The sequence below is a fragment of the Cupressus sempervirens genome, chromosome 5, assembly GCF_028749045.1.
Source record: "Cupressus sempervirens isolate cs-2001-9-10 chromosome 5, ASM2874904v1, whole genome shotgun sequence".
Taxonomy (NCBI): domain Eukaryota; kingdom Viridiplantae; phylum Streptophyta; class Pinopsida; order Cupressales; family Cupressaceae; genus Cupressus; species Cupressus sempervirens.
In genome coordinates, this window is record NC_143122.1 from 704,450,755 (window position 1) to 704,522,843 (window position 72,089).

Genomic DNA, 72,089 nt, shown 5'->3' on the forward strand with positions numbered 1-72,089 from the left:
CTTAAGGGGGATTTCATGTTTGAATTTCCCACCCATGAAATTTTTTAGATCTTCATTGCTCTAAGAAAATACATCTTGATATTCAATGATTAATTTCTTAATTTCTACCCTCTCCTTTTGTGTGCAACACTTCCCTATGTTTATCATTTTTGGACTGATTTTTGTCCCTATTTTTATTTCATAATAGTCACCACAAGTTTTTCTTCTCTCTCTCTCTCTCTCTCTCTCTCTCTCTCTCTCTCTCTCTCTCTCTCTCTCTCTCAATGTATGCATCATGTCTATCAAAGAGTTTTTCCAAAGAGATAAGATGAGATAGAATCTTATTACCTTCCAATTGGATCTTATCTGGCGCTGGTTTCCTTTTTCCATCTGTCAATGGATCACCAGTTCAATGAGTAATTCCTTCAAAATACAAGCCTCAAAGAGGTTCTACCTCTTCAATGATTTTTTGTATGTGTTTGTCATCATCAAACACCTACCAATAATCTTCATTATTAGGTACATTAGGGCTAAATAGAACTTCCACTTATATATTTGATCTTTGAAGTCACAACGTGGTAGGAGTAAAGATGTAGAGACTACCAAAGAATTAGCTCTTGAATTTAGACCCCGTGGTACTTCTATAATTGAGAAAGCATCCAAACCTTCAATCTCATCCCACACCTTATTATGGTATCTTTTCAATCTTTGGTTCTTTACTACATATTTGTTATTCACTTGCTTTACCACCAATTCTACATCTCCTTGAAATTTGTGTATCTTGATCCCTTTTTTCTTTGTTGCAACTATGCCAAGGAGAAGAGCTTCATACTCTATAGTATTGTTGGTATTCTTGAAATCTAACTTGTATGCCAAATGAGTGATTTCTCCACTAGGTGATATCAAAACCACTCCTACACTTGAACCAGCGTTGGCACATCTGCCATCAAATTCTAAGGTCCACAACTACTTGCCATTAGTCTTCTCTTATTCTTCTTGAATAATAGAGGTATCAAAGAATAACATATAGTTTCTAAACTGCATTTCCCTATATAAGATTTGGGACCTAGGATCATTTGATTTCAAAATAGTGAACTTTTCTTCTTTTTTTTCATTCTAATTTCACCTTTTTGTCTCCAATTTGGATGATCACATAGGACCAGTCAAATTTTATTTCTCCCCCATGTCCTTGCAAAAACTTCTACTTAGGAGCATTCCATAACTTGCAAGTATGTATGCCACTAGGATGGTGAGTTTAAGTCTCTTGGAAGGATAGGAAACTAGGGCAAATTGAGCATCCTATATTTGTCCAAGCAAGGGTACTTGTTTTGCATCCATTGAGTAACAATGACAAAAAGTTTTAGTCAGGGGTAGATCTAGAGATTTAGCTACAAAGGAAGGAATTACATTACCAAAAGCCCTTGATTCTATGATAAAATTACTCAACCTATTTCCATTGATAAACAAGGAAATGTGAAAAGGATTTGGTTTTTTATTTTGATAGATGGCCAAGACAATGGATTCTTCTTCTTGAAACAATTTAGGTAGTGCAAGATCTTCATTAGCCAAAGGAGCTCCACTAGTACTAGTTTTGTTTTGATGATCAATGTTACCATTAATACTAACATGTCCTCCATCTTTATTATTATAGTGCTCAATAACCTTTGTAATTGATCAGGATTAGACTTCAAGTAATCTAGTGGAGATATCTAAATTCTCACCTCTTCACAATATTATATTATATCAAAGGAATATGGTAGGATCTTTATCTACTTTTTTTGATGATGCCAATTCTTTTTACTTCTAGTAATGACTATCAACTAAGGTCTATCTAGATTTGCAAAAAAGTCACATCCTATCTCTAAATCTGATTCATACTCTAAAAAAAGTTTTCAAAGTTGCCACAAGGAGCATGATCATCTTCAATTTTAGGATATTTCACTATTTGTTCTTTATTGTCCACCATCTACTTATATTTGATCATGTTAGCACATGTATCTCCATCATGATCTACCCTTAGGTGGAAATCACACATATGTTGTCTCTTTGGAGTAGCCACACATATGTTGTCTCTTTGGAGTAGCCTCAATTTATAATCTCTATTGAGAAGGTGGTATTTGTAAAGTCTTACTTCCATTTTGATGCATAGAACCTTCTTGGTAAGGCTGATAGAAAGAATGAGTAGGCCTATTGATTTTTTTCTCTAATGCAATAACCTCATTAGACAACTTTTGGAATATGGCCTCTATGTTATTTGAATTGCTAGATGTATTACCTATGGTTCTAGATTGAAGTTCTCTCTTCCATTTACTAGAGGCTATCATGGCATCCTCCATCTCCACAGCTGGCATTTGGGCAACTTGTAAATTTGCTAAATTTGATCTCCTTATTTGGTACTCAGGATTAGGGGGCATAAAACTGATGTAGGAATTCTTCTTATTATCTTTTTTTGGTGTACTTGTAGCGGGTATCCTCTTAATGATTTTGTTAAACTTTGCATTAAAATCCCTCATAGAGATGGATGGCTCTTTTGTCATTTGTGTCAATTGTAGCAACAACACTTGTGTATCTTCTGTACTTTTGTAGTGTTCCTCAAACCTTTTCTTCATATCATTCCAACCTATGATACATCCTATAGGTAAATCTTGGAGCCAATCAGCAATATTATCTATAAGAGTATCCATAAACATCCTGATTGCCACATCTTTGTGTTGAGGATTCACCACACCACAGGCCTTATGGAAAGCACTTAAGTGTTGTTCTACAAAGATTATGCCATCACCATTGAATCTTGGGAAATTCTTCCTTGATGCCCTTGGCAAGTCATGATTAGATCCAAGGTTGAGAGGACCAATTAAATTTCCCTGAGGGACTACCATCGCTACTGGTACATTAATATGATTTTCTTGGAAGGTGATTGAAATAGGGAGTGATGCACCATGAAACAACAAAGAATTGAAAATGGAAGAAATAGAAGCTCTAGCAATAGAATGGGAAGAAGATTGACTTCTCCTTGTTCTTGTAGAAACAATGGTAGGCAAAATATATTCTTGGAGTTTCTTAGCCATAGATTCCCTTGTATGTGTTCTTCCCTTTCTAAAAATATCTCCTAAAATAGGAAGGTTGGCCTTTCTAAGTTCCTCATATACTAGGTCAATCCTTCCTCTTTCCTTAGCACTCCTACTATACTCGAGATCTAGGATGAATCAATTACTTAGAAAATGATTTTTTGATTTTACCTTAACTCTAGTGATCATGAAAACTTTACCAGTCTTCAACTTTGAATTGGCTTCTCCTTTCTAGCAGGTTGAGGTTATAAAATTGGTAATTAGGTTCCTATGGAAAACACCTCACTTCTACAATACCTATCTTGTAACTCAAAATACATAAGGAATTAGAGTACAAAATAACTATGAAGAGGTATTTCTCTAGAGCTCTTTCATTCTAAATTTTCCCTAGTAGAGTTGCCAAAAATAGTTGGTTAACAGTTTATTCTCTTGTTGTGGTTTACAACCTAACTCTTATAATACCCAAGGTTTGGAGAAGCAAGAGGATGTCACCAATAAATGGTTCAATGTATGTGTTCTACTACTACCCTCTAAATTACAAGGTACAACTCCCTTAGGACTTGCAAAGATGTGCAATGAATATGTCTTTCTTAGATCAAAATTTTATGATAGAATAAGCTCTTAACCTGAGAGCAGTAAAGGCTAACCAAATTTCTTATACACACAAACAACTCAAATAGAATGGATTTGCATAACTCACAATCCCCAATGGAATTTTTGTCATGAATTATCTTGCAGCACTTCTATCTAGCTTCTAACTACAATCTATCTCTACTTATGCAATCATGGTTGTTAACCATAACAAAGCAAAACAATAAGAGAGAGAGAGAGAGAGAGAGAGAGAGAGAGAACACCATGATAAAATGGAATTCAAAAGGAGATAACAGAGCTACACATAATTGTCTTATAACTCATCATGTAGAAACTACTTTAAAACTAAGTGGAACAACAAAACCTTAACAACAAATGTAGGTAGATGGAACTACAAGATCAATTCACCATCAAGTTTTCTGACCTTAACATTATCAGAAGAAATTACATTTATAGTCTTGCTAGTTAAACCCATTTGTCACTTGGTAATTCAACAGCCATATAAAGGAGAGAAAATATGGTTAAAATGTGAAGATCTAATTTGTAACATGATATTGACCCATAGCACATTCTCTAGTGAGGATCTTGATCTCATAGCACTTCTAAGAATACCTGGAAATCATTGATCTTCATGCATGTTCAAAAACCCTATCAAAATATTCATTCCATTTGTATTTTGTTGTTGACACAAAATCCATGTAATTCGTATCTCAACAATTATAGTAAGTTTGAATTTTGGCCATTGATCTTGAATCAATGATCATGATTAAAACCTAGTAATCTTCCTTGTTTTTCCCTTTATGACTTCCTTCATGGGTCCATCTATACACACGTGTTATCATCTCATATTTTTTAAACATCTCAGCCCCACCTTCACTTCTAACATATGACAACATGTGGCATCTTTTCGGGAGATTTTCTAAAATGAGCTTGTACTAGCAATAAATTTTCCCAAAATGAAAGAGGCACCATTGATCTAATTCTTGATAAACAATAATTATTATGTGGCTCCAAATTCTAGATGGCACATTTGAATTTTCAATCGACCAATCATGCTCTTTCTTTTTCTTCTTGACTTTTCTTTGGGCAACAGAAAGATTTGGATATACTTTGCATCCTTGATCTAATTCTCACACTCAGTCTTACTACATTTGACCAGATTGTTCATCATTTCAAATCATGCAAGTAAACTAGAATAACTCTTTTACATTGGCATATCATCTTACTACCTTCTCTTTCTCCTCCCAATGCTTGGTTCTCCAAGCTCATCTATCTTATTTCACCTTCTTCAACTTCGCATTCACAATAACTTAACAAACCAGCAATATGATCAACAACTAAATCAGCTCTAAACTAGCTCATCAACCCATAACCTAAAATTATCTTTGTCTCCTCCTTCAATAGTGTTCTCAATGCTTCCAAATTCTTTCATCTTTTGACACGTAATCACAATCATCAATCTTAGGTTTACATTAAATTTCCAAATTCAAAACTCCATACAATGAATCTAGACACTCAAAAATATAACTTTGAGAGAACTTTGTGCTCATCCTTATCCTTCTTCAATCTCCATCATCAAATCCTTCTTGAACTTTCTTATTCATTGATCTTGTAACAAACTTTGACTTGTCCCATAGACCATCTCAAAATTTCCAAATTTCTATCAAAATTCAGCCTTAGATCCCATTTCTCCAAAAAAATTCATCCAATTGTTACTCGGTAATGATAACATTTAATCGAGTAATATAGAACTCAATTATTACTAAATCATTTGAGTAAAACTATGTTTTTCCTTTACTTTTCCAATTGCTTGGGAAATATTGTAGTCATTCATAGAATATAGTTTCCCTTTTTAACCCTATCACTTAGTTAATCTTGTATTCTTCAATATATTGCAACAATATATTATTACAAAATAATCAAACCAATAATACATTATCATTTCCCATCTCCTTCAAGTTCCCATTGAATACCATACTTATCAATTATGTCTTCATCATACTATTGGAAATATAAGAGGAGTAACCAAGAGTGGAGGGGTGAATCAGATGCCATTAAAACAATTCCAAATCCCTTAGATGTCAATACAAACTTCTTATTAAATCATATCCTCGTATAGTTCGGTTAGATCTAGATATTCATTGTAACTTGGTTAACAAAGAAATGTTGAGATATTAATGTTTATTAACCTTTAGTAACTTAGTTGCAGAAAGATAAAGTAGTAAGAAAATAACATGAACACATGAGACACCAAGATTTAATGTGGAAACCCAATTTGTGAAAACCACCAATGTAACTAGTCACAAATTTTGACTCTTCTAAAGTGAGTCCTATTAGGATCCAACCCTATTAAAGGTTTAAAAATGTAGTGTTAGGTGTGACACTATTAAATAATTTGAATCAAATTGTTAGGAGTGGCCTTGTTAGAGGTCTTAAGACACTTCAATCTAGAAATGCCACCTTGTTAGAGGATTTACAAAAATAATATTAAGTCAACTCTATTAAGATATTTCTTCACTACTACAATTTTTAGAGAGTAACAATGATTGACCTGATTATTGAAGCAACTAATTTGCAAATTTAGATCACTCTTCTGGTTTATCCTCTAGATCCTTCCTAATTAGAATATTCTTTGAAGCTCCTTAGATTTCCTACCCTTAATCGGATATCCTTCTTTATTTGTATTTTATATTCTTCCACAACTTTCTTATTTCAATCCACAACTTAACCTTTCATATATATGAAACCCAATGTCAAGTCAGCTTGAATACACTTACAAATAAACAATTAACATCCACTAAGTTGGCTTGCATAAACAAAATAATAAACAAATTTTTTTTGTTTTAGGTTGGCTAACACTAAAACTAGGTCACTCAGTTACCACTAAGTTCCTTGGTAACTAGCCTTACTTGGTTTACACTAAACCCCTTTGGTAACTGACCTAACTTAGTTTACATAGGAATCCTTCAATGACCAACCTATCTTAGTTAACACTTGATTACTGAACTTAGCTTGTTCTAAACTTTTGCTCTGATCTTGGTTACTACTGGCAGTGTTTGACTAGAATGAAACATTTGTGTAACATCAATGACAATATACAATTGAATAATTGTTTTAAATAATCTCCCTCTTTGGCATTAATGCAAACACAACATGTCATAAGAAAATGAAACTTAGAGAAATCAAAATGATTTATAAGATTTTATAATATCCTTAGTTTCATTTTGATTCTTCATCCATGAGAACTCCCTCTAAGATTCTCCCTCTAACATCATAACTTCAAACTCCATCTAATCAATTTCTCCCTCTTATTGATATACAAGTTTCTTCCTCTGATTCATGAAATCAATCTCCCTCAATTCTTTTGATACTAACATGACATATTCGATCTCTCCCTCCTTGACATCAAATGCCAAAGACTTTATACAATGAATTTATAATGTACCTAATGTATTGATTCATATGCAATGAGATCTAAATTCTTTGCATCAACTTGATAGATCTTCAATGTAGTTAGGTTGAAGCATCACTAATATGTACTCTATTGAGCATAAAATAGGCAAATGACCCCTAGCTTTCTTCTGAGATGCAAAAATGCATCCTGAGTTAATGGTTTGGTAAATATGTTAGTAACATGTTCCTTTTTGTTCACATATTCCAATCTAACCTCTTTATTTTGAACTAATTCTCTCAGAAAATGATACTTGATTACAATGTATTTTGTCTTAGAGTGCATCGCTAGATTTTTGAATATGTTGATTGCACTCGTGTTATCACAGTAGATAACCATTGGATCCTTGATTTCTTCCTTTATTCTTAACAACAATTGCTTGACCCAAATTTTGTTGGAACAATTAATTGATATAGGAACATATTCCACCTCTATTATAGAATGAGAGATGCAAATTTGCTTGTTACTGGACCATGACACTAGCCTCTTTCCAAGAAAGAATGCTCCTCCACTAGTTTTTTTTTTGTCATCAATGCTTCCAGCCTAGTCGTTATCACTAAAGACTTTAAACTCAAGGTTTCCTCCTTGCTTGTACCATAGATTGTAGTCTTGAGTCCTTTTAGATATCTCAAAATTCTTTTGACTATCAACATATGATTTTCTCTGGGATTTTTAGAAAAGCTTACAACTATACCAACTGCTAATGCAATAGCAGGTCTAATGTGAACAATATATTGAAGTTTCCCAATCATAAATCTATAGGTAGTTTGATTTACCTCTTTTGAATCATCATTCTTTGATAACTTATGTCATAGATCTGTAGGTAGTCTAATTTACCTCTTTTGAATCATCATTCTTTGATAACTTATCTCCAGTATACATAGGTGTTCCAACTAGTTTGGAATCTTCCATTCTGAAGGTCTTCAATATCTCCTTGATATATTTTGACTAAGTAAGGTAAATTTCATCCTTCATTTGATGAACTTGCAAACCAACAAAGAATTTTATCTCTCCAAACACTGACATTTCAAATTAGTTCCTCATTTCTTCAAAGAATGATTTACATAAATCATCATGACCTGTAAATAGTATATCATTCATTAATATTTCTGCTAACAATATCTTATTTTGTGGTCCTTCTTTAATATACAAACTACTATTATCATTGGTTCTCTAAAAACCAGTCTTTACTAGGTATCCATGTAGCCTCTCATACCATGCTCTAGGAGCTTGTTTTAGACCATATAAAGCTTTGTGTAACTTACAAACCATATCTCTTTTATTTGATCAATGAAACCTTTAGGCTGATCAATGTAAACTTCTTCCTCTAGAATTTCATTCAAGAAATCTAATTTTATATCCATTTGATACACTTTGAATATTTTTAATGCAACATATGCAAGAAGTGTTCTAAGCCCTTCAAGTCTAACAACAGGAGAAAATTTTTCTCCATAATCTATACCTTCTCCTTGAGCATATCCTTTGCATTCTAGCCTTGCCTTATTCGTTACAACTTCACCATTTTCATTCAATTTATTTCTGAATACCCACTTTCTACCAATTACATTTTTTTTCTTGTGTTTAGGAACAAGAGTCTAGGTATTGTTCCTTTCAATGTGCTCAATCTCTTCATTCATTGCCTCTATCCAACTTTCATTAATTGATGCATCTTTAACAGTTCTAGGTTCAAATTTAGTAAGAAAACATGTACCTTTTAGTTTGTTCCTTGTAATTGTGCCTCTTGTCTAATCTCCAATTATTTGTTGAAGTGCATGATGCCTTCTGACATATCTAGCAAGTGCAGGTTCCTTTCTTCTAGATTCTAGAATTATTTCACTTGGTTCACCATGCTCAAAGGTTCTGTGAAATTTTGAACTCTTCTTTGTTTCATCTATATGAGACTCGATTCCCACACTCTATGACTTGGGTTCCTCTTTCTAGGACTTGGTTCAAACTATCTCTAACTCAGGTTGCTCTAGCTACAACTTGGGTTGCACTAGCTAGAACTCAGGTTTAGCTACAGACTTAGGTGACTTGGGTGGTGTTGACTACTAGAGTAATGCTATCTATTATTAACCAATCACATTTTTTTGTACCTTTGGTAAAGTATTAGGTTCAAAGTAAAAAAAATTTATGTAGTCTTTAGATTCCTTGTTGCTTTGTTCTTCACTCTTTTCTGTAACCTCATCAATTTTTACATGTATACTTTCTATAACCTTGTGAGTAGCAAGATTCAAACATTTATATTTTTTTCTCTTGTTGGAATAGCCTAGAAATATATCTTCATCACTATCTGCATCAAATTTTCCTTTCCTTGTCACTTTCAATATATAACATTTGCTTCTAAATACTTTGAAATAATAGAAATTAGGTTTATAGACATACCATAATTCATAAGGTGAATGATACATGCCTTTCTTCAGTTGAACTTGATTCAAGGTATGAATTTTTGTGTTGATTGCTTCTTTCCAGTATTTGGATGCAACATTTTTCTCTATCATCAATGTTCTTGCGCAATCCATGATGGATCTATTCTTTCTTTCTTCTATGCCATTCTATTAAGGTGTACTAGGTGTAGATACCTATCTTTTGATTCCTCTTTCATTGCAAAATTCATTGAATTTATCTCTGATGAATTTTCCTCCCTTATCTGACCTTAAACATTTTAAATTCTTTCTTGTTTCTTTTTCAACTCTAGCTAGATACCACTTGAACTTTTGAAAAGGTTTAAATTTATCCTTCAAGTACATTACTATCATCATCCTAGAATAATCATCAACATACAAAATGAAATATTTATCTCTATTATAGCTTTTTATGCCTATTGGTCCACAAATATCTATATGAACTAGTTCCAAGACTTCTTCAGTATTGCAATTCTTACTCTTGAATCTAGTTTTACCCATCTTTTCAATCTAAAATTGTTTGCATATAGCCATTTCAGGTCACTTTGGATTTGGAATACCTCTTACTCATCTATTCTTACTTAAAGTAACCATATTGTTAAAATTTACATGACACATTCTTTTATGCCATAGCCAATGTTCCTCTACTTGTGCCAAAAAGCATGAACTTCTAGTGAGATCTAGATAGAATAGATTACCTTTATTATAACTACCAATTCCAACTAGGTTTCCTTTACCATTTAGAATCTTAGCCTCCCCATTCATGAATTTTACCATGTGTCCATTGTTGTTTAGTTGTGGCACACTTAGAAGATTCTGTCTTAGTCCTTCAACCTAGTAAGCATTGTCACATTTGAGTTCATCATTCAACTCAATGCATCCTTTTCCCTTCACATAACACAGTTCGTTGTTTCCCAATTTAACACCTCCACCAACATAGTGCTCCAATTGTTCAAACTTAGTTTTATCACTAGTTATGTGATGAGAACAACCACTATCTATTATCCATGTTTTATTTTTGCGAACATGAGAAATAAGTGCCATCTTTTCATTATCCTCATCATCTGACTCATCTTTAATAGCAATATATACCATTTCATCTTCATCATCACTATCAAAATCTTTAGCAATATAACAAGATTTCTTAACATTATCTTTGTAGTCTTTGTAGCTTTTGAAATCTTTCTTTCCTTTAAACTTGTTGAATTTTCTATCATCTTTATTCTCTTTATTTGGACACCTTGCAGCAATATGACGAACTTCTTCACAAGAGAAACAAATCAATGGAATTTTTCCTTTTGGTAACCTTCTTTCAAGTAGGGCTTCAATAGCTTCAAGGTCATCATCTGATTCTTCTACTTCACTATCAAATTGTTAGCCTTTTGATTTTCCTCCCTTTCTACCAAGAGTTAATTTGGCTTTGAATGTTGATTCTATGTTCCAAGATCCAAGAAGATAGTTATCAAAGTTATCCAACTCAAAAGTTGTTAACCTTCCCACTAGTGCATCCAAAGTTATATCATTTTTGGGATCACATCTCATCTCTTGAATAGCTAAAACTCTAATTGCATAAATAGGAAGAATAGTTCTTAATACCTTGCTGACTACTATCACATCATCTATTTTTCCTCTTGTAGCTCTTATTGCACTCACACTTGCTTTGATTCTTTCATTGTATTTGGCAATATTTTCATCAAATCAAATTGGCCTCTTAGACTTTTTACTTTGGCTATCCTTACATTTTCATCTCCTCCATAGATCTTTTCCATCTTGTTCCACATTTCAGGAGTAGTATGACAATCTTTGACTTCATCAAATTCAAAATAATTGAGAGCAGAAGAAATGTCAATCATCATTGTGTTGTGATTATTTTTATCTATCATCTGATCCACAGTCAAAGGATCAGGAGGTGTCACATATTGGTTCTCCAAGAAGCTTGGGCACATGTCTCTAATGGTTCCCAAATGTAGCTTCATGAGTTCCTGCCATGCTTTGAAGTTATCTATGTTCAAATTAGGAATCTCTTTTGTAAGACATCTTGATCTTTAGCTTAGGTCCTTGAAACCTTTCCTATAAGTACCAACAACTTTGATACCAATTTTTTGAAATATAAGAGGAGTAAATGAGAGGGAAGGGGTGAATAAATTACCACTAAAACAATTACAAATCCCTTAGATGTCAATATAGACTTCTTATTAACACAAATCCTTGCATAGCTTGGTTAGAACTAGATATTCACTATAACTCAATTAACAAAGTAATCTTGAGATGTTAATGTGTATTAACCTTTATTAACTTAGTTACAAAAAGATAAAGTAGTAAGAAAGTAACATGAACAAATGAGACACCAAGATTTAACATGGAAACGCAATTTGGGAAAACCACCAATGTAACTAGTTACAACTTTTCACTCTTCTAAAGTGAGCCTTGTTAGGAGCCAACCCTGTTAAAGGTTACAAAACACACTATTAGGTCTGACCTTGTTAAAGGATATGAATCACCCTATTAGAAGTGGCCTTGTTAGAGGTCTTAAGACACTTCAATCTAGAAATACCACCTTATTAGAGAATTTACAAAATTAACTGTTAATCAACTCTGTTAAGATATTTCTTCATTGCTACAATGTTTAGAGAGTAACAATGATTAACCTCATTGTTGAAGCAACTGATTTGCAGATTTAGATCATTGATCTAGTTTATCCTATAGATCCTTCCTTATTAGAATATTATTTGCATCTCCTTAGATGTTCTTCCCTTAAGCAGATATCCTTCTTTATTCACATCTTATCTTCTTCCACAACTTGACCTTTCATATATATGAAACCCAATTTCAAGTAAGTTTGAATGCCCATAAAAATAAATAATTAACATCCACTAAGTTAGCTTGCATAAACAAAATAATAATAATAATAAAATTTATTGTAGGTCAGTTGACACTGAACTAGGTCACTCAATTACCATTGAGTTCCTTGGTAACTGACTTGACTTGGTTTACACTGAAACCCTTTGATGATCAACCTCACTCAGTTTACACAAGAATCCTTCAATGATTGACCTAGCTCAGTTAACACTTGATAACTAAACTTGGCTTGTTCTAAACTTCTTCTTGACTGCTACTAGAGTCTTTTGAGCTTAGTTACTATTGGTAGTGCTTAGTTAGAATGTAACATTTGTGTAACATCAATGACAATATAAAATTGAATAATTATTTTCAACACATACTTCCTTCAAATATTCTTCATTAATCAAATGACATGGCACTCTAGTCAGGTAGCATAATGTATATCCAACTAATAGTTTGACATAAATCACAATATAACAATTGATATGAATATTTTACATTCATTCATATAATTACCTATTACATTATCAATTAGGGCTAACACCATGACCTCATCTCCAATCTAAAATTTCTTATAACTCCTTTATACATCTTCCTTGGCCTTATACTATGTATTCATTCTTGTAATGTTCTTCCTCAACTCCTCATGGATATTCTTCAAATGTTTCGTAAAATCTTTTGCTTCGTCATTGCTTGTCTCTCCTTTATCCAACTTCCTCAATTTAGAAGAATTTTTGACACTACTCCCATATACAATCTAAAATGGTGATTTAATAATACTCCTATTGACAAAATAATCCATAATGTATGCCAAATATACCCAACAAACTTGGTATCTCAATTTGAAACTATACTCTTTAGCAGACCATGTAGTCTCACCACTTCTTTGAAAAATAACTTTGTCACATGAACAACATCACTAGTCTTCTTGAAGGGAATGAAATGTGTCATCTTTGAAAACCTATCAACCAATACAAATATAGAATCATGCCTATGTTGTATCCTTAGTAAACCAAGAATTAAATCCATGCTAACATATTCACATGGCTTCCTGGGTATAAGTAATGGCTAATAAAATCTCATATTTTAACTCACTTCTTTTGTCATCTAACATACTCTACAACTCTGTATGAACTTCTTGACATCTTGATGCAACTGTGACTAGTAATAATTCTAGAAAACAAAAGCAATGGTTTTATCTCTACCAAAATGCTAAACCAATCCTCCATTATCCTTTTCCTTAATGAGATTATCTCTCATAATACTTCTTGAAATGTACAACTAACTTCTTTTGAACAACATTTCATTCTAGATTATGAAATCCAACCAATTTTTCCTGTCAAGTGTAACATGTTACATACAAGTTTTTCAAGTTTTACCAAAATCAAGATCCTCTAGATATAAATTCTTGATCTCCTTGAACCCAATGATGTAGTGCAAGGTAGGAGAATCCCCAAAGGAGATGTCCTAGCCCCCTGAAAATAACCACATAGCGAAAATAGAATAACAATGCAAGATCTAATACCAAATTATAATAATTTATTTATAAAATGACTATTACATGAAATGTGCTAGACTATAAGACCTTCCCAATTATGGCCAAATATAAGCAATTACAATAATTATACAAGATCCATCAATATCCAATTCAAACCCTAGCTAGTCCAGATCCACACTCTAGTAGAAACCTCCAAGAAAGATCTCAACTTGTGCTTGCAAGCCCTCTAAGAAATCTCCTTGTTTCCCAAGCCTCAACTATTATCTCTCTTCAAAATTCTCTCCTCTACCATCTCCTCTTCTCAAAGATGGATCAATGATCACAATCTTGATGTAAACTACCTCAGATTCAATGCTCTATCCATAGACTCAAGAAAAACTCACTCTTCAGCTACTCTCCACACTCCCTCCTCTAAATGAATGAATGAATCCTCACTAAAGGCTTCACAACAACCCCTTATTATACCCAACCAAGCCACAAGTTGGCCTATTATGCTACAAATTAAATAATCCTTGCATTAACTACTTCAAGAGCCACAAGTTAGCCTCCAATAGAAATTAAATGTCCAGAAATTAATACCTAAGAAAAATCACTATATATCCTAGCCCTAATTGAATTAGAACTTGTGATTTGAACTAAAGGTATTACTTTAGGTCCTCTAAAACTCCTTAAGGTCACAAAGGATGATTCAGTAAGGATATTTTCACATTCATCCTGAAAGTCATGTACAGAAACTCATTGTGCAAACTGCCAAAAATTGATACTCCAGGAGAATTGCCATATCTTCCAACTTACAATGAATTAAGACTTTCACCTCTAATAAAAGGAAGTACTCTAGGCCCTCTTCAATCCCTTAATTGTTCATCCTCTAGCCCATTATGAAAAATTAGTTACATGGCCTGGAACAAGCACCTAGAAACCAAAAAACACATCTCCAGCAGCAAGGTAAAAAATTGACTCAAACTTTAACATGATAACTCCAATCTCTATGCGCACATAGGAAAAGGTTCCCCAGTGTGTCTCTAACCATGAAAATCATAATTCCACTAAAATCTAAGCTCGATGCTCCTACATCACCCAACCACCTCAATTTACATCTCTATTAGAAAAATTTGTCTTCTAATAAGAGAGTTTATAACTCTATTAGACTTCTCATTCCCATGTTTCAAAAAAAATGTATAACTCTACAAAAAATCAACCCATTCCAAATGTCTTTGGTTCAATATTCCTTGACAATTCCAATATTTCAATGCTTGATGACCATTATACAAAATAAACTCCTTAGGGAGAAGATAGTATCTCCACTTATTCAATGCTTGAACTATAGCATAAAATTCCCAATCACAATCAGAATACTTTCTTTTCACATTATTCAATTTCTCACTAAAATAGGGAACAAGTCTACCTTCTCAGCTCAAAATAGCTCCTATTTTAGTACTACTAGCATCACAATCTACTTGAAACAACTAGTTATAATCTAGAAGTGTTGAAATAGGTCACACTAAAACTTTTTGTTTTAATAGATTAAAAATCTTATCTACTCCTACAATCCACTTAAATTATTTTATATTGTCTCTCATTCTTTTAGTCAAGGGTTTACAAATACTGTTAAAACCTCTTATGAACTTTATATATAAACTAGCCAATCCATAAAATATATTACCTCAGTCACACTCCTTAGAGTAGGCCATTCAAGGATAGCCTTCATCTTCTTAAGGTCCATTTTTAGACCTTTTTCTTAAACTAAAAATCCTAGGTACACCAACTCCTTCTTCACAAAACTACACTTCTTCAAATTTATCAACATCTTTTCTTCCCTAAACTTATCAAAGACATTAAAAATATGCATAAAATAAACCTCCAATGTCTTACTAAATATCAAAACATCATCTAGGTAAACAATGAAAAACTTACCCAAAAACTCCTTCAATACCTTATTCATGAGTTACATGAAAGTGTTTGGTACATTGGTTAACTAAAAAGGAATGACTAACCACTTGTACAATCCTTCCCTTGTCTTATAGGACATCTTCCACTCATCTTCTTTGATGTGAACCTAATGGTACCCACTCTTCATATCTATCTTTTTAAAATACGTAACTCTACACAAATAGTCTGTAATATTATCCATCCATGACAATGGAAATATGTGCTTGATTGTGATCTTGATGATAGCTTGATAATCTATACTCATCCTCCATTCTCCACTTCTAAAGTGCTAGTACTATTAGAACAACACATGGACTTAGAATCTCTCAAATCAACCCCTTCTGTAACAACTCATGAACTTGTTTGTTCAACTCCTCACTTTATGTTAGTGTCATTCTTCATGTTGCCTTGTTTGGAAAGTTGGTTCCTAGAATCAAGTCCATCTAGGGACTGATCTTCCTCACTGGGGGTAATCCATCAGGTATATTATCTAACACATTATTAAAAATTCTTCCAATAAATCTACAAATTCTATAGGTACCTACTCTAATTCTTTACCATCTTTTAGAATTATAGCAAAACACACATGCTCACTCCTCATACCCTCACTACTACATTTGGACCCAAATTATGATTATAGGTCATTCTAATTGAAATGGCTACCCATCACCCAAGTGACAAAACCACGAATTGGCTCCTATCATAGGGGTGTCACACTTTTTTGTCACAAATTACAATGGCAAGGGAATTTGTTGTAATTGTGAAAGATAAAATTTTCATAACTTGGAAGAAGGAAAGGGCAAGAGTTCATGTTGATATCATTACAATTATGATGTCCATGTGACAGTTGTGTTATGGAAGCAACATTGATCCATTGGAACTAGCCATTGTAATTGAGATATTTTTGTGACAGTTGTGTGGTGCAAGTGATGGCTAGCTATTAGATCGTTCCATCATAATTGTTATGGCTAGCCAAATTATTTCAAAAAAATAGCAAATTCATGTTATACCCCTCACTTTGATTACCAGATGTCTTTCTACTAAAATAAGCATATTGTGCCATCTTGAATGTTGCAGCCTACAAAAGCTAAGTTGTAGAATAGATTTATAAGAACAAATCATAATTACCAAACAAAGTTATTAGGGTTTTCTATACCCGGGTATTTTTCTCTCTATGTTGCTTGGCTGCTCATTTTATTATCTTTTTTTGTAAACCCTTTTTTTTGGTCATCTGCATTTGTTGTTGTTTCAATTGGTTTGAAAATGTGTTACAGTTTTTTTTGAATTTAATTGTGTAAAGGAATATTTTGTCATTACAATGCAAGAGAGCTAAAGAAAAAATCAAACATTATAGTAGATTGTAGAAATCTTAAAACTTTTGGAGAGCTTTAATTTGAATGTATTTCATTGTATATTTCTAAAAATGGTACTACAACAACATGAAAGTATTGAATCTAATATAATGCATTTTCTTTGGAAAATAGATTAACATGGAATAGATTTTTTAAATAATTCAACGAATGGCTTGGTAAATAGGTGATGTAGAACAAAATTTTAGAACATACTTTCTATTATTGTTTAGGGTATTGCTTGGAAAATAGGTAAACATAGAACAGGTTTAATTCCTTTTGTTACAGTTTTGTTTGTTTAAAAAATAGGTGAACAAAGAACTATTTTTGTTTTTTAAGAAATTCAAATTTATTCTTTTGTTTTAACAAATCAAATTATGGGTTAGAGTCAAATGTAAATGTGTGTTGTATATTGTGCAGGCTAACACATTTCTATGGTGATGTATTGTTGGTCTAATATATGTTTATCTTTGGTGCCATATTTCTTTTATTGGGTTTTGTTTAGGAGTATTTGGGGGGTGTCAATCTCATTCAATCTATGAAGGCCATGAGTAACTTAGAGAAGAAAAGAGGTAGAAAGCATCTTCTAAAAGCTTCTTCAAAGCCAAAAGGGAGGAGAAGTGGAAGTATAAAGAAACAACAAGAAGTTATAGATGTGACCAATTATATCAAGGCACTAATGAATGGAATGGATAGTTGTGATGGGATGACTAAATGTTCAAGCCCTTTGCTTGGTGAGCCTGTTTCTCTTTCTTTAGAAAATGGCAGCATTACACTTAGTTTAATTTTACCTAGCCTATAATTGCCCATTCCCCAGAATAATTAGATTACTCATTATGACTCCACTATTAAATTCTATGCACTTTCATCATACTATTCCTCAAGCTCAGTAGAATCATAATATATTTTTGATGAGGCTTCCTTCAAAGAAACAACCAATTTAGCCCTAAATTCTCTACCCTTTACAGTAACATTGCTAGCAGATCACATTTTCAAGGGATGCTTTTTACAATTCATAGATAATCCTAACTATGGACCTTTAGCAAGCCCATTGAACTCCTATTGTAATGATCAAAATAAGGAGGCTAAGGTTATTTATGACTTTCTTAATACTAATAGCTAATCTGTTGCATTGAATCACAACTATTACATAATCTATCATGTTCCTTCGTATTTAATTAGTCATCAAAATGTGTCATCGTAATTGAATTTCTAATACCTTACCAATATAGATATGGAGAATAAGATTTTTGTCAAGAATGAATCAAATTAATAAGAAATCAATCCATTACCTTGAAACTTGAGGATAAAAAAGGGATCAACCATCATACCATGAAGAACTCTTGCATAATGTGTTGTTATATCCTAATTATAAAACAAAGAAAGAAGAATTCAAATATTCAAAAAGTGATTTCTCTAAGTAGAGAAAATCATGATATCATTGTTCAAGTGGTGCAGGAGCACCTAGGTAGGCTAAGGGTAGAACTAGGGTTTCTTTGATGTTTTGGCTTATAGTGATGTGAGCCACATCACTAGTTCAATAAAGGGACCAACTTGGTCCCAAGGTGTGATTAGAAAGGTTGGAAGAGCCCAAAATGTCCAAGTTGGTCATAGTTGTCAAACTAGGTAACTTAGGTCCTAAGAAGGGTGAATTGATCTAATACTGCTCTTAAGGCCTTAGATAAGTTGTTTAAGGTCTTTTAGTCTTATTACTATTAGTGTAAATAATAATTATTTATGCTTTACTTAATTTTACTTAGGATAAATGCATTATTTTATTATTTCTTAGGTTAGACACTTAGGAGTTTGCGTACTCATATGAGTTGTCATGTTGACAACACTAGAGTAAGTAACTCTAATTAAGCACATGGTGTCTACAACACTAGAGTTTGTGTAATAAACTGAGTTGTCATGTTGACAACATAATTATTTGCACTCTTATTTTAGCACATGGTGTCCACAACATAATTTTATGTGCTACACCTTTATAGGCTTATCCTCTCATCATCGCACTAACTCCTATGCTTAATGGAGGATAATCCACTCCTAGTGGACATGTGCTTGGTTGTAGGATTTATCAATGTGTTGACTCCTAGTAAGTCTAGAGGCCTTTATATACAGGCACTCCTAGTGTGTTCTACATTTGAATACAATCAATTAAATATCATATTGTTACTCTAATCATACTCTATTGGTCTATTTTGTGCTAGTTATTGTGCTTCTTGGTCTTGGGTGAATTTTTCCCTAAGACAAATTCTTACATGGTACCAGAGCTAAAGAGGTGTCATTCCATAGCCACTGGAGACCGATCTTGCTTCACCTTCCAGAGGACACCTTGGCATAGATCCAGAGTATCCACAACTATTGGGAGCATTTAGAGCCAAAGCAGACCTCACCATTGTGTTTGGAGCATTGATTCGATGAAAATTGACTATAAATTTACCTATATTAGGCCATAGTCAATTTTGAGGCAATTTTTTTTGCAAACTGGCACCTAAAGGCCTAATTTGCAAGTACGATATGATCTATTAGATCTACAATTTTTTTTTTTTTAGATTTGTCATTTTAATTTTCTCTGCAATATTGCATTTTTTAGATTCTATTTTTGAAAAAAAATTGGCGCTACCGAGAAATTTTTTTTACAGGAACAAGGTGGTGAAATCCCAACCCCTACAGTTGATTCAAGAATATTCTCTGTAATTTTTCAACAGTATTTACTTACATTTTTTATGAAAACATTGGCACTATTTATTTTGGGCACAACACATTCTGGCATTCACAACCAAATCTCAGCACATCATCGGCGGCAACTTCATCATGGCTTCTTAGCCACTTAACGTGTGGTGGCCTCTTCTTTTTAAACAAAACTTGCACCCAATTTTTTGTGCATGTGGGAAAAATCAAAGTCCCCTACAGCCATTTTAAAAATAAAGTTGATAACAATTTCAAAACTTCGGCGATGATTTATATATTCTAGCATTGTTTGCCTTCCCTCCTAGCCATGTAGACACATGTGCTAGCAGTTCCAACATCACCATGTGGACAGAACTGCCAGCTTAGTGCCAATGCAAGAGATCTACTCATGCAAACACGTTAGTGGTGATAGAGCCCATCCATGTCTGCAACAAAGACCCATGCCACATGGAAACCCTTGACATGTCATCCAACGATAGCAAGGACACATAGCATCCATGTCGCCAGAGTTGTATGCATAGTCAGTGACAGTACACCCATGTAGGCAGAGACACATCACCAATCCATATGGTTTGTATGACAAGTCATCTGCTAGGTGAGCAAGGAAGATATTTTTTACTAACATCATTAAATTATTGTCTTAAAATAGATGGTCATATGACCATCATCTGGAGGCCAAATTAAATTGTTGCGATAGTCGTTTGGACATCAAATTTAACCTCATGTTTTGCTGATCAAACCCCTCTCTAGATTCATTTTTTATTTGATAGTCCAACTTTGGGAGGCTATATCTCAGTCATCCGGGCTCCAAATCAAGTGCAATTTTTTTTTTTTTGGTAGAATTTCTTGAACTTTTCAATGGTGCTATTATTTTTTGCTTTTGGTGCATGAATTTGTCAAAAATTTTAGTTTTTAGTGACTATACATGTTCAAACCTACATTTTTCAACTTCAAATGCTTCGTATGGGCTCATCTGGACACATAAATAGGTTCCCTTTTTTTATAGTGAATTTTTTTTGTCTACTTTCTGAATCTATAATCAGATTATAGGCTTTTATGGACAAAAATATCAATTTTAAAAATAGGTCCTTTCTTTGCATTATATTGCTTCAAAATTATTGTATTCCTTAGCTACACTATAAAGTTCCAGATTTGAACTATAAAAGGAGGTTGTAAACAGAAAATTAGAAGTCCACTAAGGTCAAAATTGACAAAGTGGCCCATTGTAATCACACTACCTATAAAGTGCCAAATCATGCATAAGGGGGGGTTGATTGATTATTTTTTCATTTTGGAGGGTGCCTACATTCATTGATCTCATGGAAGTTTGTTCCATATGTCAGGGTGGTCTTAAAATGAAGTTGACAAAGAGGAACTATCAAAAATGGAGTGTCATAATAATTGATCATCTAAGAAGAGATCATAAGGAAGTATTTCATTATTTATGTTTCAACAAACTGATCTCTTCCATTCAATAGCCACCTATTGCAAGAATTTTGGACATCAGTTATTTCAATGTCACTCATTCTTTCTTTAAAGTCATTGACAATTACAATTATCCTTATGACATTTGGATAGGTATTTGGGAAGCATATGGAGATCCAAATATTCCTCCCTTTCCACAAGACATTATATTTTTAGTCACTTCAGTTATGGTACCTCCAACTCCAGATGAAATCACACATTCTAATACTCCTATTGATTCTACTAATCTAGTTGCTACCTTAGATGCTCCTAATTCAGTGCAGCAGGAATTACTATGTCTTCTTACTTCAACTTCATGAGATGACTTCCTTCTATACATTGCAAGGTTGTTCATGGAGTCTCACATTGAAGATGTGGAAGACATCATCGATGACAGCAATCTTCTCTTTGTTGAGGAGACTTCTCACTCATTGTGAGGGCACACTCTGACCCTCAACCACTTGATCATTATGATATGATTGTGGCTTCTTTACAGTAGTTGGAGGAGGACTCTTTCACTTATGAGGAGACATATCAGTCTGTGGATATTGTATTTGAATTTCCTTTGACATCATATTTTATGAGGATTCTTCCTACTAGTTGGGGAGCATTCTCTACTACACCTATGGCACCATTTCTTCCTACAGGGAGGACCATCATTCAGCCTTCATGGTGCAACTTCTTTAGTCATCAAGAAGCTTCTTTCATAGGTGTGCCTACATCATTGAGGGGAGGTGACATTGCTTCTCTTCCTACATTTTCCTATCTAGATGCTTCATCAGAGTTTGATTTAGCTTCATGCATAGACATGTTCCCTTGCTTGCCATTGTATTTTGGGTATCCACCAGATTGGTTTGTGGCATCTTCATTCATTAAGGACTTGTCAAAATTTGAGTAGAATTTAGAGGTAGCATCCACCACATACTACATATGGATCCCTCTTCCATCTTCCTATCCACAGTGGGAAGTATATTTGCTCCTATACTTGGTGTATTTTCATCCTAAAGGGAGAAACGTTATTTGTCGACATTGGATTTTCTTCTATCTTTAGGAACTTATCATTATGAGATCCTTCACTAAGGGGGGGATTTCATCAAGAGATTATTTATTTTCTATTCAAGATGTATGTCATAATGGGGGGGTCTTGATTACTCCATCCATTCATGCATTTTTCTTTCTTGTACTTTTGTCTCTTTTGGGAGGAGGGTTTTTCCCATGTGGTTTTCCCTCTTTCCCTATTTGCAGTGAGATTGCATTGCATTGTGTGTTTAGCATTGCATTTGTACATGGGTACCTAACATGGCCTAGTAACCGAGGCCCATTATGCATTTCATTATAGCTTTTGTGGACTTAAGTTCATTCCCCTAAGTTGCACTTAAGGTGGGGTGTTAGGGTAAATAATTATTATTTAAGCTTTACTTAAGTTTACTTAGGATAAATGCATTATTTTATTATTTCTTAGGTTAGACACTTAGGAGTTTGCGTACTCATATGAGTTGTCATGTTGACAACACTGGAGTAAGCAACTCTAATTGAGCACATGGTGTCTACAACACTAGAGTTTGTGTAATAAATTGAGTTGTCATGTTGACAACATAATTATTTGCACTCTTATTTTAGCACATGATGTCTACAACATAGTTTTACATGCTACACCTTTGTAGGCTTATCCTCTCATCATCTCACTAACTCTTATGCTTAATGGAGGATAATCCACTCCTGGTGGACATGTGTCTGGTTGTAAGATTTATCAATGTGTTGACTCCTAGTTAGTCTAGAGGCCTTTATATATAGGCACTCCTAGTGTGTACTACATCTAAATACAATCAATTAAATATCATATTTTTATTCTAATCATACTTTGTTGGTCTATTTTGTGCTAGTTATTTTGCTTCTTGGTCTTGGGTGAATTTTTCCCTAAGGAAAATTCTTACAATTACATGTTTATATGATCTTTGGAACAAGTTTGGAAGTCTAACTCCACTTGGGGAAAAAGTTGCTAAAATATTGTCAATGACAACATTGACAACTTTTTCTTGCAATGTGCAACCTTTTGCATTTTTGTCTTGGCAAGACTCTAACTTCTTGGAATATTTATTAATATGAGGGGAGGACCTATAAAAGACCAAATCCAACCCTTCCAATCGGTTGGCAAAATTTGAGAAGATTTTGTACAGACTATATAACAGTAGAACAGTGCCAGTTTAATGAATTTTGATTGCATTTGTTGGAAATCAAATTAGTTCTGGCTATTTTTGTGTTAGATAAGTTTCTGTGGGTTATTTAGAATATTTTTCAAGCATTTTTTTGTACTTTTAATCAAGTTTTGTGTGTTTAAATAAATTATTTTGTGTTCTAGTAGTATGTTGATTTGAACAAGTTTGTGAGTGCAAAATGGAGTGCTAGGGCCAATTCCCACTATATGCATTGTACGAGCTCTTTGGATTTGGAACTAGACTCCATGTACCATAATGAAGGGCCCTTGGAATGCATAGCACTGGGTTTTAGAGTGATGTCCTAGGCAAGCCATACATGTTTGGTTAGGGATTGCAGATCAGTAAATGAGTTATGGAATGGATTGAAAGGTTTGATTCTTCAATCCAAGCATGTGGTGAGTAAGAAGGAGGTTTGGGATAAGCCCAATCTGAAGGACAAGTCCTAGTGAGGTTTGGCATCTTATTTTTGGTTTGGCATTTTGTTGAGTGGCCTAAGGTATACCTAGGTTCCCATTTCATCATATGGGAGATCCAATCAGCATCGGGGTTATGTTTGTTGTAGAGAGTTCATGAGCAAGCTTATACTAACTAATTGATGTGCACCAGTTGAAGGAGTGGGATCTGCTTGATAGAATCCTCAGAGGCATAGGGTGTGTTAGAAATGCTATTTGGTTACGTGAAAGACCTAAGAAGGCCCTACAAAACTTAGGGCTAGTGAGCAAGATTGGTTGTCACATAATGAAGTTTCTTAAATCTATTGACACACATTGAATTCAAATGAAGGAGTTTTGAATCAATGGTAGAATGATATACTTTAGTAAGCTACAAAGACCAACTATAATATGTTTGAAAATTAATACACTATTATATCAATCAAGACAAGAGACATATGTGAATATTTACAAGAAAACTATCTTGGCTGAATGAACAAACTAAGTGTCATTGTTAATCATGACACTAAAATAGTTATGTTTTGAGCAACATTTAGACCAAGGAGTGTTATTCCTAGACCCAAAAAATTGATTCAATGTAGACCTTTACAAAAGTAACGTTGTTTTTTATTGAAACTGAAATGTTGTAAGTTTGTCTTGTGCTCAATATCAAAAAATTTAATTAGTTCATGATTAAATAGAAATAAGCTAATTGAGGAGAAAAATTTCTCAAGGATCAAATTTAAGTTAGAAGTTGTCAAACATGATTTGGTTATGGCATGCATAAAATTATAGAGATTTCTATGTCCATAATAGAAAACAAGATTAATTTTTACCATGTTTTAAGAGTTTATTGATAAGGTTGTTGTAGTAGGCCACTCCAACTTTGTTAATTCTACCTTTGATTGTGTCATTTTTTCTCACCAAAAACAAGAAACTTTTTAAAGAAAGGCATTGTTGATTGCTAGTCACTTTTGTTTAAGGGTTAAAAAATTAGCTCACATGGTAATATTCGTGACCAGGATATAGAAAACCTATATGCATCCAAGCCCATGTCCTTCATTAGTTTCACATCTTCCTACAAATCACACAGTCCAAGATAAAAATAGTAAATTCATTAGGAGGATGATCAAAACATAAAATGGAGTATAGTCATTGTCTTCCATGAATATTCCATTGATGGTCTCTCAAAAGTCTTGCATTATCTTTCATATAAATATTCATTTGGCTAATCATACTTTGGTCATTCTTAAGGAAGAAGCTAAAATTATTAAGTCAAATTTGAAGAAACTAGAATGCAAAATCAAGATGTTGGGATAAATGGTTTGTGTTAGAACAATAGTCCACCAAAATAACTAAGAGGGGGAGGGGGGGGAATTCGTTATCCAACAATTAAAATATTTATCTTCCTTAAAAAAAACTTAACCATTCAACCAAACTAAACAACAACCATAATAAAATGCACAAAGACAATTACAGTAGATATGTTGACAAGGGAAACCCTTGATCAGAGAGAAAACCCCTGTGGGCATGATGTCCACAAGATGATGTACTAATATAAATATTTCATGTTAGAGGATGGACCCTGTTAGGAGTCTATTGCAACATTTAGTACAATAAGTCCATGTTAGGAAACTTTGAATCCCTTTTAGGAGATTCCAACCCTATTAGGAGTTGTGGTACAATGTATGCAAGAAGAGCCCACTGCCCAAACATGCAATTTCAACTACAAGAAGAGCTCACTACTCAAACAAGTAATTTACTATTATCTTCCTCTTTTCATTGTTCTTTCAACTGAACCAATCATTGTCAAACCTTGTAGACTAGGTCATGAACCTTAGATCCGAAAACTAAACCTCGAATCACTCAACAAAACCTCGACAATGAAGTTTCCTTCACTTCCGCACTACTCTGCTCAACTTTGCATTCTGCACTCTCTACTTCTTATCAAATATTCAAATCCACATTCATGATAAAGGAAAATGTCCTTCCTGTATACCAAGTTCTCAAAACAATTCCCTGAGTCAGTTGTTAGACCTTCTCAATTAATTATTATAAGACCACATTAAGAACATGTTACACTTAGTGATAATATTAATCTTCCACCTTGCAAGTTGAATAAATTTTTGTACACCAAATATTATGATGAGTGGTCTTAGCCATGTCATCACCAATATGTCTTCTTCATGTCCTCAACCTCGATTCTTTGAATAACAACTCTGTTAAGAGATATAACAAGTTTACTAGAACATGCCTCTGTAAACTCTATCTTAGAACAAACATCACTAAAACTTATATAACTTCTTCTAGACTTATCCTTTCTTCTTTTGATGTTATCTTCATATACCAGATATTGAGAAGTATCTCCTATAACCTTGGATAGTGTAAACACTCAACTAGTCATCTATACCAACTTGATCTTTTTGTTGTTCTTCTATTAGATACCCTAGAAAATTGCTATGTTGACATCAATGAGAAAATCAATCATGAATGTAAAATATCATTGTACTAAAAATTCTACAATACTCCCCCATAGGAATATCATCAGAATTCATGCTTGCAACCATTCTTCTAACAATCTCCCCCTTTGTCATTGATGGTAACATAGATGAAAAACATCTAGTTCCAAGTATACCAACAAAAGACTATTTATCTTTTCAAATCCTCTTCATCAATCATTCTCCCCCATTAATATAACTCAATATGCTTTCTTCCAAACTATCATTCTGTGTTGAATATATTGTACTCATACCAAACATCTCCCTCAACATAATGTTTTTCATGCAATACTCGCCCCATTGACATCAATGTCAAAGGTTTCAACAACCAACACCTTTGCTTCAAGCTCTGTAACAACTGATACTTGCTAGCTTGAGTGTCAAAAGACATTGTTCAAAATAATATACATCAAGAGTCCTAGATGACTCTGTCCATCACAGATACTCCCCCATATAGGAAGCATCAACATTCAGTCCAGACAATAATGATGCTCTGTTACACTGGACTGATGCACTCTTAGGTACAAGTACAAAGTTGTGTCACCTTTTAGGTTGACTTATCAGAATGACTGAATAATCAATTTTATTCAAATATATCAGCTAGACAAATTACTTCTAGCTAATTTATATAAGGGCTCACACTTTTCCAAATGGAAATGTCTAATAAGTGTATGTTCTATACTAGTTTGTAGTCAATTACTAAAGAAATTAAATTATTTCAAAAAACCAAAGTTTCAATAAATCTTACTATTATTTATGACTTTTTTTAATAACATATAAACACCATTTTATAGAGCACAAAGTCAAGAATATTATCATATAGAGTTTATAGTGTTTTAATTAGATATAATACATTGTAATTAAAAAATTCTACAAGTACATATTTTAACACTCGAGAAGATTTGAATTTAGAGAAAGGAAAAAATATCAAATAATATAAAATAAAAATAAAAATCACATGAAGTTCTAGGGGAGAGAGTCCTCTTCAAGAACGTATAATTATTCTTTTGGTTAGAATAGATTTGTTTTGAAAAATGTGGTGGGAGATGAACACTATCGATTTCAGCTAAGTTGACATTTGAGTCGTTAGAAAAGATAAAATATAGGTCTAAAGCCATTTTTTATTTTTTATTATTCTAGATATAAATGTTATCTATAACATAATCTAAGATCGAAGGGAAATAAGTTTATTTTCATATAGTTTTATGGTGGGAACTACACCCCTAATTTTCAGTATTTTTCAGCAAGTAAAAAAATTGTCTTTGAAAATTAAGAAATTATATCAAATATTATTCCAAATAATTATTCAAAATTATAATCCTAAAATTCTTCTATTTCTACACATTTCATTAGTTTACTTCATTATCAAATTCTAAATAATACTACCAGTTTTATGTCATTGAAGATGAACATTTATACTTTTGTTAACCTTTTCCTTTATAAAAGGGTGACACGGGTTTGTGCTTTTACCCTCTTGCATCTTCTACTCTGATGTAGGAAGGGGAATAACCCCAAGAATTCCTTGAAAATACTCAAAAGTCTCTTTGGGAAGAGGCTTAGTGAATATATCTTTAATCTACTCTTTAGTGCTCACATATTCGAATCTAATTTCCTTATCTGCAACTTTCTCTCTCAAAATGTGATACTTGATAGAAATATGCTTAGTCTTCAAATGCAACACTAGATTCTTACACATATTTACCATGCTTGTGTTGTCACAATGTATGACAATAGGTTCACTAGTTTCTATCCTTATATCCTTTAGCATCTGCTTCATCCATATGACTTGATTGCAATTATTTGCTACTGCAACATACTCTGCTTCTATTATACTTTGAGATGACAATCCTGCTTCTTGCGTAACAAAGAAACCAATCTTCCTCCAAGAAAGAAAGCTCCACCACTAGTACTCTTTCTATCATCGATACTACATGCCCAATCTGCATCAGTATAAGCACTCAGAGTAAAATTATTAGATCTGTCATACCACAATCTGAACTATGATGTTCCTTTTAGATATCTAAATATCATTTTTATTGTTGCATAATGTGCTTCTCTGGGATCAACCTAGAATGTTGCAAAAATTTCAATTGCATTTGTTATATCTAACCTTGTGTGAGTTAGATATTGCAATCCTCTGATCATAGACTTTTACTTTTTTTGCTCAACATTAGGTGTCTCATCCTTTGTAGATAACTTGTATCTAGTTACCATATGTGTTCCAATGGGTTTACATGCTTCCAATCCAAAAAAAATTAGTAAATCTTTCAAGTACTTGGTCTGAGAAATAAAGATTCCTTCTTTATTATATATAATCTACAATCCTAGGAAATATTTCATCTCTCCTATCATACTCATCTTGAGTTCCTTCTTAATCTATTCAGTAAATTTTTCACTTTCTTCATCATTTCCCCCAAATATGATATCATCAACAAATAGTACTAAAATCATCAAACCATCATCAATTTCTTTCTACTATAGATTACTATCTACCATAGCTTTTTTATATCCAAGTTTTGTCAAATGTTTGCCCAACCTTGCATACTAGGTTCTAGGTGCTTGCTTCAATCCATACAATGCTTTCCTTGGTCTGCATACTATGTCCTTTTCATTTTTTAAAAGACATCCTTCAGGTTGTTCAATGTATAGCTCTTCTTCAAGTTCTCCATTCAGAAATGTTGACTTGACATCCATCTGATATATTTTGAATTTCTTTTGTGCTACATAGGCTAAGAATAATCTTACTACTTCTATTCTAGCCACTGGAGCATAAATCTCCTCATAATCTATTCCTTCTTGTTGTGAGTAACCATTATATACCAATATTATTTTGTTCCTTACAAGTTCTCATTGCTCATTCATCTTATTTATGAATACCCATTTAGTTCCTATCACATTCTTATATATTGGTCTGAGGACCAATTCCCATGTCTCATTCTTAACTATCTGATCCAATTCCTCTTTCATAGCTTGTTTCTAGTAATCATCTTTACATGATTCATCTGAATTCTTAGGCTCAACTTTAGATATCAAGCATAATTCTTCATTGACTCTACTTCTTGTCATCACTCCTTTATCTTTTCTTCTGATGATCTGCTCAAATGGGTGATTTTTTATCATATTATTTCCTGAAGTAGGAGTTGCTATCTCAAATTTTGGCTCTACTGAAGGTTCTAAGCTTTGTTCCTACCTTGGCTCTCCTTCATTTTTCAAATCATTCTTAGTCTCAAGAAATACTTCACCATTCCTTGGCTTACTAACAACATCATCATCTAAACTGTAATCAACTATTATCTCTTGTATCTTGAATTTCTCATCAATTCTCACATTTGCACTTTCCATAATAGTTACCAAAGTTGTTTCTTCTGATACTTGATTTTCATTAACCAATCTAGGCTCATTAACACAATCTTTCAAGGATCTTTCCATGCTTTTTCTAAATTCTACAATTTTATCAAAAAGTAGACTCTTTCTAGCTTTCCTTAACCTCTTAGGACATTTACTTGAAAAATGACCAAACTCTTTACATGTCCAACCAAAAAAAAATTTCATACCTTCTGGTTCTCTCTTTGTAAGTAGATCAATACCTTCCTTTATCTTTATGTCTCATTCTAATATGGATCTATCTTCACTTGTGCTATTGTTATGTTGTATCCAAAAAAAGGATTTTGGATCTATAAAATTGATACTCTACGCGTTACACTAATCTAATAACTCACCAAGAATTTCTATTACGTAGGTGTTGAAATATCTTCTATCAGATGTAGGACTATCTTCTCTGAACATGTCTATCATGGATCTCTCAAAGTTGTTAAACTTTTCCTTTAAGGTCCTAATACTCTAATACCAATTGTTAAAAACAATAGTCCAACAAGATAACTGAGAGGGGGGGGGGGGGGGGGGGGGGGCTGGTGGGGTGAATCAATTATCCAACAATTAAAACATTTATCTTCCTTATAAAAACTTAACAATTCAACCAAAGTAAATAGCAACCATAATAAAATGCACATAGACAATTACACCATATATGTTGACTATGCAAACTCTTGATCAGATGGAAAACCCCAGTGGGAATGATGCTCACAAGATGATGTACTAATATAAATATTCCTTGTTAGAGGATGGACCCTGTTAGGAGTCTATTACAACATTTAGTACAATGAGTCCCTATTAGGATATTCCAACCCTATTAGGAGTTGTGGTACAATGTATGCAAGAAGAGCCCACTAGCCAAACATGTAGTTTCAACTACAAGAAGAACTCAATGCTCAAACAAGTAATTTATTATTATCTTCCTCTTTCCTTTTCTTTATCAACTAAACCAATCACTATTAGACCTTGTAGACCATGTCAAAAACCTTGGATCCAAATACCAAACCTCGGACCACTCAGCAAAACCTTAGCAATGAAGTTTCCTTTAGTTCTGCAGTGCTCTGCTCAACTTCACATTCATTCCACACTCTCTGTTTATCAAATATTAAAATCCACATTCAAGATAAAGGAAAATTTCCTTCCTTTATACCAAGTCCTCAAAAAAATTCCCTGAATCAATTGTTAGACCTTCTCAAATAATTATCATAGGACCACATTAAGAACATGTTACAATTAACAATAACATTAATCTTGTGCCTTACAACTTGAATAACTTTCCATACATGCAACATCATGATGAGTGAGCTTAGCCATATCATCACCAACATGACTCCTTCATGTCCTCAACCTCGATTCTTAGAATAACTACTCTGCTAAAAGATATAACAATTTTACTAGAACATGCCTCTATAAACTCTATCTCAAGACAGACATCACCAAAACTTACATAACTTCTTCTATACTTACCCTTTCTTCTTCAAACATTAACTACATATACTAGATACTTAGAACTATCTCCCATAACCTTGGATAGTGTAAACTTTCAACTAGTCATCCATACCAACTTGATCTTTCCACTATTCTTCTATCAGATACCACAAAAAACTACTATGTTGACATTAATGACAAACTCAGTCATGAATATAACATATCATCATAGTAACATATCTACAATACTACCCCATAGGAATATCATCAACATTCATGCTTGCAATCAATCTTCTAATAGTTTGTACATTTAAAACCATAAAAATAAATATCCAAAATAATTAGTCCTTGTGAATAATCATTTTTCTCAGCATAAAAAGTTGTAATGATAATGTGATGATAAAATAGGATGATCTGGTAGTTACTCCACATGTTTAACACTCACTTTCTTGCTTTGGCTATCCTTCACACAACTTTAGAAAATAAGAATACGACAAGTGTTGATCTACATTTGATCAATGGCTCGAAAGATGGATCATTTTATAGTTCTTAGAGAGGGGCCCATAGGAATAGGTGTCAGCTCATCACTTTCTCACTTTAGATATCCTTCATGCATCTTCCAAAAGAAAGAAAGTGATAGTTATCAATCATCTAAGATCTGACGATCATGAAAAAGACTCCCTTGGGTTAAGAAACTAAAATGAAACAAAAAGCAGGCTAACCAAAGGTAAACCTAGGTTGGAGATGGGTCACATGCTAGGGTAAATATATTTTCATGAAATTATTTTAAAATGGTTGGGTGAAACTTTATAATAAAAGGTGTTTTAAAGGTTTGCGTCTTTATTTAGAAACCTTCCTATTCATATTTGAAAATGTGAACAATGTCAACCAATTTTAAATACCTAAGGCACAAATGAAATTAGGGAAATACAATTAGGGGTTTGCTAAAATGACTAACATTTCTGGTGAGTCAAAGGGGATGCTTTCCTGCTAAGCATGGACTAGTAGCCTTAGCAATCTGTTGGGCACAAAGTCACAAAAATAAGCCATGTTCTGCAACAAAAACTATAACCTCTACAATTTCAAAAACCTCAAAACCTTTCTATTTCACAAAGAAATAGATTGTGCTTACACATTTATTGAAAACTGAGAAACTACTAGACTATGTACATAAACCCTTAACCTTCCCTAAAAGCAAGGCTTAAGGTAAGTTTTATTGACTGGAATTGGTAAATATTACCATCAGGCTTGGATAACTGAAAAGCATTGGCCTCTTTACAATTGGTGATAACATATGGGCCACTCCACATAGCATCGAACTTGTAGTGTTTTCTCGGTTTAGCGTTGTTTGCATCCCGCTTGAGAACAAGCTCTACCTCATTGAAAACCCTAGCTTTAGCCTTCCTATCAAAACACCTTTTGACCTATTGTTGAGATTTCTCAAGTTTCTACATAGCTTGCTATCTTTTTTCTTCTAGTTCAATCAATTCTATCATCCTGATTGTCATGGAATTATCTTCAATTAGCTCTAATTGATAAGATAATTCAAGAGAGAGAAACTCTATTGAATAGCATGCATGGTGAGTTCCCCTTCCATATACTAGCATGAAGGGTGAGTTCCTAATTGCTTTCTTAGGTGTAATCATATTAGTCGAAAGAGTTGTTCTTAAATGCCAACACATCTAATTATATTTAATTATCCTTTTGATAATCCTGATTAGGTTCTTGTTGGAGGACATAGCCAAGCCATTTCCTTAAAGATAGTAATTTTATGAAGTGCTCAAATAGATACCATGGTCAACCACCCAAGAGAAAATGTGAGTCCCAAGAAAGGACTTGGCATTATCTCATATAATTGTTGAAGGGACACCAAACCTAGTAATAATTCCATCAAGGAATTCCACTATTGAAGTCTTTGTGGCATCGTTGAAAGGTGCTACTTTTTTCCACCTTGTAAATATTCTATTATACCTAATATCCACTTGTGACTAGAGCTGGAAGGTGGATTGATTGGACCAATGAAAGTTGGCCCCCACTAGGCAAATGGTTGATCAACCTGAATAGGATGAATGGGAAGAGTTGCTAACCTTTATTTACTTGAAAAGAAGGCACACTTATCACATTTCCTCACATGTTTATGATATTTATTGAAAATATTTTCCCAATAATAACCAGCTCTCATTGTCTTTATGGTTGTTGTTCTAGCTGAGAAGTGGCCACAATCAAGGCCATCATTAAACTCTTTGGTCATTCTATCTATTTGATCAAGGTTAATGCATCTTAATAGGACTCCATTAAGATCTCTCCTAAAAAGAATCACATCTAGTGGGACAAAAGGAATAGACTACAATCTGAACTATCTTCTTTTAGCTCTGTCTAATCCTTGTGGATATCCTCCTCCCAATAAGAAGGTTGTCATATCATGTTTCCAACTATTCAAATTTTCATCCTTGGTTGGTTGTTCATCCTTTAATACCAGTGCAACCTCTTTAGTCATTTCCTAGGATGAAATCATCTTCTCACACAATTCTTTACCTCTCACAAGCTTTGTAATTTTGATGTCAATGTCATATTGCATGACCTTGGTGGTCCATATAGCTCTTTTCTCACTAATATCTTTTTTCAAGAGGAACTCCTTCACACTTGCATGTGGAACTAGGAGTTGGACTTTGTTATGTCATAATAGATGTCTAAATTTCTTTAAAGCTCTTATGACAACAAGAACTTTTTTTTTCACATAATTGTATTTGTCCTCGTAATTATTTAGCCCTTCACTAAAAAAGGCTATAGGTTGCTCTTCAGCTACATCATTCAACTGCATCAAGATAGTTGATATGCTTGACTCACCCCTAAGGGTATAGAGAACAAAATTTTTATCAAAGTTGGGATTGATAAGGGTAGGAGTTGATGCTATTTTTGCTTTGATTTCTTCAAAACTAGCTCTCCCTTCCTTTGTCCAAGTGAAAACAATATTCTTCTTCAGCATTGTTGTAAGGGGTTTGACCATGGTAGCAAGGTTAGGAATGAATCTTCTTACAAAGTTGATTCTACTAAGGAAACTTTGCAACCCCTTCTTATGACTAGGAAGTGCAAGAGCAAGGATTGCTTTTATTCTTTCGGGATCAATGGTTAATCCATTCGTAGACACAATATGTCCTAGCAACTTTCCTTGACCAGTGGAAAAAACACACTTTCTTGGATTTAAGGACACACCATATTTCGTGCACTTGATGAACACCAACCTCAGATGACCAAAGTGGTCTGCCACATTCTTTTAGTAGATTCTTATGTCATCAAGGTAGATCAGCACAAATTTCTCAAACATACTCTTGAAAGCCATCTCCATTTCTTTTTGGAAGGTAGCGCCTGCATTGGTTAATCCAAAAGGAATTTTTCTATAGGAATGAGTGCCCCATTTAGTAGTGAATTTTGTCTTGTATCTATCAGATTCCTAGACTAACACTTGGTTATAACTTGAAAACCCATCTAGCAAGGAAAATCTTTCATAGCCACTGACCTTGGATAAGATTTGTTCCATGGAAGGGAGAGGATGGTGATCTTTGAGAGAGGCCCTATTTAAGTCTCTAAAATCTACATATAATCTGATTTCTACACTCTTCTTTCTAATAGGAACAAGGTTTTCTGCCCAAGAGGAATGCTTAATAGGAAAAATAATATTAGCCTCTATCAGCTTGTATAGCCCCGCTTCTCATCATAGGTTCAATCTTAGGATTGACTTGTCTTTGCTTTTTCCTAATAGGCTTTGCATCACTATTTAAATCTATGGTATGTTGAAACAAAATTGGGTCAAAACCCTTTAAATAATCATATGTCCATGCAAATACATCATTGAATTCTTGAAATAAATGAACAAAATTTTCTCATTCAGCTTCAGAGCATACCTTTCCCAAACTAAGAATCTTTCCATTAACAATGGCAACTGGTATGTGATCATCTTTATTTGTAGCTAGGTTCAAACCCCTACTCCTTACTTGATCATCAAGATTGAAAATACCTTCTAAAGTTATTAGACCCTTAGGAAACTTGTTGGAGCTAAGGTTTATGATTTGATCACTACATTAACTTTGTAGCTTGGACTGATTCCTATCAAATAATTCTACTTCACTTTGCAAAAAGTTGACAATTTGCACATCAAAGTCAAACACCTACCAATTGGCATGGTTATCTATAACTACATGTCTTACAACCAGTTTGATGTGTTTCTCTCTTTTTTCCTCAACATGCTCTAGTACATCATAGTGAGAAACTATTGTTGCAAGTCTATCAGCATGTTTGTTATCTCTTCTTGGGACACTTTGGATATTGAATGCTTGGAAGCCATCAAGCAAATCCTAAACTTTGTGCTTGTATGATTTGAGAAGAATATTCTTTGTGATGTTTTGGCTCCTTACTTCTTTAACAACTAGCTCATTATCTCCAAAGACCTTCAAAGATTTGATCGCCTTATTTTGTGCAAGTTGGAGGCCTTGAACCAATGCTTCATACTCTACTATGTTGTTACTACAACTGAATTGAAGCTTATAAGAGAAGTAAAATTTCTCCAAACTAGGGGAGACAAGCATTACACTAGCACTTGAACCATTATTGTTTCTTGAGCCATCAAAAAACATGCTCCATAACCCGTTGGTGTCTTCTTGCAATTTCATGAAGTTTGGAATAGAGCATTCTTATTTAATATACAATAGGTGCAAAGACTCATTTCTAGAGGTTCTTGTGCTACATCAAACTAAAAAGTAGTGGCCCATTCATCTAAAAGATATTCAAGCACCTCTATTATGGAAGTGGTAGGTTCATGACTTATGCATTCCTCACCTTCTTCATGGATTGTGCACTTCATATTTATGGGGTTGGGAGTATAAGTTCTATGTGATTAAGGGCTAGATTTTCTACACTTATGGAATATTTTGTCCCATATCTTGTCCTAAAGAACATGTACGATCAATCTAATGCAATATAACCACCTATCTGTGCAATGAAGTCTTCAAAAAGACAAATGGACAAATGTGGAGGAAGCTCAACTATTAATATGTCTTGAGTGACAATACAACCAAAGCATGCATGTAATGTCATTTCCATATTTTTTAGGATTCCTAATGTTGTAACAAAGCTATCATCTAGTTGAAGTACATAACTAACCATTGGTTCATATTTAATACCAAGGAGTTCAGCTACACATCTAGGCCTCACAGAAGTACTAGCTCTAGAATCTATCATGCAATTATGAACTATTTTGTCCCCAATACTTAAAGAGACATTAAAAGGAGGAGACATATTTTTCTTACTTGTGTCTCCTTTTGTTGGTTGCACCAAACGTGTTGCCTCATCTAAGGTGGCCGACTGATTCGACACCTTTATACTCTTTAACACTTGTTGCAGTAGCTCCAATTGTGGTGGCATAGTGAGAACATCCCACATAGGAATATTAACACTAGTCCTCTTCATATGATCTATTATGTTGAGAGGAGTACCAACTACTTTAACTAGATCCTTGTGGACTATAGGAACTGATGACTGAATTTGAGTACCCTGAGGTTTAGTAGACCTCTTGTTGCTTTTTTTTGTCTTCTATTAGGGAGAAATATTTGATTGTGCATTTATAATTGGAGTATGAGGGGAAACACCTGAAGTTGAAGCTTGATTTGATGGAGGAGATGTAGGACTCTCAATGACTCTTCTTTTTCTTATGGTATTATGAGCTATAGCATCATAGTTATCATGGCAAGCATGACAATGTTCCTTTGGCTGATGGTTCATAAAAGAAAAATCACCCTATTGTTGTAGGTGAGAATCGTTAGTAGGTTGATTAGCACTATAGTGCTGTCCTACTGCTTCATCCTATGTGACTAATGTCTAAGATGGTTCTACCTTATGGTACAACAAATATTCATATAAATAATTACAAGAAAGCCAATGTTCTTATTCTTGAGCAAGATTTTTTTGAGCAACTAATATCCTTATTGGATTTGCACTTGTATTTGCAGCCAAGGCATTACCCATAGGTCTACTTTGGTTGTATGGAACATAACATTGACCTTGATTTGGTGGCCTATTATATGTCGGGTTTTGATAATGAAGTTGAAAGGGTATATTACCTTGAGCTTGTTGCCTTTCTAAGGTCACCACCTTGTTGCTCATCTTTTGGACCACTGAGAAGTTATCTTCCAACTTCTTTTCTAGATTGGAACCTAGATCTTACAACTTCTTTTCTAGATTGGAACCTTGGTCTTGCAACTTCTTGTCTATATTTTGCATCAAGGTTTGCATCATGTTCTTCAACTCTCCTAAATTATTGGAGGATGTAGAGGCTATTGGGGTTATGGAAAGAGGTTGGCTTATGGATGTGGTAGGAATAGGAGCTATTGTAGGCTGATGAGTAGGCATGTCAAGAAAGAAAGGAATTGGAGGCCTTGTAGCTAACTTCCCTCCTTGAATCAAGGTATTTTATGCTCTTATGGCAATTTTATATGCAATTGGTAAGTTATCCCCTCCCATGGTTTGTAAAGTAGTAAATATCACTATTGAAAGCTCTTAGGTAATGAAAGAAACCATTACTAGGAAAAGGTTTTACTATAGCAGGTATTCAATCCAATGTCTTTTGGAATCTATAATTAAAATTTTTCATTTATTCATGGGGTACTCTCTTAATCATAGTCAGCTTCTCTAAAAGTGATAGGTGATTACTTTTATCTTCAAAATGTTTGCATAACCCTTCTCTTAACTCATCCCAGTTATTGATAGAATCATGTGGTAATCCCCTATACCATTTTAAAGCTTTTCCCTTTAATGATGAGGCTAAAAATCTAACAGCAACATCATCTTTTGTAATAACATGTATATTGCAGATGTTTGAAACTTCCTGAATATGTTCTATTGGGGAAATAGAAGTTTTACCGGTAAAATATGGTAGACTTTTAAGAGAAGATATTGGGATATCATGTCTTTGGGCTAAGATCATAGGACTTCCTCCATTCAAGGTAGCAAAAACCTGATTCCTAGTGAGCTTCATGTGGAATAATGATCTATTCAGATGAAAAGATGGTACTCTAGGTTGTGATCTATCAACTGGAGGAGTAGAAAGAGATCTAGTAGGTGTATGTGCTACTTTTGAACTCCTTATATATGAGAAATGTTAGTATTCTAATAGAAACCAAATTTAAATAAAGCTTCTACAAACTAAACAAAATTCATAAACTTCAAGATAGACTAAGATGAGCTCTCAATTAAGAATATGAGCCATTAATGGGCTCTCTCAATAAGAAGCTCTCTTGTTGAGTGGCTTTGTCTAAATAGATAGGATGTATGCTCAAGCTTATGCTTCAAAAAGGGCTTCAAATGGAGTTGAAATTTGGGTGGGAGTGTATGGTTTTGATGTAAAATGGCTTCTTAAAATGGCATTATGACTTTACTTCATGGATTGTGTTATTTTGCAAAGGGGAAGGATCCAATTTATAGGCAAGAGGCTTGAGGGATTGAGGGCTAAGATGCAAGGATGGGAAAAAGCTCATGGAGGGCTCAGATTGCATGAGAGGAGAGCACATGGATTGTGCTTCCTTACAGCCAATCAGGGAGTGACACATGTCACAGGGTGAGAGGATGGAGGAAAGGGGAAGGATGAGTCAACAAAAGAGGCTCAAGGGATAAAGTCTTCATAAAGACCCTCAAAATGGCTTGTAAGAGCAATAAAAGGGCTTGGAAGAGTCATTTATGGCCTAGTGGGCTTCATAAAGTTTTATGGTTGAGATATTTTGAGGGAGATGAGAGCAATTTCGACTTGGGCTTGATTAGGAAGGTTTTAAGCTTGCTTAGGATTGTGCAAATGATTAGAGAATGGATTAGGATGGTTTAGGATTAGCTTAGGGATAGGCAAGTGGATGGCATTTAATGAGGGTGGGTGAAGGAGGAGATATTTGTTAACTTTGGCTTGGGTTAGTAAGTTTTAACCCATGTTTAGGGAATGTGACAAGGTTAGGAGGGGATTAAGATTAGGTTTGAAGACATCTTCTAGAAGAGTCTAGACTTTGGATGAGGATAAAGACTTTCTAGAATAGTCTAGAACTTCCTAGGATGAGAATGAAAACTTTCTAGAAGAGTCTAGAACTTCTTAGGATGAGGATAAATTAGATTTTTAGGAAATAAATAAAGTTTTATTTATTTCAAGGGTTTGGGTTGAGGAGATATTTATTAAAACTTTTTTAATAAACATAAGGATTAATATTTAATCTTAATTAAATATTTTGAGTTGGCATTAGGGGTAGGAAATGATGGGATTAGCCTTTAATCAAAATTAAAGAAAGATTAGAAGATTTTGGAAGAGGTTAGTGGTCTTAAGGAAATTGGCCAAGTTTTGGGCAAAAAATAAATTTTTTATTTATTTTGGGTTTTTTGGTCAATTTATTAATTAAATAATTAATAAATAAGGAAATAATGTTTAAATAAGATTTAAACATTTTTGGGAGGGATTCCTTAATTAAATATTTTTAATTAAGATAAAGGGATTTAATGGCATAAAAATAAATTAATTAATAAATGATGATGTCATCAGGAATTTTTCAAAAAATAAAAATACTTTATTTTCTAAAGGTTTTTAGGTGTCTACACTCCTAACTAGCGATAGAGAGAGTCTATTTCACTTCAATCTAGGGTTTGAAAATGAAAGTTCACAAAACTGAAAAATACCTCTAAAAGATGCCCCTGTTTGAACCTTGGGCATGAATTATAGCAATTCTGACCCAGAAACCAAGGTGTAGAGATGTAGTCACCAAATGCTTTGAATGAGAGCCTCTTGAAGGCTTGAAATTCTAAGAGTAGCACTATCTCCTCAGTATAAGTTTGATGTTCCTTTCTTAACATCAGTGAGCCAATATACTTCAAAAGTGCTTCAATATCTCTCCCACCAGGCATGCCAAAAATTGTGGTATGATTGGTGGAAGCTCTAAAAGCTGATTTGAATATTCTATCATTAGTCCCACTAGGAATGCCAAAATATATTATCACAAAAGTTTGCACCCTTTCCTAAAGTTTGACCTAAAGGCAACCATGTGAAACATAGAAACAATCTCCAAGTTGTGGGACTCGAACAATGAGATAGAGTCTCTTGAGAAGGTCAGCTTCCTCACTATCATGATGCACCTTGTTGGAAATATAAGATAGATTAGGTTACTAAGAGGGGAGGGGTGAATCAGGAACCAATAAAATTTAATCTTATTATACCAAATAATCCTTCATTTTATATACTGATTTGATTGCATGCATGAAAGAGTGAAAGTAATAACACATTCATTACATATTGACACAGGATATGGTGACCCAAAAACCTTCAAAATAGAAAGTAAATCTAGGATGGGGATGATACCCACAAGCTTTAGTACTACAGTATAAAGTTGGTCAATTAAGGCTTACAATTGATCACTTTTGATTATCTTCCCTATTAGGAGCAATAAGGATTGCTATGTCCACCTTGTTAAAGGACTTACAAAAAAAGCAATGAAGTATGCACTCAACAAAGAGATTTGCAAAAGACTATTAGGTCTACCTTGTGAAAGGATTTAACTTTTCCACCTGTTAGGATGAACTAATGGCTAATCTCTAGTCTGCAACTCTGATTTGCTGGTTGAAATTCCTTTGAAGTGTAATGATCACCTTGTTGTGATATATAAATCTTTTCTTCTCCTTATATTGCTTATAGCCTTCTCAATTTGCACTTCTTCTCTTATTATATCTCACATATATTCTTCATTTGGATGTGATACAATACATCTCATATATACTAATCCAAACTACAATTCATCAAAGTCAGCTACAATACAAGTTTCACCAAAATACACAAAGTCAGCTCAACTGCTGGCACTCAAGTTCTAAAGAAAAAATCGATGAGGTTCTGATACATGGCAACCATTATCAACACTCAGCATTGTCATGCTCTTGATAGACATACAAGCTTGGTTCATACTAATCACTTCCAAGTAGTTTGAACTCAATCAAAACTGGTGACTTGGTGAATACTGTAAAACTTAGCATATAAACTGAATCACTTGGTTGACACTGCACAACTTAGTTAACAATAACATCGTGAGCTCTGTATAAACTAAATCACCTAGTTGACACTTCCTGGCTCAATTAATACTATATTCACATCACTGATACTACAAAATTGGTAGACACTACAGACCATAGTTGACACTGTGCAACTTGATTAATACTATGAAGCTCAATTTTCACTATTACTTATCAACTCAGTAGATATCACTTAGTGTGAATTGAATAATGATTCTAAAACTTGGTAGACACTATAGAACTCAATAGTAACTAGATTACTTAGTTAACACGTAAGACTACAAGATAAGCTCAGTAGCTACTAACCATTTGACTAAGTGTGAGTCAGTAATAAAAAAACTTGACCATAATGTCAATAGCACCTAACTAATTCTTTGAAGGAAAAGGGAGAAGGAAATGCATGAAATCAAACTACCTAGTCTAATCTAGAGGGGTGATACACCAAATAGTATGTTCAATCTTATCTCTGCCTAGAACTGCACAGTTCATCAATATAATCCTAATGTACACAGATTCAATCTTTTCTTTAACTCAACTACCGCATGTAGATCCAAAACCAATAGAATGTTATAAGGAAGGAGCTTCACTTCATATCATTCAAAGCCAAAATAGATACAACATACAAGTTGAAGAATGGAAGCAACACATTAATAGAAGGCAAGAAGATATTGTACAATATATTAATAGAAGAAAGAGGTAAAATAGAGAAGTATATTCACTCAGAGGCAAAGGAAATCATAGTAGAGGAGTATACAATAAAGTTGATATAGAATCAGAGAAGAGATGGGCCCTTGAAAGAGTTACAAAATTTGCCTTTATAGCTTAGGTATAGCTGAGAAGACTTCAACTAAAACTCTAAAACTCAAACACTATCTTCAAGTTGCAGAGAATAATAACTACTAATCCAAGGAAGATTTTATCGAATGCACCTCCATATGCACAAAAAAAAATTTATGTGCAAAATCAAGCCCTAAAGAGATAGGTTTAGTGGCCATAACTGCTATGATTGGTAGATGGATAACCATGGTGGTGGTAGAATGAAATTTATATTTATTAATCATCAAGAACACCAAAAAGATGGTTGCAAATGATCAAAGGATTTGTTCACCATTAATGAGTTGCTTGATAGTGTTTACAATAGTGCTAGGTTAGCTGTGTTATTGAGTCAATTGAATTCAATAGTCAACCCTGCCACGTGGCCTTATATCTTTGAAGGGTTTTGCTAGATCATCCTATCTTTTCTAACTACCATGCCAAGCCTAAAATGATGCACTTGGTCTTGCTCGCTACTTTGCAACCTAATTTCCCCATTGACTACCTAGGCTTGCAAAACTACTACCCCCTCATTCTAAGCTTTATCATTACTTCATAGTTGTCTATCTCTTCACTTCACTAACTACTGCGACCCAATGATGACCATAAAACTAACTTTTTACATCTTTGTGATGGTTTAGAACTTAACATTTCTTTTACTTGTGATGTCCCAGACATTAACCATGTCACCTCTTCACAACTACCAGATACAAAGATTTTTTGAATCATGTGATGTTGCGATCACTATTTTGATTGACTGTCATTTTACTTCATAGCTTCATAAGTAAAGACCATGACTACAAATAAAACCTTGCAATGTTGTGCTAGCCCTTAACTCAACTATTTTGACTATATTTTGTAGCTTGATATCTTAAACTTTCATTGCAACTCAGACTCCTACGATAGTGTGATAACTATTTCCTTTAACTATCAAATGCTCCTCATAGTTTCACAACTTAAAATATTTTCTCTTGGCTTAACCATGAAAATTTATGATCTGGTGACTTATTCTATTTTGGCCCTTTATCACTGCTTCACAACCTTAAATGTGTTCAATGCTTTCTAGCTTGTGACATTGCGATGATCCTTTAAAGTTAACCATTTCTTTCAATCGCAACCTCGCAACTTGAAATTCTAACTCACTACTTAACCCTGCGAAGATGCGACCAAAGCATTTTGTTGCTTTACCATCTTAACTCTAGGTTACCTTTAACCACTTGCAAAGATTTGATAACCATTTGACTTAATTACTTCTTTCTTTTCCACCTTTGTAACTTAGAAATTGGAGTTTATCTAACCACTTGCAATCATGCAATGGTTCAAAATTTGACTACATGGCTTTTAATCACCTCTTCGCAACTTAACATATCTTAAGCTTGATATTTCCTACAACCATGTAATCTCTAGCCTTTATATTTTTGGTGAATAGAACACTTGTCATCTAATCACTTTCTTACTTTAGCTAATTTTCATCCATCTTTGAAAAGCTAGAAAGTGATAGCCATTAGTCTAACCAAGATCTGATGGTCTCTATATAACTGAAGTTCTTTTGTCATAGTCAGTACCTTTGACCAACCAAAACATGCCACACTATCAATTTAATTTGACACATTCCTTTTGTAGCCCACGCTTGATTTTGGTCCCACTACGTCCATGTGTCAAATGCTTGCTTTCTCGCTTTGGCTATCCTTTGCGCAACTTTAGAAAGTGACAATATGACAAGTGTTGATCTGCATCTAATCAATGGCTAAGAAGATGTATCATTTTATAATGCTTAGAGAGGGGCCCGCAGGAACAAGTGTCAACTTGTCACTTTCTCACTTCAGCTATCATTCATGCATCTTCCAAACTAGAGAAAGCAATGATCATCAATCATCTGAGATCTGACGATCACGAAAAATACTCCCTTGGGTTAAGAAAATAAAATGAAACAAAGGGAAGGCTAACCAAAGATAAAACTAGGTTGGAGAAGGGTTGGGCGCTAGGGAAAACAAATTTTCACAAAATTATTTTAAAAAGACTGCATGAAACTTTATAATTATTTATTTTTTAAAATTTTAGGGATTTATTTTAAAACCTTCCCATGCATATTTGAAAATGCAAACAATGTCAACCAATTTTAAAGACTCGGGGCATAAATTACATTAGGGGTTTTCTAAAATTACTAACAACTTCTAGAAAATTTATACACTTAACCATTTCTTTTTCAAGTCATCCTTAAATTGGTCTCCACATCTCCATATTGCAAAGACAAAAGTCCATAGAGTATCCAAGCTACAAGGTTCTACCGATAATACCATCTCCCCTATAGAGGAATCATCTATCAAGTTGTAGGTGCCTACCCTACTTGTTAGACTTTGAATTGAGAATGCACGTGTAATTGCTTTCTATATGCATGGACAGTAGGCAGAACTGAAAAAATGCACCACATTTACATTTATTTAATAGGTCTATTGAGTTTTTAAAATTATAGACCATCATGAACGTTAAAACTCTAGCTACTATGGACAAGCAAGCTAGCACATAGAAAGTATTGATTTTCTTGCATGTTGAGGAGATTACCCTTTCCTATAAGAGTCAAAGTTACAATGTTCATGATGGTCTATACCTAATTAAAGACCTCTAAAAAAAATGCAAATCTATTGCATTTTTTCAACTGCACCTGATGTCGTATGCATATGAATTGAGATTTCATATTGAACTTTTTGGAAATATAAGAGTATAATCCAAGATCCCTTAAAATGTCAATACAATTCAAAATCAAACTCTACTGAAACTGAAATACTATTGTAACTTGGTTAGCACTGAATCACTCAGGTGTATTGTTACTTAGTTAACATTGAACATGCAAATCTTATGATATTTAATGTGACTAACCTTAATTAACTTAGTTGCAAAAACATAAAGTAAATAACATCAAAACATGCGACACTAGGATTTAACATGGAAACCAAATTTGGGAAAAACCACCAATTGCAACTAGTTACTGATTTTCACTCTTCTAAAGTAAGCCCTGGTAGGAGCCAACCTATTTAAGGTTACAAAACATACTATTAGGTGTGACCTATTAAAGGATTTAAAACACCTTGTTATAAGTGGCCTTGTTAAAGGTCTTTAGACACTTCAATCTAGAAATGCCACCTTGTTAAAGGATTTGGCAAATAATTGTTAAGCTAACTTTGTTAAGAGATTTGACTCACTACTACAATTATTAAAGAGTAACAATGATACAACCTAATTTTTTATGCAACTATATTTTCTAATTTCATATCTTTGTTCTGGCTTGAATACTTGATCCTCCTTGATCAAAAAAAACTTTGTAGCTCGATCAACTTAGGATACTTTGATATCCTTCCAATTCACTTCCTTAATTTATCTTTTCAATCCCATGCTTCTCACATTCTATCCCACAACTTGACCTTATACTTATATCATTTACCTTGTCAAGTTAGCTTAAATACACTTTCAAATAATCAATACTCATCCCTTAAGTCGGCTAGACTTAACAAATAAATTCATCAAACTAAATATGATGACTCAAGAAAATCCTTCGCTAACCAACCTAGCTCGGTCAATGCTAACTCAAAAAGGACTTCAAACTTGCTTTGGTAACAAAGTGAACACAATTAACAGTACATCCTAAACTAAATTCTATTTGGTACTAGTTCCTTCCCAACTTCTCTTTGGTGCCTGAGTGAACTTGGTAGACACTGTCTTCCAAACATGATTATCTTTGGAACACTCGACAGATACTAAAAACTTCCTTCATCACCCAAGAGAGCTCAATAGACACTAACTGGTAAAGACTTGACATTTTGTGTAACATCAAAGACAATATAAAATTGAAGAATTTCTTTCAACATAACTATGGCCTCCTTCTACATTGCTTGAAACCAAGAGATTCACACAGTTAGTTTTCATGCAATCATAGGTTAATGTTGAGATTCACTTGGTTTTGAGAATAGTTTAATATTCTCTACTAATCAAAGACGACAACATGAAGGTGGAAGATCATTTGGCCCCACCCCCCCACCCACAACATCTAAATTCCTCATTAACATCTAAAATCTTTAAGAAAGGATCAATTTTTAAAGTACCTGGAAGTTTGGCTACTCTTACGAGAAATCCAACTTCATTGCTCACAAGAAAATCATCACAATTCTTTAGTGTTCTCATACATCTAACATGGGTACATCTAGGAATGTCCTCTACCTCTTGCATAAAATGAATCCAATATTATAAAATGCCCCCTAAGAAATAATAGTTTAAGTGAAATAAACACATAAAAAATGAGAGAAAAAAAGAGGAATCTACTTACCAATAAGCATTTCCATCGCATCTATGGTCATGGTATGTGTTGATTGAGTTTTATTGTTTTATTATTTATATTCTAGAATATGTATTCAGCTGGATCAATAAGCACCTTAAAAAATATCACTCACTATATATACATACTATATACATAGACACACACATAAGTCTATGTATGTATACACACACACACACATCTATATGTATATATATACATATATACATATATACATGCATACATACATACATATATACATAGAGATCACAGGGACATGACAACAAAATGCAAAGCTCACAAGGGTACGGCAACAAAATGTAATGATCACAAGGGAACAACAATGAAATCCTACATCTCCACTGATCTCCACCAACGTTTAGAGCTCTCCACCCTCATTCAGAACTCTCCACCCTCTTTTGCATGTAGCACTCCACAATCGATCAAAACAAATGGGGAATGATTAATGTCATATTTTCTTTTTTTTTGTTTATAATCCATAATCCACAATCCACAAGATCTCTTTATATATACACATACATACATACATACACACATGTGTGTGTATATATATATACACATATATACATATAAATATGTATATATGTATATACATCCACACATAAATGCATACATATATATACATACATATTTACATATGTACATACATACATACATATATACATACATATATATACACATACATATATACATACATACATATATACATACATACATATATGCATACATACATACATACATACATATATACATACATACATACATACATACATACATCTGCATATGCAATTTTATCACCTTGGAAAATTGTATTTGATCCTGCTAGATGGGAATAGTTGATTGTTCATTTTATTGTACCTAATCTGATGATAGTTCTACAGGAATTTGTAATCAACCCAACTAATCAGCAACTAGACCAATTTAACTAGGTTATGGCTTATTTCTTTCTAAAAATATCTACTATGATATGTTTTTGTAAACTTTATTGTGAACTCTACCCATTTATCCTGGTCTGCATTATTTTTGTGCAAGATCTTGACCAATCTTGAAAAATTGAATACTGAAATGAAAGCTATTGAGGAAGTGATTGAAACATATGCATAAGAATACGACATCCAATTTTCCCTAAAGTGGGATGCATACATGATGGTCTTCAAGTTTATGGCTTTGGAACTGTCGGTATCTATCTAGATTCTATAGAATAATAAGTTCTTGATAATTTGGAGATAGATGGTGATTGCATCATTGGAGCAACTAGTTGAGATGCATTGTAATACCAGAAGGAGAAGGAGCAGCTTTAGAAAGAGACTGCACAATAGAAACAACAACTAGACAATATAGAGGATATTATGGGAGCAGTTATGGATAGAATCTAGGAAAGTGTTGTGGGAGGTACTATGACATTGCAATCACTTGCAAGTGTCTTTGAGAATTTATAGTCCAAATATTGAGAGGGACTACAAGTTGTGCAATTTTTCATGTATTGCATCTGCATTTGCTATGTCATTCCTTATAAGAGTGTTTCAAGGTTGGGAACCACTTCAACATCCTTTGCATGGTTTAGAGGTAATGTCATTGGGCCAGAGGCTTCTGGAAGGGAATGAACCTTGTGATTATGGCATTTACATAGAAGAATAACTTACTTCTTCAACTCCTTACACTCAACTCTTCACTGAAGTTATTTTTCTAGCAATGAGAATAGCTTCTACAAATTCCTAGGAGCCAAGGGACCCTGAACCTATGTTACATTTTTTAGAGACATGGGATAAGTTAGTACTAGCTTCAATACTTCATAACATTATGGATCATATAGTGATGTTGAATTTAACAGCATCAGTAGATACTTGGGATCCTCCCAGGGAGATTGTGCCAATACATGCATGGTTACATCCTTGGCTTCCATTGTTGAGCTAGCGTAAAAGAAAGAAAAACAAAAAGTTGAAAAGATATTTCAAAATTAAAAAATCAAATTCAATGTCCAATCCAACAAAGAATTTCCAAAACCGTAGTGTGAAGTTGGAAATTGTGATAACAAAGAACAAAAAATATTGAATTAAAATTGTAGAAACTAAAGAGTAGCACATAGAAATTGTTAAAAGCGAAGGAAGAAGGAAAAATATAACAGTTCACCACTCCAATATTCTATGCACAAAATGGAAATACAAATGCTCTATTTTGTAATAGAGAATGCCTTGTTTTAAAGAAAACAAATCCAAAGTTCTACACAGTGATCTCTAATTAAATGAAATATTTCTCTCTTCATAAACTCCACGCAAAATTTGAATACAAATCATAGTTTTATTTGTTTTTCCTACCACCGTAAACTACAGATCAAATTCCTAAATTAATTGAAAGAAACAAGAAAGTCTTAGCAACTCCTATGCATATTGTACATGGTTTATTGGACATAAAAAATAGTTTGATATGCATGTGAAATCATGCATTTGTTCTTGGACTCTTAACTACTTATTTCGTTGCAAAAATGCAAGCTAGAGCATAAAACTTATCCTTAATATATGCATGAAAAAAGACTAAAACTATTGTTGATTATGTGATTGTAAATTTGCATGGTCTTCATGATTTAGCATCATAATCTTAATAAAAATTACCATCAATAAAAAATGTAAAACTTGTACAAGCAACAAATTAGCAAATAATGGCCCAATAATCTTTGATCTTCAATTAGATCATTCAAAGAGAATTATTGCTATGCTTCTTTTGTTTTTTTTAAAAAAAACTTGATTTTGGGTAGCATCATTGCTAGAAAGGTATTCATCTACTCCAAGGATATTCAGTGCCTCTTCTCTTTTCTTATTGTAAGAGCTTATAATAGTCAAATGATGCCCAAGTTCCTTACAAATCTTCACACTAATTTGCCCAGTGCCCCCTGAGCCCAATATTCCACATTTCGTCCTTGTCTTTGCATATCTAAAATGCTTAATAGGCACTACATTGTAACCCCAACTCATAACAATGGTGTTTCTTTTTCCAGGGAATTTTTTTTAGGAATGTGAACTATAAATCTCTATGATTTCAAAGAATTATCATCACATTTACACATTGAGAGTCTAAGAGGGACATTCACTTACATTAAAACCTAGTCATGGATAGAGATAAATTTAAATAACACTAAATATTAGGAATAAATTTATAAATATTTACAATTATTAAAAAACTCTCTTTACATTTCAATCAAGAACAACACTATACCTTACCCAAGAGAAATCACCCAAGCATCGGAGACCAATTGTAGGAGCCATAATTTTGAATAAGATCAACCATAAATGTACATCCAACACTACCTCCAACTAATTTTTGACTACATACAATTCAAATACTAAATGGTCATACAAATAATCTCTAAAAAATACAAACACCCTTAAAACTAAATAGGTCATGTGCAACACCTTGTCTTAGTTTTAGGTGTCTTTTCTACTAGTGGTGAATATGGACCTGAGCAAAGGGATTATGCCTATCTAATTATTAGAATTAGGTAAAATCAATCCAATGTATTTTCTTCTTCCCAATCAAACTTAACCTCTATTGGAATAGTTGCTAACTTTTGAACATAAGGAAGATCTTTTGCTTTATGTTCTCCATCTCAAACCATTGCAGGTGAATTGCTAATGATATTGGGTCAACAAAATCAGTAGCTTCTAATGGTATTGGGTCAACAAAATCAATATCTCCTTGGTCCTTCACCTTTATATATACTTTTGTGGGTGCTTCTATCCTTAATGGACTTGTTGGCTCCTTTGTTTCTAATGCAAGTGATGTTTTAATGGGTGTACTAAGAGAATGAGATTTTGGTAGAGTTTGAGCTCTCGAATGAAAGGAATGTGTATGGTAGCAACATCATTTGTGCAAGCTTGAGGAGACATGTAAAAGTCATGCATCTTGCCATGTTTGTAGTGGCCTTATTTTCTATTAATTTTTCTCAAAAAAAACAAAAGAATGCCTATAAAAATAAGTACAGCCAATAAAAAAAAAAATTTGCCTTTAAATAGAAAAATGAAAATTTAACATATGATAAAAATAATTTTATGAATTTTTTTTTAAATACTATAGACTAGATTGACTTGAAAACTATAGTCTAGGGACTAACAAATAAAACTAAAATACATTGCGATAATCCCTACACTCTTAATGTTAAAAAAAAAAGTATTGTTATTCACCAATTTACAATAATACAATTTGGAAAAGCATAGAAAATTGTTATTATGAATCCTACCTTGTTTTGATTAGACTAGTTTTTATTCCAACCTATATACATAACTTTTTAGAAAAAATAGAGCTAAATCAAGAACTATATTTATTTAACAAATATTCATGTGTTGTGGTTTCACAATGCACACCCCATTTCTCCTAGAAATGGGAACCCTCTAGCATAAATTTTTTTGTCTCCTAGACCCCTAGTCCAAGGCCTGGGTCATTGTGGGACTCCACTTGGAGTCTAGGTCAAGCCCTAGTCCTCTAACTGAGAAAATATGGTGCCAGAATTGAGAATTTTGAAGAAGAAGGGTGATTTTTGTGCCAAAGTGTGCACTAGTGCACCTAGTGCACATGCACACCTACCATAGGTGCACAAGTGAACTTCTATCTCCCTTTGGACATGTGCACCTACGCACATGCATAGGTGAGTACCTCCAAAGGGTGTACACTTACCTAGGCCTATATAAGCCTGAGTACCCACTCCCCTCTCCTCATTATTTTCTATGTGCTCCTTGATCCTGCACCTTTGCACCTTCAAAGGTGCACCTTCTGAACCTGTAGAAACATAAAAACAACAAGTGTTAAAATTTGTGCACATGCACACCCGTTAAAGGTGCTCATGTGCGCACCTTTGTTTAAATACTAACTAAGCAACCTAAAAAGACAAGCAAAACAACCAATGGAAAGGTGGGAATGTGCATACCTCTCCAAGGTGCGTACATGCACACCTTTCAAATAGAGTACTTAAGGCACAATAAGGGTGTGCATCAAGGTGTGCATATGTACACCCTTAGTACAAAGAAAAGGGAAAACTAAGCTTAAGTTCCTCCATAATGCACTTGCACAGTGTATGTGTGCGCATGTGCATGTGCGCACATGCACAACTATGCATGTGTGCAACTATGCCCAAAAGACTCTTGGAATGCCCTTTTGGCACACCTAGCGCACCTTTGAAGGTATGAAAGGTGCAAAATATTTCTTTTCAAGATTATTAGGGGGGACTGAGCTGGTTTCCTAGTCTTTTGGTGTTCAGGGTTTGGTTTTTTGGCAATTGGGATTTGTTCAAGGTTTAGTTTTTAGCTTTCTGGACTAATGTTTTCTCTTGTGTGTAGATAAAATGGCATCTACATCATCCCCACTTGTAGAGAAGATGGCTCTAAAACCCATTATCTTCAAATTCCAAGGTGCACCAAGGAAATCACATTTTCAAAATGGACATTTGGAGATCAAATATATTGAGTTGGGACACATAGACTGGAATGCATTCCTTGTACTCTATAATAAGCCTAAAGAGAGGTCCTTGATGGTGTTGGCACTTATTAGATCAGGTTGGTAAATGTCACATCACATCCCACATCTGTGCAATCTCCTAAGCTCATTATAACTCTAGCCAAAAACTATGTGTCTGAAGAAAGAGTTGTTAAAAAGTGTCATAGGGGAGATAGTCTTAGACCTTAGACCTAAGAATATCAAAAAAGTCTTCCATCTCCCTAGAATTGATTAGTATATAAAGATAACTTATGGTCAAGTAGAAAGATGGTATAGGGAGAATGAAAAGAAGGCCACAAAGATCATACAATCATTTTTAATTGATAGAACACCAATGGGACACAGAGATGGAAAGGTAAACATGACTAGGGGGTATATGAAGGATGACATCGAATATGTCATTGTACTTTTGAGTAGATTTATGGGTCTACTGGTAGCTGGGCATTTTCATATTTGGATGGTCCATTTCATAGACACCATCAAAATAGCCAAAATGCCAATCGATTGGGCCACAATGTTGAGTGAAAGCCTAGATGAACAACTAGTAGGAGTTAAAGTCGACCCCAAGTTTTACATGACATCATATTTGGTGTACTTATTGGTGGCAAGGACAACTAATTACCTAGGACTGTATAAGAAGGGGAGCATGCGAGATGCCAATGCTTGGCCCTATGTAGTATATCCTTAGTTGGTAAAGAAGAAGCTCTCAAATCAAAGCAAGGAGTACCAAATAGTGAATGATGTTTTTATATTTGCAATCATTTGATTCATAGAGGGTGATAATGCTAAATGGATATCAGTAGAGCCAACAACAAGGATCATAGAGATCAGCATCTACTACATCCAATTCAAAAAATTTACTTACCTAAGGGTAGTTGACACATAGGTGAATCCAAAGAAACTCCTGAGATATCCATCAAATAAGCTCATCTTATTGGAGATTGTAAGATAGCTCACATCTACATGTGGTAGAGTGAGAAAAAATAATAATAAGACATGGGTATGGCCTATTACTATAGATGCATTTGAGGTAAATTATAAACAAGATATTATGACCTTTGATTCAAAGTGGGATCAATATCCCTTGGAAGATTACAACTTCGCTCACCCTTATTTTGATAATATTAATAAAGTTCAACATTTGGCAGGGAAGCAGTTTGTGCATGAAGATGTTATAGAAGACTATTGGATGAACTCAATAGATGACTATGATATTCAAATAAGGGATTATTGTAGGATGACTCTATATCTAATAGAAAATACCTTTAAAATGAAGATCCTGCTCAAGGCTATTCAAAAAGACACTCAAGATGTCTTGGACCTATTGTACAATCACAACAAAATCTATGATAGGGCAATCATGAATGTAGAGATAGATAGAGATGAGAATGTGGATATAAATCATAGGGAACGGCACATAATTTAGTTGATGAGGGATTGGATCAAGAATCCTTTTAATGTTGACACAATTCCATTGGTTGTTACCCTTCAAGCTATAGCAAGCCTAATTAAGGGTAAAGGTGCAAAAGTTATAGTACTAACTTTCCCTACCCAATCCCCAGTCAAGCCAAAAATGGTATATCAACATTAAAGGGAAGAATAAGAGGAAAAGAGAGTCCCCAAAGCAAGCTAAGCTTGAATCTGAAGAGTGTCAAAATGAAGAGGTGGCTCAAGCCCAAGATATTGAACAAGTGCTCCCACATGGATAAGAACAAACCTAGAAGAAGAAGCACAAGAAGTGTCACCAGCTGGTCTAGAGGAAGAAGCCTCCCCTTTAGTTGCTGAGAAGGTTAGCATTGAGCTTACAGTGAAGAGGAAAAGAAGAGGGAAGTTAAAAAAGAAATCTGCTCCCACCCCTCAAATTCCAGAGACCATCCCTGAGGCAAATGCAAATGATGAAGAAGAAGATAATCTCCCTTTGAGTCAAAGGACTCGTCTAGCTAGGGCTATCAAAGAAGAGCAAAGAAGGAGCTCCACTATGATGCCACCATATATTCCTATAAACCTATTTAGATTATGACTTTAGAAGATGAGTAGAAATAGTGATTGAAGAAGAAGAGGGGCAAGAAACAAATGTCTTTAACATATCTTATTTTGACTTTATGCTGGTAGGAACTGAGATGACAGGTGATAAGATACAAGATACACCTACCAACCAACCTTTGGGAGAGGATTGGAACCAAAAATGCCACCTTTACTACAAGTTTCTTCAGGTATCCCACCACCTCCATTTCAAGATTTGTCTTTCTTGGACAAAGGCTCAGTCACCCCACTTCTACTATACAAATGGAGGAACAAACAGTGAATAAAGAAGAGCTAGAATAGATATTAGCCGATGAAGTATTAAAGGAGGGAGAGATACCTAAAGAACCTTAGAAAACTTCTTAGGATATAGAGGAATGGACTTTAGCTACAATGGATATAGGAACTCCCAACATAGATCTCTCTTAGAAAGAAAAGACTCTAGAAAGGAGTGATAAGGGAAAAGGGCCAGCAAGGCAAACATCCTCTTTAGCCAAATGCATATCTCCCATGGGCACTACATAAACCTAGCTGAAGAGGGAGGTTATGGTTTGACAGAAAAGGTAGCTAGACTTGAGTGTAGAAGAGGGAATGGATGAGCTAGTCAAAGCCATCAAGAAGCTTGAGCCACCTATGGGTGATGCATGAACATTGGCCTTTGTAATGAACAACCAAAATTGGGACTTAGTTTTGCATATTACCATTCCTTCTCCACATGCTAACATTGAGGATTTGACTCCTAATGATTACCAAATCAAGGAGGTCCTGTTAGGAAAGCTCATGGTAGATACTACCAAAGTTCTAATCACTATAGGTGTAAAAAGAAGTATTCAAATAGATGGATAGAAATGAGTCAGAGATGATAATGCTAAGGAGACAAAATGAGCTTATGAGAGGCTATTTACATGGAGTAGTGGTCCACATTGACCTTGATAATAGAGATATTACTCTCATTGTGGTATTAGAAAGGAGAGAACAGGGGAGTGTACAAATAGATTCATTTTTGGGCACATGTCATAAATGGCATGACAATTTTAAGGATAAACGTGTACATATTATATAGGCTAATTTGAACCTATTGCACCATGTTTAGTCTAGTGCAGATAAACTAGTGTCTATATTGAACCAAGATTTTGGGCTATTGGATGAGGTACATACCTAGGAAAAGGACCTCCAAGCACTTCAAATAATAAAGGGTCAAAGGTATCGTACACTTATGGAGGTGTACTCAATTGAGGAACTGGATCAATTATAGGATTGGATTGAGAAGATAGTAGCTAGTAATAAAGTAATGGAGACATTACATGAGGGTATACAAAAGATGAGAGATCAAGTATAAGAGCATATTTTGGAAGCTGAGAAGTATTAAAGTGATGCCTGCCTTGATATTTTCAAAGATGAGTCAAAGACTACACTCATTCTAGTGCAATCATTTATCCAACAATTTTGAAAAACCTTTGAAGATGTTTCATTAGAAGATGATATTAGATAAGCATTTAGGACTGAAGAGGCATTGTTGGAGTTGGACACTAAACTTGATGATTTTTTGGATATTAGTATGGAGGTGAGCAATTACTAGCAAATAGTAAAAGATAAGTATAACACTTTGAATTTTTTGGATGCTACCTAAGTGATGGAGATTATAGAGAAATTCAAGAGCAAACATCTAGACATAGCTCTAGCATAAAGGGGAGGAAAACCCAGAAGCTAGAATTTCAGTTTTGACACATAAGAAAATTTTGGATTTTTTGAACTTGCCACCAAGGTGCGCCAGGTGCACTATTCTAGAGGTGCACTGACAATTTTGAAGAAGTGATAGTGTGTCGCTAGTTAACTATTAGTTGCTAATTTAGAGCTTTCCATGCACCAAAAATGCATTCTAACAATAGTTTAACTCTTATAAATGCTTAGAGAAAGTTAATCTTCTATTTTTAGAGCTTCTAGTGACTCTCAGATCCTCTTATAGCTTTTTTCTTCTTATCTACTAGTTATTTCTTTGTTTAAAGACATGTAAAGGCTCATGCACTCATTAATTGATATAAAAAAGGGTAAAGTCCTACTTAGCACCATTTAGAGAGTCAATTTGTACATAATTAGATTTGTTTTATTAGTTTAGAAGAATATGTTTGCATTAAGAGATCTCTCACTCTCAACAAAAATTAAGGGGATGATTTCTTATAAATTCAAGAATGTAATGTGTATTCCAAGTCATTATTTTGATGCAATAATATATTCTATTGATGCTCTCATTCTGAGTGTAGTTATTCTTACCAGAGTGTAATATTTTTGTGAATTATTGTTCATAAATAATAATGGATCTAATGGTTTTGTTGTGTTGATTTGATTGCGTGATCTTTTAGTTTTGGTGTTTGTCATGTGTTGATGAATTTTGCTCTATCATTCCTACATAGCTTCTTGTCTCACATAAGTGCACTTTTTGTGGCCTTGCAATTCGATGAGAAGTGAAACATCTTTTGGTTTTTACTAAGTTCCTAGCAATGATTGCATCAATGGATTTGAGGAAGCGTTGCTCCTATTTTTATTGGTTTCTTACCCGATCTTTTCAACAATTTAACTCATAGGCATGTTGTTACCATGGTTTATGTCCATTAGGAATTTTTCTTTCAAGTTATTTTGTTTAATCTCTCATTACCTTATCTTTGTTATTTTCTTTGCTAACACTTGGTTAAATTAGGAATTCATATAATTGCATTTTTACATTTCACTTCATTCATAAAACAAAAAATACCAAAAATATAGCTCTTTTGTGGTTAGTTTTTGAGACAGTAAGCAGATTGAACATCCTATCAAAAATTGGTTTGAACCAAAAAAGGCCTCCCTATGAACAAATACATTTATCTTCAATTGAGCAGATTCTAGTAGGTCACAAGATCACCTAGAACATTGGAGTTGATCCCAGATTAACTTTTCAAGAGAGGAATTCGAAAGGATTCCTGTCGTTAAGCATCGTGCAAAATGACAACTCAACAATATGCATTATCGATGCTATACTAGTGAGATAATTATGAATCAAAGGGCAAAATTTTATTGTAATGAACATTGAAATGGTAAAAGGTTTGGATATATATTGAAATTGTCAATTTTAAGGTCTTTGACGTCTATTGCTAATTTACATTAATGAATACATTACCTCATCTTTCAACCATAATGTAAATGCTTTAGAATTTAACTAGGGCTTGATTGAATAAGATAATTGTGGATAGGTTAAGTATTTTGCAATGAGGCTCATAATTATCTCCATTGGCAACGATTAGCTTCCCTGGCATAAAATCTATGAGTGGCAGGTAAACAAATATTATATTGAATATTTTTTTAATTGAATTATGTAAGTTATTTTTTCTTTGAACACCTATTGAGATTAAATCTTATAGTTCACAGTCAAGAGGAAAGGAATATAAATGAAATGTTGTCAAAAATATTGGTCTAAAACATAGGATGGTTCAAATAAGAATGAAATGACTGCCAATGAAGGAAGATTCCAAAATTGAGGTTCAATCCCCTAATTGAGTGAGGATTCATATCTAAATTGATGAAGAGAAAAAGAATCATATAGTAACAACGCACAAAAATTAAACTAGCCCAAACACATTTCAATATCATTAGACTGTTAACACAATAAATAGATGCAACTATACTTTATGGAACACCAACTAACACGACCCTAAAAAGTCATTTTCCCAATGATGAATGAAAAACTGATGTTTAAAATGAAAATGAAAAATAATTGATCACCTCTCACACAATAATCTCATTCACAATTAAAAACACATAAAAAAAATTAGTAAAGGGATCAATTTAAGTTGTACTGTAAAACTAAGGTCATCAAAGACAAGAAGTGAGTTAAAGTGGTTGTTTAGTCCTCCTCTACTAGAATTCTTTTGGTAACACTCTCTTCTACATGAGAATTACATGTGAAATATGGTATATATGATCTGCACAATAATGGTGATGGACAATAGAATGAATGTCTATGCAAATTCCACTTTAGACCACTGTTGAAGAATTGCTGCATCTATTTTGGGGCTAAAGTTTGATGAGAAATGGACATTCACAACCCTAAATGGAGAAATTGTGCAAGAATTATTTTGGTAACACTCTCTTCTACATGAGAATGACATGTGAAATATGGTCCATATGATCTGCACAATAATGGTAATGGACACTAGAATGAATTTCTATACAGATTCCACTTTAGACCACTGTTGAAGAATTGCTACATCCATTTTGGGGCTAAAGTTTGATGAGAAATGGACATTCACAACCCTAAATGGAGAAATCATGCATGTTTTATAAGTGCCACCAAACACACCTCTAGAAGAATGTATATGCAAGAGATTGCACGATAGAAACAACAGCTAGAAAGCATAGAGGATATTATGGGAGCAACACTAGATAGAATCTAAGAAAGTGTTGCAGTAGGTACTATGACATTAGAATCACTTGCAAGTGTCTTTGAGAATTTATAGTCCAAATATTGGGAGGACTACAAGTTGTTCATTTTTTCATGTATTGCATCTGCATTTTCTTATAAGAGTGTTTCAAGTATTCACACAATCTCCTTGCAGTGATCCCAAGTATCCATTTCTTATTAGAGAGTTTCAAGGTTGGGAACCACTTCAACATCCTTTGCATGGTTTAGAGGTAATGCCATTGTGGGAAAGGATTTTTTAAAGGAATGAGCCTTGTGATTATGGAATTTACACATAAGTAGAACTTGCTTCTTTAACTCCTTACACTCAACTCTTCACTAAAGTTATTATTTTAGCAGTGAGAAAAGATGCTACAAATTCCTGGGAGCCAAAGGACCCTTAACCTATGCTATATTTTTCGGAGACATGGGATAAGTTACTACCAACTTTAGTACTTCATAAAATTCTAGATAATATAGTGATGCCCAAATTAACAGCAACAGTAGATACTTGGGATCTTCATAGGGAGACTATTCCTATACATGCATGGTTACATCCTTGGCTTCCATTGTTGGGCTAGCGTATGGAGCCTTTATATCCAACCATTATGGGATATGTATGCAAAAAGGGTAGAGAAAGGGAAAAGGAATGAAGATCATAAGGACATGGCATGACAATGAAATCAGAGAGCTAGGGCACGACCATAGATTGACTGGAGATTATTACAATATAGTCAAGCTTGTCCAATGCCATGGACAACAGAAAACATGTTATTAAGTTTAAGATCTCACATAGGGAAGAAGATATTAAAATTTAGTGTGAAACAATAGAAAGACTAAATAATTATGAGAATTCATTATAAGAAAAATACCACTGCAACAAAAATGCAAAGTAAGGGCACGACTAGGCAATCATAGATCTCCACACTCTGCACTCTTTTACAACTTCTCTATACCCTCATTCAGAACTCTCCACAATATTTTACATGCAACTCTCCACCATTGATCAAAAAAAATGAGGAATGATTTATGTCATGTTTCTTTTATTTTTAATACTCACACAGGCATCAGAATTATGATGTCAATGTTGGTATTGTGATGACATCGAGGACAATTGCAAAAAAAAGATGAAAATCACCACAAATTACATTGTCATCATAAATTATCGTCACAATTTGACCCCAAATGTTGTAGTTCCTTGAGGAATATATTTCCATCAACAAAACATATTCTCATAGCACTACATGTATTTTCTTCTTTCTCCTTCAATGGCTTCAACTTATGTTACACTCCATCCTTTATCAGAGTGTAGGTATTTCCATTCCCATCATCTGTAGCATGCCTATCAAACTACCACAACCTACCCAGAAACATATGGAATATGTCCATAGGTATGATATCAAAAAGAACCTCATCTTGATAGGGTCCAATATTGAACTTTTCTAGACACTTCTCATTGAACATGACCTTGTGTTCATCTCGAACCTAGACAATATGGTATCGACACAAGTGTTTTTGCCTTTTAAGTTTTAACTTTGTGACCATATTTTTTAATACCATATTGTCACTATTTCCACCATCAATGATCACATCACAACACTTATCTTCACATTTACACTTCATGTGAAATAAGCTCCTACTTTGATCAGGTTCATAATCATCACTCAGTAGGACTCTTCTGTTAAATAGGACTTTTCCTCTTTCAATATCTTCAAAATGTAAGGATTTGGAATCTTCATCAATGCACACAAATATACCATGTGATGTAAATAGGATTTCAAAAAAACTCAAATCTACATATCATTGACATAAAACATTCAACATAGAGGCATTTTATGAGATTAAACACAACCAAGCTTAATATTCTTTCATTCCCATAGCCTAGTTTCTATTTTGGGTTCCATTATTCATAAAATTTGTTCCAAAAAATTTCTTGACAAGCCCTTTGGAATAATTATTTAAAATTAGTCTTTCTAAATCATATCCAAAGCTGATCCCAATCCAACAACCCAATTATAATTTATGATCTCTGTATCAAGACCCAATTTTACTGAAAAAATGCAGAAGTAAAACTCAAAACCTTGCCTTGGGAATCCGATATATTTCTCATAAAAACTCCAAATGAAACCAAACCAATTTTAAAATGACTGCTTCTGAGTCTAGTTTTAAAATCTGTAATCCATTAATTATTCCAATCTATAAATCTTTGCATGCATGCAAATCTATGCCTGCAACTCCATTGAAGATATAAAAAAACTAGTTTCCACTAAAACATTCATAACTTCCATAAATATGATTGAAAAATGACTCAAACCAAAAGGAAATGAATTTAGATTCAAATATTTATCTAATGAATCTATTAAAGTTTGTAACTATTCCATATGTGTCAATACCAAATGTTGCAACATCACTGTTGTCAAGAAATTTGAAATCTATAAATAACCACTTTCACTAAAATATGGATAACTTCTTCACGAGAAGGAATTTTATTCAGATATCTATCTAAAAATATAGATTATACATGGTTTCCAATCTTTACATGGTCGTACAAGACCTGGAACCAACACTAAAACTGAAAAGTCAATCAAAATAACAACTTAGAATTTCACCAAATTTGTTTCAAATGTAAATGTGTCCTTCCATTCTTCTTTGGTTTGACCATACATCCATGTTTATAGTTTTTTTTGTTGGTTATAACTTCCAAACTACCTTTTAAACCATATCCTTACATTCTTTTTAACTCATTATGCAACTTTGACAATATTTATGCATTCTATGCATTTTCACATTACAACTTTTGCAAGTGTAAGTCCAAATTTGACAAATATTTGCATGGACACTTGAATAACCCTAAAATGGACTTAAATGTATATTTTACATCAAATTAATCATTTATAAGGCATTCTTTCATATTTTTACCTTCTTGACCAATTTGAGACCTCCTTGCACAATTTTGACACTTATTATAAATGGCTTCTCTAGCCTTTACATTTCAACTCATGGACTCAAACACATTATAAATGTCTTAAAAATATATTTAATATATGATATAAGGACTTTTAACCTCCTTTTTCTCTTGTAATTTAGGTGCTCCTGCACCTGCATGGCCTTCAGTTCTCTGATTTGTCCTTCATTGGTGCTAAGGAGATTCAAATTCCCTATGCCCTTCTTCTCCATAGTGAGAACATGTTCCACAAAAGCCACCTCTACTATATCCTTGCCCTCTTCCTCTCTAATCTCTATTATTCTGATAATGGAAATGATTGTTTCCCCTCTAATTCTAATTTCTACTACTAGCCTCACCCTTCTTTTGAGCATCATTTCAGCCTCCATAAGATCGTCTGCTAGATCTTCCACCACAACCTCTACAACTATTCTTGTAATCAAATTTTTTGTTGATATTTTCCTCCACTCTTAGGGAAACTTGGTATGCCTCCTCACTACTAGTCATTCAAACTAAACTCACCTCTTCCTAAATGCTTGGCCTCAACCAATTAAGATAATGAGTGACTTTCTCTGTATTATCTTTTGCACGATTAGTTCTAATGAGGACTTGGTAGACATCTTCACTATACTCTTGAACATATCTTCCCACTTTCTTACACCCTTTCATTTTATTCAATAGGTCAAACTCATAATCCATTGGAATGAATTATCACTTCAATTTATCTATCATTCAATCTCACCTAATAATTTTATCTTTCTCTCTTCTATTTCGCTCAAATTGAATCTCTTGCCACCAAATCTTCATGTAACCCTTCACTTTGGCCTTCAAAAACTTGACCCTATCAAAATCCTCAATATTTTCATACTCAAAATATTATTCTAATTTTTTAATAGAATCGACCAATTCCAATAGGTTAAGATTTCCGAAAAATTTGGGAACCTAAAGCTTCAATCTTTTCCAAGCTTGGAAATGGCCTTGAAAAGCTTTTCTTCTTCTAGGTTAAAAACTTCCTCTTCTTCCCAATCAATGTGTCCTTCTCCTTATCTTTCATCTTCATTCTCATCTCTTATGACAAGATTAATCCCTCTACATATTTATTCTTGCAATGCTTGCATTTGTCTTTGGAGGACTCAAACCTCAAGTGTAACACCTCCAGCACAACACTCTCTCTGTGGATGTATTTTCAAGGACTAAACACTAAGCCCAAACCACAATCTTAGTGCAAACTACCTCATAGTTGATGATCTATTTACAAACTCAGGAACTCCCACTCAAATACCATTAATGAAGGGTTCTCCCCTTAATACCAAAACACACAACATGAACAGAGAAACAACATATTTTGAGAGAATAAACTATGGGCTTCTTATTTTTTCTACAAATGTGGAATAATAAAATTACAATAAGAAAATCCACATGGTCCCCTTCCTTAGAACAACTTGTAAGATAGAGTTGTGACTATCACCCAAAAGTGCCCTAGACAACCTACGATCATTCCTTATATAGGAAATTTTCACTACCCAAATAAATTATAGATACTAAGTCCTAACCCTTGAGGCTGAGGTCAACCTCATATTATATTATTTTATTACACTTTATTACATAGAATCAGCTCAAGACAAATTACAAATTACATTTTCAGATGGGTTCACTTCTGGAGACCATAACTAGAAAATCACTGAACCAGTGGATTGTTATAACCCCATTCTTGAACCCTCGGCTAAATTTTTACAATGATTGATTGTGCAAGTATCCATTAGTTGAGTTTTGACCTCATTTTAGAGTCATTTAGGCCTTCATCACTGGACCTAAAGTTTGGATAGCCAAAATTCATTCTAAAAATCTACAATATTTGCACTAATACATATGATATGACAATGAAACTCATCTAGCAGGATGATATGTGTAAGATGAACCTCCACATATGAGATAAGAAAAATCTAAGCACATAAGAATAACTTACTAAAATTAGCAAGCTGCCACAAATAACAACTCTATACAGGAATAGCCCTTATTAAAAACACAAAACTAGAAAATCAGAAATAGAAATAGTTTTGTGTTATGCAAGATTATCCTTAAACCCATGATGCTCCTGCATCACTTCTATAATAGACATGAGCTTTATCGCATACATAACATTATAAATCTTCAAAAAATGTGAATATTCTTGTGTTAAAAAAAATCCATGCAATAAATTACATCATATTATAAAAGAATAAATTCCACAATGGATATTGGATCTATTGGAAGGAATAGGAAAATAAGGAGGATCAAGTATACATAGCTTCCCCATTTCAAGGTAAGGGAATACTAGAAAAGGGTGACATATTACACATCCTAAGTGAATTTTTATATATAATATGCATATGCTTTCAAGAAAGCATAAGATTGAAACTCGAGATGTAAACCTCTTGAAAAAGAGAAGATCCTTATGTAAAGCAACTAATCAATGAATGAAAGGATATCATGCTATAAAAGAAACAAGTAAACAAAGGGATAAAATGGGTACTTGGGATAAAAAGAGAGTGAAATAGTCCCTTTTCCCCTCAAGTGAGGAGACAAGGAATAATGACTAATATTTTCTTGCATATTTATGATTGCACCTAAAATTGCACCAGCATAAATAACATTGAGCCCTCAAAGAATAGGTTATCAAATGTACATAGCGAGTAGAAACATGATCTAAACAAAGATGTTATCTAGAATGGTCATGAATTTTTTTAATTAATTATTACATATACATTGAATCATTTCACAATCAAATATTTCTTATATTATAGATTTCAAATCATATCATTCATTAGTCTTATTATGAAATTGATGATACATACAAATGGAAGAATTGTCTTGTTTGTGTTTGCTATTTTCCCTTTGTTTTTCAAAGGAAGAGTAATTAAGTTGGCTTTAAGAATCGAAAAATATATATTCTACTATTGTGATGAGAAACTAGGAAAAGAATCTATAAACTGATTGGAGAAATTTTTGAAAAATGTGATGTATATTTTTAATGGGTTTTAATACTTTGTTGCACACATCCTATAAGATGCCCTTCATATAGTTTTGATATATAAAAAAGACAAGGGTCTCTTTTAGGTGGAATGGGGTTTAAATTCAAAGAGAATAAATTAATATCCATGCATGTGTCAAAATAAGGTGTTAAGTGTTCAAATTCAAGGATATTATCTTTGATACAAAAGGTTGGTGTGAAGTCTAAAGCTGCCAAATTATCATCTTGATGATTTTAGGGTATATATATTTATATCAAACAAACAATTGAATAAGGAAATTGAGATTGAATAGTGTAGACTTTATTTCACCTGTGTGTTCTTAGGTTAGACTTATGGATGGGATGACATAAAGGATATTATCCTATTAAGGAAATTGTTGTTATGTGTATGGTCCTACATGATAATTGGGTTTCATAACACCTTTTACAACAACAATTAGTTTTTTCTAAGGGTTATTTTGAATGAAATTGACTTGATTAGGTTCTTTGTTTTTAAAATATTCATTTAGAAAAGAAATAGAATCAACAATACCATCCTTTCTTTCTAGGCTTCTTACATGAAAAATGTTAGAGTAAGAATCATAACTTGGCAATGCTTCATCTATAGAAAGAAGACAATTAAAATGAATATGAGTGGATTGTCAAATTCATGTATTCAATCATTTTCCACCACAAAATCATCCTCTTGCACAATGGTAGTTTTATGAGGGAGGTGCATATCAAGATGATAGTCAAGATCATTCTCCAATGGCTCATCTTAGAAAGGGATATCATTGAGAGAAGGCTTAAAAGTGTCTTATTGCATCAATAAGTCCTTATAAGGGAGGGAGAATAAATTTGTGAGCTAAATCATTGATTGACTCATAAATGGGATTATTGTAAATCATAAATCATTCTACCACATTAATTTAATTTTAACAAACTAAGAGTTTAGACAATGTAGAGGAAGACTTAGTAGAGATGAAGTCATCAAAGACTTTGTCCATCATATCAAAATGTTTGCTCCTAAATGGATCATCAAAAGTAGTAAATCATTAAACAAGGAAATCAGATAATTTGTAATGAAAAAAACTAATATAAAGGCACATAATAATTCATGAAAAGATTTTATTTTATTTTTGGATTTTTTATTGTTTTAAGAATTAATCTATGAACAATATGGAATTAGTATGTTTTCTTTATTAATGAATGCAAAAATATAGCTTAAAAATGCATAATATGTAACAAGAAAATATATGTAAATCAAATCTAAACACCAAATGATAAAATTAAATTTTGACCTTTTTTAAAGCTGAAAAAAATGCATGCAATATTTACCTAACCAGAATAAAAGGTATATTGCATGAAAGAGTTGGTTCACCAAAACATACAATATGAAAATGGGGTTGCATAAAAAGAGATGATTTATCCAATGCATATGGAACATTGGAATGAAAAACCACTTGAAGATGAATATGATTCACACCACTTGGTAAGAAATATGTTAATTCAATATCCATTCTTGAAGGATTTTAAATTCTTTGTTACATAACTTATTGAGAAACGAGTGGTGATATTTATATGCAAGAGACTAAATAAGAATAGATCTAGTATAATACAATTAAAAGTAGATGTAAAAGATAATAATAAGGAATTTGAATGCACCTATAAATGAAATAGGAGAAGAGAGTTTTCAGATCTAAATTCCCAACTATCAAAATCTCAAAAAAAATTGCAACTACAAATTTTGAACCTAAACATTGTGACTTGGCTCTCTGCCAAATTAGAGCTAAGAATGCATTGTAAAGAGATGGAACTTTCTATGAACCTAGGTACAAAATGCCAATGGCATTCTATACTAAGTGATTTTTACTGAATGTTTTAAGGTTCTTCTAATTATGTAGGATCTTTCTTTAAAAAAATTGGTGGTTCAATAATCTCTTACTACACAGAGAAAGATAGGGAAGAAGGTTAGATATAGGGGTTTTCCTTACTCAAACCCTTATTTTTGAATTAACCTCAAAAATGACAAAACTTTGCACATAAGAAAAGATGAAATGGAAACTTGTTTTGAACTATAAATCACCTTATACCATGACGATTCATTACCTCTTTATATCTAATCATAAATGATGTTGATGCAATAACTCGCTTATATATCGAGAAGTTTACAATGATGTAAATTAATAAATCAAAAAAATCAAAAAATTATTTGAATTTAATTTTTAATAAAATAAAATAAAAATTAAGTTGGTAATAAAATGTTGATATTAGAAATGCATCTCCCACCACCCTTTTATATAGTATTTTTTTCCATTTTTTAATCTATTGATTAACATGAAACTTTAGTGCATAGATATATTCTTTCACTATTTTTGTAAATTTATATTTTAAAATAAAATTTAAAACAAGGAGTGAAATATATCTCTTACCATCTCTCACCATCATTTTGTCTTAACTATTCATCCAAAATAGAAATGAATATATTTTATTGTTTGTCCATGACAAGATAATCAACCTTGTATTTATGTGTTGATCAGTTCTTTTGATAAAAATAAAATATTCAAAGACGTATTTTTATAAGATTTCACTTCTAGATCTACAACTGTGTATGTTTATATATGTTTATAAAAATGTCATTTAAAAGGTAGGATTTTTTTAAACATAAATTTTTTTATTATCTTTTTGTAATTGTACCCAAATTGGTATGAAAGATGCATTTAATAGGCATTTCCAATTGGAAAAGTTCAAGCACATGCCTAACTTAACTAGAATGAATTTGCCTATAATATATGTTTGACCAAAGCAATTTTTAGTGATAAATGCTCAAATTTAGTTATGTTGATATGCTTTCCTAAAGTGTGACATGGCTTTGTACTTTTACCCAAATATTGTATTTATTCTATAATATTTGATGAATAAGAAGGAATAATATTTGAAGGATTAAAGGGTTGGAATTGTAGAAGAGATATTGAATTTTTATTTCTCGATTGATCATGGATGATTGAAAACTTAATAATGAATTCATTTTATTGATAATGGATACAAAACGAGGAGAGACGTGTGATTTTTATACTCAATCCATTATTTTAAGAACAAAACTTAGGCAGGATAATCACATGACCAAATCTCCCACTAATATCCTAGCCAACATAAGTACTGGGCTCAATTTAGGTCCCCATTCTAGGAGAAAATGCTAATGGAATTCTGTACCTAGAAAAATGAGCCATTATTTTTACATGGTGTTAGGGAAATAAGGTAGGCATGTGATTTCCTAATACAACTCAATTTGAGGTTGGAATAGATCATGAAGTTTTCAAATACAGATATAGATCCTAGATGATGAATTCAATTATTTGATTGTAGGAAAAATAGATGGCAATGTATTAAAAATAAGACCTAACCTCAATTTTTGAAGAAATTTAATCAATACATGACTTAAATAATATTAATTTGAATGTCTAAAGAGCATTAGGAGAATGTGAAATCAATGTGGGAGCCCACACATACTAAAGTAGGACTAAACTAAGTGTTTACTTTTAGGATGATCTATATAATATGTATGTGTATGTGTATGTATGCATATATGTATAAAGGCACACACACACACACACACATATGTATGTATGTACGTATGTATACGAATATTTATATGTGTGTGTGTATTCACATAGACATACATATGTACATTTAGATACATTCAAATACATATATGTGTATATCTATCTATCTATATATAATGAAAATTATATTACATTGTATGACTACTTCATAAAGTTTTCTATAATGCCTACTTACATCTCTACAAGAAATTTTGGTGTTATAATAACTCCAACAAGTTATAACTTCTTCAAACACCAAAATCTTCTCTAGTTTTGTTGTTTGACATTTTGTCGAACACTTTGCAAGCAAACTCTGATACCAATGTAATATCCTCTTACAAGGAACTAATTTGCAAGTACAATTCTTTTGGTATTTTCAGTGAAAATACATGGAAACTAGATATGAAATGCATACCTACAACCAACTGACATTTTGACAAACAATTGAGATACAATAATGACTACAGTAATGCCAAACATTGATTTTGAATTATCACAACAAAATCATATGCTAATGAAGTACAATGTTAACTACTCATAGTTACAAGAGTAACCTGATAATAGTGATGCCCAAGAATGGAAATCAATCAAACATAGTTACTGTAGCATGGCATCATGTATGCATACTGTAGCAGCCAAAATCTATTCTCCAATTTAAGCACAAGTAGAACTCCTGAATTGAAGCTCTCTTGAATACCAAATTCAATGGATATTTCACCACTTCAAATGGTTGCAACATTGAAGAGTAGACGTTCTCCAATGGCTAACTGAAATTAGAAACCTTAGTTTCTTCTCCCAACTTAATATCAAATGCAATTCACAATAATCGGATGATAAACAATGAAGCTCTCACCTCTATTTATACTTTTCCTTCACCCTTCTAGAAGGAAATAAAATATTTAATAATTGCATTCTCTAGAAGTTTCTCCCTTTCCAATAATTAATGTGCTTTTAGGAAATTAAATTACTAGAAGTTGCCCCTTCCAATAATTAATGCACTCGCTAGAAGCTTCTCTCTTGCAATACAATAATTAGTTGTGCTTCTAGAAAATTAAATTACTAGAAGTTTCCCCTTCCAATAATTAATGTACTCTCAATTAATTAAATTAATTAAATATAAAGTTACCTTTTTATTTTAATTTATTTAATGACTTTGTAAGAAATTAATTTAATCAATTTCTCCTTATTTCTCCACTTAGCCTTTGGAGAATGTCAAGGCTAAGAACTCTACTGAGATGCTAAAAAGATGGGGACATTACAGGGGTAAACCCTTTTAATGATGGTTGTAATCTATGGGGATTTTTATTTTAATAGACATACTTTCTAGTCATATACAACTTTCCTAACTAAGATAATTGTGGACACAAATCTAGTGGCCTCATAAGTTAAGGTTACAATCTAGGAGTTATCCATTTAAATAAACAAAATGCATACGAGCATTCACAATTATCATACCTATAATAATAGTAAGTGTACTTTATATCCTGATTCAAACACACTTTGTCTTCCTTTCTCCACTTCTCTAAATTACCTGAAAGTTAACCATTTTTTTTTCAATCACTCGTTTATGTAATAAACCTGATGGATTTCAAACAATTGAATTATCTTGTAGGATTCACATATTTATATTGTACGCCCTTTAAGTATATATTGTATTACATAATTTATCATTTTGTTCATATTTAGTCAAGCATGTAATCATATTAAACATGCATATGTTTTTATGTGAGAAAAAAGGGTTTTATATCAAGAAAATATACTTATGCTTACATGAAATGAAAAAGAATGATGGGCGCATTGCAAAAAATCAAGTGCCAAATCAGGTTTTGCATATAATATTATAAGATTTATCAAATATGCATAATTAAAATAATGTGATTGTTTTTGTGATTTCATAAGGTTATTAAGTGACATAAGAAAAAAAATGTCATAATAAGTTGTAACAACATCAACATGTTTATAGGTACTAAACTCATTACTATTTGTCACAAATCATGTATGAAATTACATATATGTAAAACTTTAAAAGAGACCAATGCTTAACACTGTGATTAGTTATAGGAAAGGTATGATCATTATAAACCACAAAATCAAATAAAATGAATGAATAAATATTAAAAATATGATAAAACACCAACCGGTTCTATGAAAAGAAAATATGTGTATGATACAAAAAAGTACCCCCATAACAAACATGTCTTTGTTGATAGCATGTAAATTTCTTGAGAGAATTGAACATGAGAAGATAAAAAATAAAAATAAAAATAAAAAACATACTCACTAATACATCTATGAATATTAATAAGATAAAATGATCTATGAGGATAGCAATGATGAATAATCAAAGGATGGGTTAGTGGGATCAAATAGATATGAAAAAATAGAGTCCAAACTCTAATAAAAAAATTGATGATAGAACTCATACAAGTGTAGGTCCATTCCCCAATTAAATATAATACAATACAATACAATGTAACTAAATATCCATATCCAAAAATATTAATTAAAATGAAGGATATCTTCAAAGGTTAAACCCTAAGTCATGTAGGAATATTGGGTTTATCAATAAATGCAAGGGAAAAGACATCAACTGCATAGAGTAATTAAATAAACAAAACAAGTCAATTAATAGAGCCTAAAATAAACTTTTCAAACAAAATTTAAATAAAATTTAAAATTAATATAGAGAATTTTTTTTAAGTGTAAGTAGTTTTTGGATTGAATTGTATAATGTTTGGTACCAAAGAGATCTTGCATAATTTTAGAATCCAAGAACTACTTTTACCTATCATTATGTACCATGCAAATTTAATGTCTTTACTAAATAAACAAGAGATGTCTTACATTTATGTCCCACCCAACTCTAAAAAAGAAGAAGCTAGATAGCCAAAAGTTATATATATATATATATATATATATATATATATATATATATATATATATATATATATATATGAATTTAATTAATTTATTAAATAATTCATAAATTAAAAAAATTGGTAATCCATATTTTTTTAATGTAATATGAAGGGCATAAAAATGATTAAATGGGGATAGGGGTGATTAGGGAGAAGCTTCAAAATATTATAAATAATTTTTCTATTGATTTTTTATTGGCCACCAACATATTTTTTAGATTTTTAAATGGGAAAATAAAAAAACCAATAGCAAAAATATGAAAAGCTAATAAAATATAGAAATATTCTTACAAAAAATTGGATTTAAATATCACAACTATGAAATATGAGAAAAATTGTTTAAATTTTTAAAACATGTAGTATTCACAACAAAAAAATAGTTTAAAAAAGTTGTGATGAAAACATAAGTCTCTGCCTATATAGATGAGACTAACAACATAAAACATTGAGATCATAGGCTACAAACATGACTCAAGCACAAGGGGTGTAATATTTCCCTTATTATTAATGGTTCCACTTAGTCATGCATTTTTTTCTTTGCATAGGTAGGTAGATGGTATGCTTGTTGTCACTTTCATATGCTATTGATACAACAATTTTCTCCATCTTGTTATGTGCTTGTTTATATGTTTCACTCTACGTTGAGCTACTTGTTTATATGTGTTTGCATTGGTGATATATTCTTATTGCTCAAGAGAAACCATGAAATAAGTAACTATATTATTAGTTGTTTACATGTTTGTTTGACTATCATATATATTCTATTGTTTGTTGAAAAGATAGAGAGTAATTACATTTAAAAAATGTAAGTGAAACGTATTCACTCTTATCCCAAGTACAACTAGACTATATACATATATATCTGGAAGTAAATATTTTGATTTTATTTTATCAGTCATACATGATTTGAATGTGTACGTGATAATATAAAGATTAACTTGACCACATGTAACCTTGACATTATTATGACTGTTCAAGAGAAGCTCTAACTAACTATATTTCTCTTTAGACGTTGTTCCAGGTCCACACCTATTGTCAAATAGAAATCTAGATTACATTTCTTGAGATTTTTTAAAGCTTTTGAACAAATTTATTATGTATATCATGGCAAGTATGAGTAAGAGTGGGAGCAAAAGCTGAAATGGCACAAATAAGGTTTTAGGGGTAGAAGGATCAAGCAATGGAGATGGAGGTGGGGAGTTGAATGAGGATGATCCTAGAGGAGGATAGGGTTATTTGGTGGTTTCTTGGGTTGTTGCATCCAAACCTAGGTTGT